The sequence below is a fragment of the Lycium ferocissimum genome, unplaced genomic scaffold (assembly GCF_029784015.1).
Source record: "Lycium ferocissimum isolate CSIRO_LF1 unplaced genomic scaffold, AGI_CSIRO_Lferr_CH_V1 ctg2850, whole genome shotgun sequence".
NCBI lineage: Eukaryota > Viridiplantae > Streptophyta > Magnoliopsida > Solanales > Solanaceae > Lycium > Lycium ferocissimum.
The window spans coordinates 1-71,132 of NW_026724300.1; the positions used below are offsets into that span (position 1 = coordinate 1).

A 71,132-nucleotide genomic window follows, 5' to 3' on the forward strand; every position below is an offset into this window, starting at 1 on the left:
TTTATATTTCTCATACATTCAACCCCCCCCCCCCCCCCAACCCACACACACACACAAAAAACCTAAAAAAACAAAAGAACAAGGGGAAAATTGGCTCCTTTTTCCTTGTTCTTGAGCAACCGTTAGTACTAAAGGTATTTTTGAGATATTTGACTAGTTGAAGGGCATTTTTGAGCCAAAAACATAACTGAAGTAAATCCAATTTCAAATAGTTCAAGGGTAATTTTGGCTCAATACTCAATTTTCAAGTATTAAATTGCCCAATTCTCAATTTTCAAGTATTAGAACATAGTATGATAGCCTAATTACTTTGTTAGTTAAAATACTCATTGTATTTTGGGGAAGGGACATATACCTGTTATTTCCACTACCACCACAACACCCCCCTTCTTTTGAAGGATATTAGTTTATCCTTTTGTTGTATTTCAGATGGAAGGCCACATCCTCCCCTTGTATAATCTTTTGGTGAAATACAACGGACCTGTACCGTATGGTAATAAACTATATAAATAGAAAAAAGAACCACCATCGAGGCGCTCAACTGAAACTAAGTACATATGGATCAATGAAAAAGAAGCATTAGAAGAAGAAAATTTCCACCAAACTATATACTCCTCCTATAAGACTATTTAAACTATTATGGATGCACATCTTAGTGTTCTACACTTCATTACTTCTATATCTAACTAAAAATAGCTTTTATAATCTCTTTTAATTGTATAGCCAGTACCTCGTTCCCAACATAGAGTTGGATGACTAGGGAGTTTACTGATCTTCAGAAAGATTTAATGCACACTATTACTATGGAAACAACCAAATTTGAAGCTTCATCAATAAAATGTCCTTCCAGCAGTTATCAACAAAAACTAAGAATCCTCTATTATTGCCAAAAGAACTAAGAAAAATGATGAGTTATGAGTTTTGATGATCAACATATGCATCAGGGACCATGTCCTTTATCAGGTCCCCTGAGCACTGTACGAACGTGACAGATGTAAAGTTGTGGCACTGTTCCGACTTGCAGAGCCACAGTAGGACGGACGGATCATTGCAATGTCTCTATCTATATCACATGCTTCTCACATGTTCCTGACTTGGCCCCCTATATAAACATATTGGCATTTGTTTGACCTAGCACTCAAAACATATTATTCTCATTGTTGAAAAGAGCAGCCGCCACTGTTTTCTCAGAGCTTTCAAGATCAAGACTAAATAACTCCAAGGACCAGATCCCAATACGGAAAGGGGTCGTTTGGTAGATAGTCGAAATTATCCCGGGATTATAATCCCGGGAACTAATTTATCCCATCTATTGGGATTATTTTATACCATCTAAAAGATGGTATAAAGTAATCTCAAAGATAAGTGGGATAAGAAGGTATAAGGCGGATATCCGTATAATTTTTGTACCATGTTTGGTACAAGGTATAAATTTATCCCAGGATAAATTTATACTTTCTACCAAACATGGTACAAAAATTAGTCTTTGGGATATCTCAGCTTATACCTTCTACCAAACGACCCCTTAAAATGTCTTAAGTCCTAGGTTGTTTTAGTCTCTTATCTTTTGGTCTAAATATTGTAAACCGACACTTCTTTTAAGAAGGGCTTTTGTAGGTGTTTGGGTTATTAAGCTTTTTGTGTAGACGCCTAACTATAGTTAGTTATGGTGAGTTGAAGTTCAGCTAGAGGTGGCTGAATTTGTTTGGCTCTTGACTAGAGTTAGACAAGTGAGTGCTTGCAATAGAGTTATTGTAAAGGAAGGGATTAGTGGGCTAATTCCTTGATTGTAAAAGGCTTGTAATTTGAAAAACGTTGCTCAGTTAGTGAAGTTGAAAATTCTACCCGTGTAGGTCGTGATTTTTAATCTCTTGAGCAAGAAGTTTTCCACATAAACATTGTGTCTTGTTTACTTTCTGTTTTTGCTTAAGGGAACAAATAAGATATATGGTCCCTTATCTGTTTTGGTGGACGCTTAGTTTCTATCAAAAAATAAAAGAAAAGATAGTCACCAGCAACCACGGGCTTCATGAATCATGAGGCGGCCAGTCCAAAGAGCAAGGTTAGGGGTGTCAAGGGAATCATAAATCACTTTCGGAGTACCCCTTAGTTATCATAAATCAAAAATTCGGAATAGTCATTCAAATTCTTCAAATAGAAGAGCCAGCAGTTACATTTACCAATAGCAGTTTGGTTTGCTATCATATCTACCATAAAGACGCGGAAACGTATAACTTCTATCATAAACACATAGTAAAGAAGAAAAACGATAAGAATTGTTTTCTGCAAATCTTCTGAGCAGAGAAGTAAGAAAGAAGGCAAAAAATTGAGAGTTGAGATAAATACAATTCCTGGCCAAAAAAGTGCCACGTCACCTTCCTCATTCCAAGCATTATATATATATATATATATAATGTATGTATATAGAGAGAGAGAGATCTGAATAGGATTGAGTTAATAAAGTTGCAGTATACACATCACTAATGCTTTAAAACGATAGGATTGCATTGAGAAACTGCAACTGGTGATTCAGCTGCTTCCCCTTTTTAAGCTGTCTGGACAGAAAGGGCGTCAGTTCTTTATAGCTAGTCCTGCATGGTCTCTTTGGCTTCTTGCAGGTGAGTCGACCAGATCTTCCGCTGCAGTTTTATTAACTCTAGTGTTAGTGTAGAAATGCATGGGATGTTCAAGCATGGAAAAGAAATAAATAAACAAGTATGGGAACAAGAAAAAGAGTAGTAGAATGCTACAGAATCTAATGATAGAGAAGACTCACATAAGGGAGGCAACACATCTAAATTGCCCTATATTGAAGCTTTCAGTCCTTATGGGTTGCTGGAACTCTTCTGAAAGTAGATTAACCGCAAAAAGAAGATACATATTAAGGCATGATGTGAAATATGAAATGCCATGTGCCCACTGAAAGGGCCAGAAAATCGAGGCAAGTTAGTCAAAAAATAAAGAAGCATTTCTCCAGCACCAAATGGCATTCGGCATCACACAACATGATAAAATATACCACCAAATCCATAATCACAAATTCAAAATGACAAAGAGATCCTTTACAACCATCTTAGTATTACTCCACGAAGAACTTACCTTTGATTCCAAGATCCTCTGACTGTCATTGTAGTACTGATTTGGATGGTTAACGCCGGCATCACAAGATGAGCCATGAACAGCTTCAAAGGTTAAAGTGCATGCCAACTGCACCATTTTACAATCATAAACATATGAAATTAGGTGATGTAAAGCAGTGATAATTCATAAAATAACACACTAACCTGATAATGTCTATTTCGGACTTTGTCCATCACATCCTCCAGTGGACGACTGCCTACTCCCATCCTGGTCAGGGCAGCTCTCAGATTCTCCTCACTGTTGCAGCAAGTTTAGCAAGCAAAAGAAAATTGAGACCAAATGTAAGATGTTGAGAAATGGAGCAATCTTTTCCAACACATTGTCCTAAATTCTGAGTACCTACTACCTAAGTATAAGCTAATTGATATATTCTCTATCATCATATAGAGACAACAATATGCAACACCATGAAGTGCAAAAAAGGCACCTTCTTGTATTTCTTTTACTAGTTCAATCTTTGAAACATAGAATAATGTGAAGATAAAATCATTATCAAATTACTTCACTCTTCCTTACTAATCAACTTCAGTTTCCGTGCTCTTTGGAATAACACAGTGACTATACATTCTCATAAGTAGTCTTGTCGGATGTTACAAAATGCAAAAAGAAAAAGTAATAATTAAAGGCAGGCAACATATATCGTCTTTCAGCTCATGCATATAGCTACAAGTTCAAAAGATAACTGTGAACGTGTTATTAAATCTCATAAAGGAACTACAGATTAAAACGGAAAACAAACAAAAGCCAAAGAGATTAAAAGTAAAAGGGAATTTCGGTGAAAATTGTGGTATGGCAATTCAAAGGCCAACACTGAATATCCAAGTAAGACACATAGTATTATCTAGGAATTAAGTGCAGGTTTGGGTAGTGGAAAAAGTTATAACTATTGAGTATTGACCTTCATGACTAAGATGAACGCACGGATACAAGGATCCGTATCCAACTAGACAAAAAGTTAATAATAATAATAGAACTGACAGATAATAATCTTCTATGGTAATTGTTGAGAATATAATTAAGTAAATAGAAGTGTGCTCTCTCTAACAGCTTAAACTTTTAGATATGATAGTTCAACATGGTATCAAAACCAGACTCATCCCAATTCTTGGTTTATCCGATGTTGGGCCCCCCATATTATATTGTTCACGCTTCAATTGGTAGGAGGGGGGATGTAGAGTCGCACATCAGTGGTCGGATGGGGACTTGGTCTCCTTATATGGTCTTAGGTAATCCTCACCTCATGAGCTAGCTTTTGGTTTTGAGTTAGACCCAATGTCTATTTTCTTATCATAGTATTGGAGCAAGCAAAGGTCCTGGTTCGAGTCTCATTGCCATCCATTATCAAAAAGACTCTCCACGTGCTCAACCCACGAAAAAAATCAGGTTGGGGGCATGTTGAGATTATAATTAAGTAAATAAAAGTGTGCTCTCTCTAACAGCTTAAGCTTTTAGATGAGATGGTCACACACTTCAACAGAACACTTACGCAAATATTTATGGTCGACAGCCAATAGCTTAGCACTAACAGAACTATAAAAAGAGCTATCTTCTATGGATTTAGTTCTCATGTTCAAGATAAATAAATTGGTGTCCGTCCCTCCGGAGGACTTCAACATTCAAAGGAACTACCTACAACTGCTCATTACAGGAATTAAGAATTTAGCATCCAATCAAGGAGATGGGATTTTTTTTTCTTTTGTTGTGGATAGGTAATGTAGCTGAGAAATTTCATCCTTATCTGAACCTTGATATGGATTAAACTTTCTTGAGCTTACTGTATGGTCGTGATTCTCCTTAACATGGATAATTGCTTTTAATTTTCCTTTTGGCATTCGGTATCTGAAGCACACAAGCAAGACTGCAAGAGTAATCCAAACTCGCACCGGGAAGGCCAACAATTCAAGAAAACTGCTCACTCTCCAGAACTATCAACTAGGTTGCATAATTGATACACTGGTTGGTTTTTTTTTTTTTTTTTTTTTTTTTTTTAACCAAGTTGATACACTGGTTTGTTTTTATCTCTTTTTCTTTTGGTAGGAATTGGGCTTCCTAGAAACTTACAACTATGCCTCAATCCCAAACAACTTCCTAGAAACTTAGATGTCCAAAAAATTGTTAGCAAAGTGCAGGATAATGAGAAGTGGTGCTTAATCAATGACGAAGCCTGGAAGACCTTATTATCTCATCATGTTGCATGCACATCATGCAGATAGAAGCAAACACATGAAAAGTCATTCAGCAGAGAAAAAAAGACGAGATTACAAATTGTTTGGAAAGATAATTTGTCTAATAGTTTCAGGAACGAACATGGGGGATGAGCACTACATGCTGCATAAGCAACAATTGCTCACTTCAGTGAACAAGACCAAATGCAACATGAGAAGAGTATGACCTGAAATGACGATACGGACAGCCATGGTGATCTCCTACTCCTGGAGCTGATGATATAATCTTTTGACAAGAATAAGGTGTGTAATCCTGCACTCTTGCAAGAAAGCAATAAGGGTTTTTGAGAAATCAAATGGAGAAAAGAATGCAAATCTCAACCAAAAAGAATATATAGCACAAGATGTAGAAATAATTTCTCTTCTTTTCACTCTTTTAATGTATTAGCAGAATGTTGAAACTATTCCAATGTTCTATGCTTACTCATGGGCATGCAAAGGGAACAGGGAATTTGAAAGAACATGGACAAAAGCCATTTCTTCCGCTTTTGTCCTACCGAAAAGAGAAAACAGAAATCATAACTGATATCCGGAACTAGAAGAATTTGTTCTCGTTGTATTTCTTTTTTTCTTGGTTATTTCAGACCTAAAGCCCTTTTTTTGTGTGTTGCGCTTGTTTTTTTCTCAGGGTACTTCTCAGTTTTAATACAGAATAGAATGTTCTATCACGACTATGGATTACAAAAATGCATAGACGTTCTCTCAAACTCTACATATTCAGCAATGCAACTTCAAATAAGTTACTTACCGTTCTCTTTCCTTCTTTCCCGTAGTTGTGTCTTATGCCATATGCATATTCTTTATCAAATCTTTCAGCACCAACCTACAAGAAAGAATTATGCACTTAATTCCAGAGAAATTGAACACATCTGAGATCACCTTCTTCAGAAGGTGCAAGCCATAACATCTGACAACCTTTCTATTGTTCTCAGTCTATTCTCCCCTTATCCATAGTGGTAAATCTATTTCTAGCTAAGCCACAAATTAGCATGTACAAGGAAAACTGAGGGCAACTCTTCTACACAGTGCTTCTTACCTCTAATGGCTTGCTCATTTTTTGACATGTTCAGTCCATTACATTCTACATAGAAAACACTTAAAATGTGTAAAAAATAATACATAGAACCCTAAATACTGCTCACTTTCCGGGAGAACTCAGCTCTCCAGAATGCAAGGGCATCATCCAACTTCAATCCTACACCCTACAAATAAAGCAAGACACCATCAAAAAATGAACCGTGAAGAAAAAATTCTTACAATCGCTATTTGAGAGAAACTTTTTTTTTTTCGATGAAGTAAGATGTCTCTTTGAGAGAACCTAAAACTTGTTCCTAGTGGATATCCACATGCTTCAACCAAAGAATCTGTAACTCTAAACACATTATTGACAAGAAGATAGCCCTAATAGAACAAAAAGAAAAAATCAGGACTCTCTTCTTTTTTTTTTTTTTCTTTCAACTTACTTTGTTTCACGAATGATCAAAACTGTAGGATAAAAAGTGTTCTATACCACTTAGCCTATTTTCTATTTTTTAAAACAATTACTTCTTGCCCTTATCCACAAACACTTTTTTGACCACTTTCTAGCTTTTGTAAATCCTTTTCCTTTTTTATTCTACACTTCTTTCTCTCTGAAAGGCGTATACTTGACCAGAATCCTTGAATGCATAATTTGTATGTTTATCATATTGTCAGTCATCCATTTATATTATCCCTTGTGCAATAACTAGTGCATGATGTTCGATAACAAAGAACCATCTGTTGGAGCATTACTATATGCAGAAAATTTCTAAATTCAGTCAGTTGTAGTGAATTTCCTTTGTGGATCAACGATTCGAAAGCAATATTATATATAGTCATAAATAGCCCGAACCCACCACCCCACCCCCCCACCCACGAACCAAAAAAAGAGGAACGACTGCATGAATGCGATTCAACATAGATGAATCACCTAGGAGAAGGAAAGTTTGTAATTCATTTTCTGTAAATCAGAGACGAAGATGATGATAAGGGATTGCTATACAGCAGAATAAAATATGTGAGTGCTCGGAGCAACAAAATTCTCATTAATCCTGTTATCGCATCCTAAAACAAATAGTTCAAATTTATTAGGCAAAATCCATATCAAATAATGTAACCTTGAGAAATAGACCGAGTTGCATCCTCCCTCCATGCTTCAGATGATGATCCTCTCGTAGCTGCAATAAATCATAAACTGTGGTGAAGGCAAACCTTTTGGTAAAAAAGGTGCAGTACCAAAACATCATAACTGCTTAGAAGTACAACAAAATAAGAGATAATATGATAGTAATGCTTAAAAAGTACATCTGATGTTAATGAACTTGGTTTCTTGAACAACTTCTAACCTTTTGAAAAAGATGACGCATACATAGAGGGAATGAACTCTTAGCAATCTGATCAATGTCTTTTAGTGATATTTCTGCATGTTCTCTCGGCTGAAACAAAGGATGAACTAGTCAAGCAAATGCAATAAGAACATTGCAACTGTAGGAAGTAGGTGATAATAAAGTAGCTCTAAAGCACCTGGCTATAATCAGGACCCAGATAACTTGTGGATAAGGCTTCGATAATCTAAAATATTGAAGGGAAGTTAGGTTTATACATTAAGGAACATAAACAATCTTTGGGTGCAACTTCAAAACTAGCTCAATACTCACAGGAGCCAAACGGTCCTTCTCCTGTTCCCTGATCATCGAGGTCCATTTTCTGAAATCAATAAACTGAAACTTCTAAAAATCTAATGATGGAACAAATGTTTAACTATAGCAAGAGTGGTAACCAGGAGATGAAATTCCAAAAGCAACATGCTAGATGAAATATCAGAAGAACTTGACAATACACAAACAGCTTAATGAGGTCCTGGAAGCAATCTGAGCGATGGCAAGTGTGGTTGGTCTAAACGATCAACTCAGATATAAGAAAAGCAAGAGAGAATGAGAAATCTGATGCACAAAGTGGAAATGCAGATCCGGAAAGGATAATTTCATTTTTACAAGCAATAGACTTAAAACAAAGTTTAAAATAGTGAAAAAGAAGATAAGATATTTTCAATAATTGTTGTCTTAAGTTTTAAAATGTTGCTAATCTAATAGTTGGTATGCTCTTTTTGGCGACCAACCTGTTTGTCAGCACTAGCGCTTTCGAAAGATGACTTCGGAACTGCGTGATAACTAGTGAAACCACCTGCAAGAAATAAGCTATGTCACAGCAATTGGTATATTGATATTAACATATTCATGTGGATGCTCCATAAAAAGACTACCTGATTCATGGCAATATATGCATTCCCTTTCTGAATAAATACTTTTCGACCTGCCACAAGCTCTGGCACCTCCTCAAATGGAACCTTCAGTAATTAAATACAAAATAATATAAGAGAAACTCAACCAGAACCTCCCAAAGCAAAATCTCATTCAAACAAGATAAATAGAGTCCTTTTTGCCTCTTTATTATCCTTGCATAAAAGACTTAAAACCTATGTCTCATAGTTCACAATGAGCCAATCATGAAAATGTTCGGCCACACCAAGTGGTCTACACTCAAAATTATAGTCACTTCTCTTGCTTACAATCACCAACGAGCATGCTGGTCAACCCGATGAAGTTACTGAAGCAAATTCATCTGTCAATTCATACACGTGTGGCTATTAGGCAACAACTCTCACAAATTCTGAAACAGAAGTACACAAGTATAATACGGTCAGCAACATCTTTCTTTTGCACTCTTCTAGATAGATGTTCATGCAGACCCGGCTGGTGTTGCTCGGACTCAGGTGGGGGTATACTGGTGCAGATCTAGAGGTTAGATTTCATTACATAAAATTTTAGGATTTGGAGGTATGGATCTGATAGTGGGTAAGGATGCTGGGGTACGGTCGATAAATGTGTATTATGACATATATACATATATATTTGATTAACTGAAGTTATTGAACTAAAAGTAATAAAATTTAATTCTTGACATAAACCTAATATTTTATTCGTAAAATATCTCGCATATAGCGAAGCATTCTCATACTTTATATGGATACATGACATAAACTCAAAATCAAACCAAATACCTAATCAATCTATATTTCTTGGTCATAACTGTAGTCAAAGTATCCAAAATAAGTTGACCAAATCCGGTGCAGATCCCACGCCCACACCCAAATCGTGTCAGATCTACACGGGTATAGCTCTTGGCTCCTTGTGTTACTGCCATTTTCCTTCACCAGGGGAGTGGGAGGGGGAGGGGGAGAGAGGTAAACGGTCTGCAAAAGTCAAGAGCATACCTTGTAGAAGATAGCATCAGCTGCAAATAATAAAAATCATGATATTAATGCCCTTAAATATTGTCAAAATTGATGTTCACAATTGGATTAGCAAATAGTAAGAGTAATACTACTTGTAGTAGATTGGCCTATGGCGCGCATAACTTGGTTCAATTTGTCCTTCACACTCTGCATCAGAAGCAGACAGCCATAAAGAAAAAACTTATCACCAAAAGAATGTATTGATGTTAAGAAAACAAAAACCTAAAAAAAAATGTAACTTGGAGCGTAAACATAAAATTTACCTCATATTCAGCATTGCTCACAGCTTTGTATGGAAGATCAAACTCTGCCATTAGCGCCCTCTGCGTCCAAATTTATCATATCAAAACAATAAGCATAGAGATGTTCTGAGAGGAAAAGAGAATGTGCCAGTAACTATATCAAACCTGAACTTCAGTAGTTTCAACCCGGAAACGGTAGCGGAATAAGGTAGTTTCCATTGAAAGAAACCATTTTCTTAACTCCTCCCTATGAGATTAAAGTTTTAAAAAGTAAATGATCCTTTCTCAGAATTTAAGAAAGTCGAAAATGGAAAAGCCAAGAAGATCTACTCACGTCCTGCAATAAACAAGTCGCAAGACGAAATGTGAAATTATGTCCTTATTAACAACCTCGGATGAATGCTGATTCTTCATATTTGTTTTCCACAGATCCAACACCTAATTTGAAACCACGAAATCAATCCAAATGTAGCAAGGATTAGAATATACTACTCTATCTACTAAAATTTATGCTATGAGTTACCAGTTTCGCCATTTCATCCGGCTTCTTTCCTCTAGACAAACCATCCGAAATTCCTTTTAGAACTGGATTGAATCAAAAATAATCAGTGCAAGATAAAACTGTGTTATTCACGGCTCAAATGAATTTACAAATAAGTGTAAAGACATCAAATTATTATAAGCATCGGTTTCATAAACTGAACACAACTCCAGAAAAAATTAAAGGGAAAAAAAAAAAAAAAAAAAAAAAAAAGGAAACTGGTTTTTTTTTTACTAAATATTGAAAATGATAACAGAAATTAGCAATTAGAAAGCATCAACTGGACAAACTAAAATACTAAATTCACATAAATGAAGCAGTTGTACAAGTTCATCAAAAATATATAATAATTTGTAAAGGAATTTAGCTTCTTCTTTGCCTATTTTTTTCCTTTCTTCGATAATTAGAAATTAGGATTTGAAAATATTAAGAAATACTCAAACGCACAATATGTATATCATACATCCTTATGCTCGGAACAATTATTAAGTATTATGAGAATCAGTTTCATAAACTGAACACAACTCAAAAGATTAAAGGAAAAAAAAAACTGTTTTTCCTTCTAATTATTGAAACTAATAACAGAAATTAGCAATTAGAAAGCATCAACAGGACGAACTAAAATACTAAATTCTGTCTTCCTCGTTTTTCCTTTCTTCGATAATTAGAGGTTAGATTTTGAAATTTTTTATACTAAACGCACAATCTGTAAATCAATACATCCCTATGCTCAGAGCAAATTATTAAGTAAAAGGAAATTAGAAGTAGGGCAAGTAAAAGTAACAGATCTGCAGTAACTTTTTCTATCATATTATCTTCAATCACTATTCACTTAGAATTACCAATGGATGAAGTAAATTTAGTTTTTTACTGTTTACTTTTACTGTTAGTTACCTCGGAGGCGATCGATAGCGTAAAGCTCGAAATCTTCAAGACGGACTTCGAGAGGAGGAGCAGAACGATAGAGAGGGAGTTTTGAAACAACGCCGTTGTTGGACACTGAAGAAGATTTCCTCACAGCTTCCATTGTTTTGTTTCTTCTCCTTTTGGCCTCTATGAATTTTAAGATTGTAACACAAAAGTAAAGGGTGTATTAGTGGGTGAAGTACTATGACACAAAATGGCGGGAAACATTTCCCTCCGGGCATGAACTCACTTTTAGGCTGGGCTTCTACAGGCCCATTCACTGACTTTTAGGAAGGCCCGCTAACGCCCACCTATATTTCAGATCCCAAAAGGTAATGTTTTCATAAAAAATAAAAAATAAAAATGGGGAAATAACTCTTTTTTTTGCGCGGATTTCCCTTCATTTAGAGTGGTCTCTAATTTTTTCCTATAAATTGGTGGTCTTTAAGTTTTGCTCCTCAAATTATTGGTCTTTAATTTTTTCCCTTTAAATTGGTGGTTTTTAAGTTTTGGCCCTCAAATTGTGGGTCTTTAACTTTTGCCCTATGCCTTGCGAAATTCTGCCTTAAGGCATAGGGCAAAAATTAAAGACTACCAATTTGAGGGACAAAAATTAAAGCCCACCCCCAGCGAAAGACAATCCTGCAAATTGCACAAAATAACTCATATATACGGCTGTGCATCTAGTTTGCAGCTGATGTAGCCCATTTTATCATCGATGTATAGATGATGTATATGTTCTTTATAGCTATACGCCCAACTCATCTAATTTGCAACTGATGTTGTCCACTATAACATCGGTGTATAGATAATGTATTTGTTTTGTATAACTATCTATAAACATTACATATACCCTGTACCAACTCAAATTGCAATGTATAGATAATATATTTATTTTGTATAATTATATATAAACATTACATAGATCAATGGGTATAGACGGTATCTCTTTATTCTTCGTGATATTAACCACAATTCTAATGCCTATTTGCATTTTAGTGGGTTGGTTTGGTACGAGAAGGGACAACAAATTTATTTAGGCAAATAGAAAAGGAAATGAAAAAAAAATAAGAGATTCGAGAACTAGGGGTGGTCAGGGTTTGGTTAAAAACCGATCCAAACCGAAAATCAAAACCAAGCCGATTAAATAAACCGATATTTTTTTGGTTTAGGTTTGGTTTGGTTTTGAATTTTAAAAACCGATAATATATGGTTTGGTTTTGGTTTTACTAAAAGCAAACCGAAGAAAAAAACCAAACCAAACCAACAAATTTTATACATAATTTTTATAATTATATACATACAATATATTAATTTTTCTAAATACTTTTAAATAATTTATATACTTTTTAAGCAAAAATTTATTTATCTATAATATGCTAATGAAATTTATACCTTAAGCCGAATTTAAAAAGAAATCCATGAATTCAAACTCATTTATTCAAAGAAATAACTATTTGAGATTTACCTAGATTTTGTTACCATTCTCAAAAAAAAGATTTACCTAGATTTATTTTTTGTATTTCTTATAAAATTTATTCACTTAATTAAAATCATAAATCCTAAGACATTTTCTCCTTAATGCAAAAACTATAGCTACCACAATAAAATAGTAATAACGGATTATAAGTTGGAAAAGGATAAAAAATTCTCTCCTAATTGCAGGAAAAAACATGAAAGCGAGAAATACCATTAAATTTCTTAAAAACCGACCCAAACCGAACCAAACCGATGGATATGTAAAATAATTGGTTTGGTTTGATTTTAATAATTTTAAAAACCGACTAGATTAGTTTGGTTTTGGTTTTAACCAAAAACCGATCCAAACCGACCCATGAACACCCCCCATCAAGAATCAATTAAAGACTAGTGAATAAGCAATTGAGAAGGACAATAGCAGTATTTCGTTACTTCTACATCGAGATGAGGAGCCAAGATAGATCTTCTAGCTCTCTTTTTTTTGGTGGTGTCAATTAAGACTTTTCCACTTCTTTTGTGGTATATTTCAATTGTTTCTTACAATTACGATGGATTTGAGCCAGTTGCAGTCAAGTAATCTTTCGTTAGGGATTATAACTCATGTTTCGCTGGCCGGAAGTGCACTTAATCGGAGTCATATCGCCAATGATTCGATTTCTTTTCAGATTGATTCTAAATTAAGGAATGATGCTGCAACAATAATCATCTCATAGCTGAGGCTTTACTATGATAAGTTGGGTATGGCTAATATAGATATCCGAATATTCTGAACTCACCGTATCATCCTAAATCTTTTGCTGATAGAAGGTCGTGGAAAGGTGATTCACATGTATTTTGTGTGCACAAGGTTTTTTTTTGGTGAACTAGATATTACTAATATATTAAAATATTCACAAAACTACATTTGAGTTTATGACATTAGCGCCATTCAGCTGTTCATGATTGCCACCCATTTGGGCATTACATAACAAAATGTTTCTTTCATAAGTGTGCACTAGGTTTGCAAGAGAGTAACGTGGAACAAAATACAAGAAAAAAAAAAGCCATATTTTAAATACAAGTTTTGTTTCATTTGCAAAAAGAATTTTTGAAATAAAAACGCAATTTCTATTAGTTTATATTTCAAATACCAAATTACTGATTTTAATATCTTTCTTAATTAATTCTTGTTGTAGTCTAATTTTTTTTTTTTTATATATATGTTTGTATTAGTCTAAAAATAATTAGCTAATATTTTTATCTTTATAAAAAGACGGACGGCGGGGGGGGGGGGGGGGGGGGGGAGGTGTGGACAAAAGAACAAATAAATAGTAATGAATAGAACAATTTCAAAAATAGTGGGTGTTGTAATTGCCTGCACATGACTCCAACACCTCTTTGATAAAATAACAAGAATATAAATATTAAAACTAGACCAAATTCACATTTGATGCATTTTGAGTTTGGTTTCGACCATTAGCCTTGACTTGTTAATTAAGTACTAAGCAAAAGTTTTGATTGGCTCATATGCGAGGTAAGCCAAGGCGAAGAAGGAAAGGGTCAAGAATAGGGGATGAGGCTCCCCTCCGATACCTCATCCCTCTATTTCATCCGGTGCTACCCCAAATACTTGACACCTGTCCCTTCACTCATTCAATGGACCAGATCCATTTTGTTAACCAAAATACTAATAACTATGGTTACTTCTTCTCTCCTTACCTAGTTCCCAGCAAAATACTATTAATACATTTGACACTTTTACTATATCAAATTAGTCCAAAAACGATGATGCAATAACACCAAATGCAGATTGCAAATCAAAAATTCACTCTTTCTTTCTCTCTATTTCCCAACACAATTAAACTATAACACATTTTCCTTTAAATTCTTCAAAAAGGAGGAGAACAAGATCCATAGTATGCAATTGAAATACAATATGAAATTTCAAAGATCCGAACAAGGAGAGTGAATTCATATAGTTAGATGTTAGGTTAGACGGCAATCAGGGTTATAAGAAAGGTTTGGGGTCTTCTTCATAACAAAGCAAGGTTTTCCAAATTGAGGTTTCTCATCATTATGGGTGTGTTCTGTATGGAGGCCGGAAAATGTTTTCCCATGTTCGATTGGTTGAGATTTTTGAAAAATATCATTTTTAAGAAAATAAGTATCTTTTTTAAGAAAATAAGTTCCTTATAAATGAGAAAAATAACTTCCCTAATGGGAATAGGGTAAACAAGTCCACATGTGACATTTCATATTAATTATCTCCTCTCCACCCTCGAAATCACTCCCATCCCACCGAACCACCCCCACCCACCCACCACCACCCAACCCGCACCACTTACCTTCCACCACCTATCCGCCACACCCACACCACCTAACCACCCACCCCCACCACTTTTGAGAATTTCTTTGCTTAGTGCAAACCAAGGCATATATCAAACTACCAACTGCGTAAGGATAAGGAAGGAGATATTTCCTTGTTCTTTGTAACACTCAGTAAATCTGAGTTAGGTGTGAATGTGTATAATGAGTGTTGATATGACATATTAGCAATATGAATCATTTGCTTGAAAGATAGTTGTTTTGAAGTCAAACCAAATACCGAAGTTCGTAAGAGTTCTTAAAATTGTCTAAGTATGCGGTAGTCCTAACTTATGCCCAATTTTTGGGTAGTTACACTAGGAACCTTAGAAAATGCAACACATGGAGGTCGTAAGTCTTGAAAATACATTTCTATCTATATAAGGTGGAGCTCAAACGGACCTCTGTGCTAGGAGTTATGCCCATTTTACTGAATGTTGTCGACAAAGTTGAAAAACGTGAAATTTTGACTTAGTTTGAAAATGGACCCAGGAGCTCGCTGAGCTAAGCTCAAAGCGATATAGGTCCAAGCTATAGAATTCGCTTAACAAGTTGTAGGGTCCCAAGATGAAAAATTTAAGAAAAATTGGCTACGTATAAAATGGACCTCGGATCTCGCTGGGCTAAGCTCAAAGCGAGTTAGGGTCATACTATAAACCTTGCTCAGTGAGGTGTAGGGTCCAAAATGCCCCATCCTATAAATTCAACACTTAACTTGAAGTTTCATTTATCAGACATTCCAACTTCGTAAAAAATCCCTAAAAGATGACTTTTTGAGAGCTAACAACCCTAAGGCTTCCTCGACACATCTAAGGTAAGTTCTTGATCAATTCTTATGATTTTTACCTTAATCTAATGAAGATTAACACTAGAAATCTCACATATTCCATAGATTGTGAAAAAACTCGATTCAAGAATGGTGGAAGAGGAAGGTTGTAGGGAATTGTTGTGAGGTAAGTTTCTGAAATTTTAGTTTAGTTATGGGAATTGTTTTGGGTTTATATACATCTATATAACGTTAGAATCCATAGGTGAATCGCGTGAAAGAAAAAAAGTGAAATACGCTTAAAACCCCTAGTTTTCAAAAAGGATGGAAATTCAAGAGAAAAGTGTAAAGCTCTAATCATCTCATCTAAATCAATTGCAGCGTGATTGTTGAACCTCAGAAACTCCGTTTGATAGCAATATAGTGGGAATTGAGGTATGTCTCTTTTCGAACATACTTTTCAACCTTTAAAAATGGTTTCTTTTGCTAGGCTTGTCTGCGTGAGGGACAATCCTGCATTAAACCGTATGTGTATTATATTATATGTATGTGTCCGTGATTTCCCTATCAAGGGACGATTGAAACTAAATTATAAAGCTTTGAACTTTGAACATGCTTTATGTTACACCTTAAGAATTTCCGCGTCGATTACATCGTAAGCAAACTAATGTAAGTCCAGAGAGGCTATGATACCCCTATCAGGTTAAAGAAAGACTTTTGACAATCATTAAGCATGTACCCTAAAGGTTCCGAGGCTAAGATAATCGAAGAAAGTACTTTTCGTGAAAGTTTGTTGACTGGGCAGAGATATGGCCCAACATACCCACCGTAAAAGTGACATACGGACCGTCTGTCATGTCTGAGAGGTGTAAAACAACATCAGAGAGTTGTGCAGAATTTTGGCCAACATACGGTCAGACATACGGACCGTAAGTATGACATACGAACCGTATTTCCACCGTAAGTTGCTGTCGGTGGAAAAGTTCCAAGTTATATATATTTGGCCCAATTCGTTTTTTTCCGATTTTTGTTCACCAACAGACCCCAAACACTCCCAAAAACCTTCTCCACACCTCTAAAGCCTTCTCCACATTCCATTTACATAAATCCAAGGCAAATCAAAGATCAACATCATTAATCCAAGGAAATCAAGTGCAAGGAAGCTCTTTAGGATTGCTAGAAGTCAAGAATTTCTTTGGAAGTGGAGCTAGGATTTTCTTCAAGTGAAGCATTTCCATCTAAAACCCATTTCTACACAATCAAAGGTGAGTTTTATGATCATTTCATGTTATTTAGAATATTGAAGGGTTGAAAGACTTGGATTATGGAAAAGGTAGAAAATGGGTTACAAATATAAGAATAGTGGTATTCTTGAATAGTAGTTTGACATGGATCATGATTCTTGAGGTATTATGAGTGAAATCTTGTTGTAAATGATACAAATGATGTTAAGGAGGTATTATATGAGAACAAATACGATGCTATGCCATAACTATGGTCATGAATCATTTTGGTAAGGAATTGTGGGAATTGAATAATGTCGAACTTGACAAAGTTATTGATTATGATATTATGAATGTTGTTATTGATGTTGGGAGTTGTTATAGCATATGGAGGAAGTTGTAGAAATAAAGGAGATGCTGCCAAATTTTCGTTAGCTTTAGCTTAAGCCTAAGTATGTTCCAATTATCTAATCTTAGTACGAATTCTCTTGAAGGTAGAATCGTGAACCTTGGAGAAAAGCGTTGAATTGATAAAGTTGGAGAGACATAAAGGTATGTGAGGCTAGTCCCTTCTTTTTCTAAGGCATGATTCCTATAATATGACCTCCTTTATCTTTCCGTGACCTTCTCATATTCCGAAAATTGTAAGCCTATGACTATTAAGAACTACTCATGAGATAAAAATAAGAGATGAGATATGTCCTATAATAACGATGATGATTCGATAGTTGTCAAACTACATACGACACCCACAACTTTCATGAACCTTGTGATATAAACGATAAGGATCTTTATAATGGTAATTCCTAAGTTGTGACCCCACACTTGTTTTCCATATTGTCCTTACTCCTAAAATGCTAGGCTTCCATGATTCTTAAGGCCATCATGATGACGTTGATGAATATTCTTCATGACAACGATTACGATGGTAATTCCCTTCCCAGTGATACCCAAAGACTAAAGTTCCATATGTCCTCATGGGATGATTGAGCATACCGTATGAGTCTCCGTCACATTCATGATAGTTGGCCTTGTCTTATGTCATTGTTTTGTTCAAAAGTGAGACATAACAGTAATGACGATCATGATAGCGAAAATGATTGTGCCTTCCAGGAGATATAGAAGCATAATACCCTTATTACGAATTCAGTTAAAATGTCTTATTCCTAAGAAAACCTAGAATTTGCAACTTTCAAGACTCTTAAAACGATATTGATAAAAGACTTCCGTAGTGATGGCAACGATGATAATGAGATATACCGAGCCTTGTTATGGCCGGGTACGAATGACATATATGTGATATTGTCGAGCCACTACGTGGCCGAATACGGATATTGTCGAGCCACTACGTGGCCGAATACGGATCTTTGTCGAGCCACTACGTGGCTGAATACGGGTGCCACTATGTGGTCGAATACGGATAACGTTTAATGTGTATGAGCAGATACGGTACTATGATATGTATATGTATGTGCATTCCACGATTCCTAAGAAAAGGTAAAGTAAGTATGACGAATATCTCAAAAGGTATTACTTGGTCTTTTATCTTATGCTGTCCTTCACGTTTTATTTACGTTACTACTCATGCCTTACATACTCAGTACATATTTCGTACTGACGTCCTTTCTTTTTTTTGGACGCTGTGTTCATGCCCACAGTTAGACAGGGAGGCGACCTAGATTCATAGGAGCTGATCAACAGATTTATGAGAGCACTCCATTATTCCGGAGGTGCCGTTTGTTTTACTATTTTGTGTATATATGTTTTGGGCACGACGGGGTCTGTCCGTCTTCGTATTCGATGCTAGTAGAGGCTCGTAGATACGTACGTATGGGTAGTAGATGTCCCATGATGACTACGTTGTAATTTTGTATATCATTTTGATAGCCGGAGGGCTTATGTATATACATGTAGATATGTTTTGAAAGTGAAAATGATTCCTCCTCATGGCTAGCTGTGTCAGGAATAATAAATGAAGGCAGGTTAAGTATGATGAGTAGTAGAATGAGTGGTGCTCGGTAGTTAGCTCCGGGTACTCGTTATGGCCCCTAGTCGGGTCGTGACACTTCACTCCCTTATTAGGGATGACTTGACTTGATTTTGAAAGAGATGATCTTCGAAATATTTTGCCCCTAGTATGGGATGATCGAATTGATTTCTAAAGTGATAATCTTTAAACACGATTTTCCCCTTTTATGGGATGATTGAACTTGGTTTCTAAAGCTTAGGTCTTTAATGTGTTTTGCCCTGTGAACGGGTTTTGGTGTGTTGAAAGTTGGTTAGTGATTAAACATGATTTCTAAACCCGATTAATGACTTGATCTACCCTATTAACAGGATGATGAATATAATTCATAATAAAAAATTTGGCTATCATGCTGTGACTTGGATTCGGCTTCCATGCTATGATTTGAGATTCGGCTTCCAAGCCATGACTTGTGATTCGGCTAATATGCCATGATTTTTATTGTTTGAGTTTAGCCTAGCTACTCAGGAGGAAGGGTAGTCACTATGGATTCTAATGGGGTTTGCCTAGACATTCGGGAGAAAGAGTGTCCATCAAGGGTCGATAGATCCGTTGTGGTTCATGCCTAGCCATTCGGGAAAAAGATTGGCTATTGAGGGTCGATAGCCTCGGTGTGGTTCATGCCTAGTCATTCGGGAGGAAGAGTGGTCATCGAGGGTTTGTAGCCCGGTGTGGTACTTTCCTAGCTATTCGGGAGGAAGGGTAGCCATCATGGGTTGATAGCCCCGACGTGGTACTTCTATGCAGTTTAGGGAACCTTAAGTGGTTGTCCCTTCGTTTTATTGATTAGGGCCTATTTTGGCATGCGTTATGCTTTGATTGCCTATGAGTGACTTGTTGATGATCTTGAGTTCATGATTTCGGGTTCGTAAGTGAGAGACTTAATATGGTAAATGGTAAATTAGTTGAACTTGATGTATTTTCTGGTTATTAGTTTATTACGGATGATTTTTACTAGGTTTGATGGTTTACTTTACTTTTATATTTCAAACTGTTTTTGGAAAAAAACTTAAGGTAACGGGAACAAATTAAGGATTCAAAGTGATTATTTCTTCGTCATTGACTTATACTAGAAGTTCATGAGATGTTATCATTTGTTTTGAACTGGTTCTCAAAACGGTTTTTAATTACATTTATTACTTATATATTTTGCTATTAACTATTATCCCGGAGACACTCACTGAGTACCCAGTACTCCGGCATACCATTGTTGTTTTTCATGGTATGTTAGGTAACAAAGAAGAGCAGGTTCGTGGTACGCATGCGGAGTAGGAGAACTTGATGTTTTCTAGACTTATTTGTGAGCCCACACCCTTGTTCGTGGGACATCCCATCTATCTAGTTTTATCATTTTAGTTTTCGGGTTGCGTCCCGATGTTTTAGACTCTGTTTATGTTATCTTAGGAGCTTCATAATTAGACGTTGTGTTATGGGTAGATCTTTGAAATTCTCGTACAACTTATTGAGACGTTTGCCAAGTCTTATAATTGATTATTCATACTAGACTTCCGTTGAATTTTATAAGTATGAGTATGCTTTCAGTTAGCCATGTATGATTTTTTTAAAATGAATATTAAAATACTATTAAAATAGAATAGATGATTATTGATTTTGTTAAAGGTGCTTCTGGTGTTGTTCATAGCATTGGATGCGTGTTGGCCCTGGGTGAGTTTTGGGGGGTGAAAAGCTTGGTGTCAGAGCCTAGGTTTAGAAGCTTCCGAGGATTGGTATGCTTCTATGAAGTTATGTCTAGTGGAGTCTTCCTCATGCAACCTGATCACCTGCATGATCGAAAGACTACCAGGGCATTTAGAGGTGTTTCTCCTTCTTCTTGATTCTAGATTGTGGTATAGAGCTTGAACTTCCTTTAGGATCATTCTGACGTTTCCGATAATTCATGCCTCGCAGGAATCGCTTCAACTGGTGCTGTAGTTTCTAATCTAGTGAACAATAGTGTTATGAGGTGCACATTGGTTGTGCTGTATAGTTTGATGGATGGTACAAAGTCTCTTGGAAATCTGTTGTAGGTGCTTGGTGGCGATTGGAAGGTGTGGTCGCGGATTTTTTGAGACAAAAATTCTCGCTATTTTATATTTGGTGCTTATTCGTTGATCGTTCCGGGTTCGAATCTTTCTTATGTGACTCGATACCTTGCCCATGATTTTGGGTATGGAATCTGGACAATTATTAGTTACCTTTTTCTGTGAATACCCATGCTAGTGTCCCCGTTATTTCTTCTAGAGTCTATAGAGATTGTGCAGTTGTAGTTAAGGGCTGTGAGACTACTGCCAATTTGTTTGAATTACAAATGGTGAACTTTGATGTGATGATAGACTAGTTTTCCAAGTGTTATAAAACTCTGGATTTCCAATAAAAAATAGTTAGGCTTGAATTTCTTGATGAACCTGTTATAGAGTGGAAGAGTGATATTATTAAACCTCGAGGTAGACTTATTTAGCATCTTAAGACGCACAAAATGAACTCAAAGGGGTATAGTCACCATCTAGTTTCCGTAATGACGCTCATGCCATAATACCCTTACTTATTCCCTATTCCAGGTATGCGTTGAACCTTCCCATTATTGTATTCTTGCGAAGGTGTAGATTAGAGGTTATAAATTCCTCCTTTTGTGTTAGGCTTAAATGATCTAGCTGTGGGGAGTCCTTGTGAGGGCCAGGTCATTTTTCTTTGGCTGGTTGGTTGTCACGTAATCTTTGGGGATAGATCGTCTTGCAAAAGAACTCTAGAAATTCTGAAAAAATTGAGGTTTAGTAAAAACTATTAGGCCATGACTTCCATTCGGGGACGAATGATCCTGAGAGGGCGATACTGTAACGCTTCGTAAATTCGAGTTATGTGTGAATGTGTATAATCAGTGTTGATGTGACATATTAGCTATATGAATCCCTTAGGGATGAATTTGGATGAAAGATAGTCATTTTGCAATCAAACCAAATAGTGAAGTTTGTAAGAGTTCTTAAAAACGTCAAAGTCTGATGTAGTCCTGACTTATGTCCAGTTTTCAGGTAGTTACACTAGGAATTTGAGAAAATGCAAAATATGAAAGTTGATCTTTGAAATACTTTCCATCTATATAAGGTGGATCTCAAACGGACCTATGTGCTAGGAGTTATGCCCATTTTACCGAATGTTGTCGACAAAGTTGAAAAACGTGAAAATTTGACTTAGTGTGAAAATGAACCTAGGAGCTCGCTGAGCTAAGCTTAGAGCGAGATAGGGTCATGCTATAGACCTAATTAGCTAAGTATAAAATGGACCTAAGAGCTCGATGGGCTAAGCTCAAAGCGAGATAGGGTCATGCTATAGACCTCGCTCAGCGAGGTGTAGGGTCCAAAATGCCTCATCCTATAAATTCAACACTTAACTCGGAATTTCATTTATCAGACATCCCAACTTCATAGAAAATCCCTGAAGGATGACTTTTTGAGAGCAAACAACCCTAAGGCTTCCCCAACACATCTAAGGTAAGTTCTTGATCAATCTTATGATTTTTACCTTAATCTAACGAAGATTAACACTGGAAACCTCACCTATTCCATAAATTGTGAAAATTTGATTCAAGAAAGGTGGAAAAGGAAAGTTGTTGGGAATTGTTGAGAGGTAAGTTTCTGAAATTTAAGTATAGTTATAGGGATTGTTTTGAGTTTATATATCGTCTATATACCGTTAGATTCCATGGGTGAATCGCGTGAAAGCAAGAACATGAAATAGGCTTAAAACCCCTAGTTTTAAAAAAGGGTGGGAATTCAAGAGAAAAGTGTAAAGCTATAATCTCTCTTGTTGACACCCAATTTTGTCCCGCCCTCCCTAAATGTTTATCTACATTTTTATTATTTTTGGCAATTTAAAAAATAACTATTTATATTTTACTATAATTATTATCTTTTATTAATATCGGCGTTTCAGTACTCTATTTTCACCAGCTGTTATTATTATTATCATTATTGTTATTATTATTATTATTATTGTCATTATTATTGTTACCAGTATTATAATAATTCGCATTTTTATCATTTCAGCATTTTTACTATCTTATGCACATGCATCACATTTATTTCGCGCGATTAAATAATAGTGTTTATTTACTGTTGAACTTTCAAAATACTATTGCACGGCTATTACGAAATCATATAATTTTATTTTATTATCTGAGTACTACTAATTACATATTTTAGTCCGTAGTAATTCAGCCATATTTTAGCAATTCAATTCGGTGCCCGTGTCTTAATTTACCCAGCCCAACATTTTAAATCAACTCAGTCCATTAATTACCAGCCCATTTTAATTCGACCCGGTCCACACCCGCCGACTACCCGACCCGACCCGTCCGCTTCAGAATAAGGGAACCACTAGGGTTTCCCTTTCTCTCTTCAGCCGCACTTTCTCTCCTTTGCTCTCTCTCTCCCTCTGCTATTTTTCGATCAAACCCCAGCCCCTTTCCAACATCACAGACTTGTCTAACCATTTCCATATCAAAATTTGTCCCCCCTTTCTGTCATCTGCACGCGTTTGTTGATTGAAAGAGAAAACTCTACTCATCTTGCTTCAAAACACACAAAAATCTTCACAGACCAGGGAAGGTTGAACCATTTCGAGTAAGGTCTCAACGTTCTAATTAGAACGAGCTTTGACTCGATTTTGATTTTCAATTTCAAATTCCCGCTCATGAAAACGAAAACCCTAGCCACTTCACTTATAAATATCATGTTAAGTCTTAGCCGAAGGGGGGGGGGGGTTTTCTGGGTTCTTGACCGCCGAAATACCCTGGAAAATACAAATCTTTAACCACCTAAATTACTCTTCAAGAACATTAGTTTTCAATCTGCTTTACATTACCTCAAGACACTAAATCTCTTTTTTTGTTTTATCTTTGGTATTTGTTCGGGTCCGAGTGTGTGCGAATTCGGGATTTGTGGTGTTACGAGTAAAGATCCGAGGACCCCCGCACCTCAGATTCGCTGCACCCGAAGCAGGTAATTCCCCTTCTTTTTTATCGTTTGCATCTTGTTCGGTTCTGTAGCTGTCGCAAACAGTTATATGTTATATTGGCATGTTTTATGATTAAGTATGTTTTGTGTCGCTGTTTAAGTTTAGTTATTATGTGGCATGGTTTAGAGGTTATTAGTCTTAAATTTTACCAAGTATATGTTTGGTTCAAAATCACCTGAATCTGGCCACACGTTTAGTTATTTAATTAGTCAAAATCAACATGCGTATGGCCCTGTCTGGATTTGTGTAAGCTCGTATGAAGTATACAAAGTATGTTGTGTATACCCCTGTATTAGCATGCCGCCATTAGGGACCTGTTTACTTGCATAAATGAACATTTCGATGGCATTGTGTTGGCCTGGATATCTTGTTTAGTCAAATTGCTAAAGATGTATACATAGCATGTTTGATGGTTACCTGATCCACATGGAACTCGAAAATGACTGTTTGGTATTTGGGTAGCTTAAACTCTTTTTTTAGTTACCCCTTTGCTCTTGGTTCGGTTCAATATGCTTCAGTCTGGTTGCATTTTGTTTTCCGTAGATTTAAGGTATTTAGTTTGTTTAGCATAACTGATTGCTGGCTTGGTTTGTTTAATCTCTTAAAATAGATATTGTGATCATGAGCATGAGCTCTTAAAAGAGTTATTATCATTTTCATGGAAACATCTTTAAAAGTCTCAAGAAATTTTCTTCTTTTTACTCACTGTTGTCTCAATGTAATTTGTTTAGTTACTAGTTTCGTGGCTGTTAGATTTAGGTTAGGTAATCCTCATGCTCTGTGGATTCTGCTTTTCTTCTCTGTTTTCATTAGATCTCATGATAATGTATGGTTCATTTCTGCCTCTTGCCTTAATTTAGATTTTATTAGGTGGAACACGACCCCATTCTCAGTTCTGTGTATTATTTTTTTTAACTTGGTATAGATTAGCTGAATCTGATGTGAATTAGAGAACTAGTCTGTCCTTTACTATCTATGTGAAAATAATCCTACTGTTAAGCGTTTATCTTGGGAATTCCTTTCTTTATTGTGTTATGTAAATATCCTCCTTCATAAAAAGCTATCTTGGAGTGTCCATGTTGTGCAATTCTAAACACATGCGTCCTGCTAACTAACTTGGTTGAATGAAAGTTAAAATCTATCGGATGGAAGTAATTGTAAACAATGCTTGGAAATCTTTGGTCCGTGAAATTTGTTCTCCATGGATTTGAGATTAATATGCTTCGAATGTCAAGTTTCTTAAATCGTGGGTGTAAATATGTATGACATTGTTCATTCGTGTTCTGAGATTATCAAGTTGTTACAAAGTGAAGATGTAACTTGGTTCTGAACTCTGGAATTAGCCAAACTATTGAGAATAGATCGGTTTTCAGTATTCAAAGTCAGTAGCTGCTATTATGGTCGTGGAGGTCATTAGACGTTTTAGATTTCTTGTATACTTGAACCTGCACCAATAGATGGTGATGTAAGGTAGATAACCTTCCCTCCCCATGAAAGACCATTTCTGTGGTTGTGCATTATTCGTCGCTACAATATTGCTCGCTGAATCTGTTGCATATTTATTGAAGGTCAGGAAAATATTTTGGATTTGCAAATATATCAAACAAAAGGATTTCTCTGTTCTTATAGTGTGCGAATATGAATGAAGTATATATTCTATTATCTTGAAAATTACAGTAAATAGCAGGGTCTAAGTTTATTCAATGATATGAAATAGATCACATGGGCTGCAGTTGTTTCTTTATTGTTATCTTATTTGGGCTTGAACATTTTCTCTAAGTGTCCTTTTACTGTGTTATGTGTCAATTCAAGCCTGTATACTTAGTTTCTTTATTTAAGCCTTAGTCTTTGATTAGACACTAATCCTTCTTCTTTCATTTTTTACGCATGACCATCGCATACGAGTCCGAGGATTCGTCACCTTCCATATTCGGTGTTGGGCTAAAAGCCCAACGAAATCTCCTCCGTGTCCAGCCTTCTCCGTCCGCAGCAAGTATATAAAATATTATGGGTCGAGGCCCATATTACCGCAGCAACCCACAATAATACAAAGAAGTTACTGGGCTAAAAACCCAACTGCAGCAGATCAGCCATCCTTAAAATGGGCTGAGCCCATTTAAATTATCTACTCTTGTATTTCGTTTTTGTGCATTTATTTTGTATTATGCGACTAACTCTTTGTTTGTTTTGTTTTCCTACTTTAGATGAATCCTAACAAATTAGTAGGTTTAGTTTGGGAATGGGTAGTTAGTTTAAGGAAAAGAACTAAAGAATATTTTATAAACATTTTTAAGGTTATCTAAATTATGCATACTTTTAGCCGAACGTAGTTAATAAAAATGTAATTTTGTTTATACTTCTAAAATGCAAAGTCAATTAGTACCTCATCGTTTAGTATTTATTAAAACACTGCACAAACCTGCGTTTTCTTCTATTTATATATTTTATGCAAATCTTATTTTTAATAGCATTATTATTTAAAGTCTGTGCAACACTTATAAGTTTATTTTAAATGGCATTTGAAATTTCCTTTATGCAAGATTAATATATTTGGTACAAGTTTTATTCTAAATTGCATTTTTATTTAAATAGCATCATTATATTCTTCCCTTAAAATCTTAATAATCTTTATAAGTCCTATTAGCCTTTAAAGCTCTTTCATAAATTATTATTTTCTTTAAGTCTTATTTTAGTTAATATTATTTTCTTTTGAATTTTGATAATATTTGTAAGCTATTTCCTTAAAATTCAAACACTATACTTAGCCCTAATTAATTAACCTAAGTTTGATCGGATAACCGTAGTCAACGGATCCTAGACGATGCCTAACCCCTTCCCTTTAGGATAATTAGAGCCCTTACCTAGAATCACACTGATTAAGCAGACTAGTAACGGAGGTTTAGTTAGTTTTACCTTAGTTAATAAATAGGTGCCCTAATTCACCTTAAAATCAATTAGGTGGCGACTCCTTAAAATAATCAAATAAATAGGAATCACCAATATGTTATACTCTAATTCTGACTCCGGTTAAAATGGGGTGTAACATCTCTCATCTAAACCAATTGTAGCGTGATTGTTGAACCTCGGAAAATACGTTTGGTAGCAATATAGCGCAGAATTGAGGTATGCCTCTTTTCAAACATACTTTTCAACCTTTAAAAATGGTTTCTTTTGCTAGGTTTGTCTGTGTGAGTGATAAGCCCGCAGTAAACCTTATGTGTATTATATTATATGTATGTATCTGTGATTTCCCTATCAAGAGACGGTTGAAATTGAATTATAAAGCTTTGAACTTGGAACATGCTTTACCCCCTTATAAGGGATGACTTAACTTGATTTTGAAAGAGATGATCTTCACACTGTTTTGCCCCTAGTATGGGATGATCGAATTGATTTCTAAAGTTATAATCTTTAAACATGATTTTCCCCTATCATTAGATGATTGAACTTGGTTTCTAAAGCTTGGGTCTTTAATGTGTTTTGCCTTATGAACGGGTTTTGGTATGTTGAAAGTTGATTAATGATTAAACATGATTTCTTAACCAGATTAATGACTTGATCTACCCTATTAAGGGGATGATGAACATAATTCATAATGAACAATTTGGATATCATGCTATGACTTGTGATTCGGCTAATATGCCATGATTTTTGTTGTTTGTGTTTGGCCTAGCTACTCGGGAGGAAGGGTAGTCACTATGGATTCTAGTGGGGTTTGCCTAGCCATTTGGGAGGAAGAGTGGCCATCGAGGGTTGGTAGCTCCGGTGTGGTTCATGCCTAGTCATTCGGGATGTTGAGTGGCTATCGAGGGTCGATAGCCCCGGTGTGGTTCATGCCTAGCTATTCGGGAGAAAGGGCAGCCATCACGGGTTTCTAGCCGGTGTGGTCTTTGCATAGTTATTCGGGAGGAAGGGTAGCCATCGAGGGTTTGTAGCCCCAGCGTGGTCTTTGCCTAGCTATTCGGGAGAAAGGGTAGCCATTGTGGGTTGATAGCCCCGATATGGTGCTTCTATGCATTTTAGGGAACCTTAAGTAGTCGTCCCTTCGTTTTATTGATTTGGGCTTGTATTGGCATGTATTATGCTTCGGTTGCCTTTGAGTGACTTGTTGATCATCTTGAGTTCATGATTTCAGGTTCGTAAGTGAAAGACAAATATGGTAAATAGTGAACGAGTTGAACTTGATGTATTTTCTCGTTATTTATTTTTCACTGTTGATTTTTACTAAGTTTGATGATTTACTTTACTTTTATATTTCAAACTGTTTTTGGAAAAAAACTTAAGGTAACAGGACCAAATTAAGGATTCAAAGCGATTATTTATTCATCATTGACTTATACTGGAAGTTCATGAGACGTTATCATTTGTTTAGAACTGGTTCACAATACAATTTTTTTATTATACTTATTACTTATATATTTTGCTATTAACTATTGTCCTAGAGACACTAATTGAGTACCCAGTACTTAGGCATACCATTATTGTTTTTGATGGTGTGTTAGGTAACGAAGAAGAGCAGGTTCGTGGTATGCGTGCAGAGTAGGAGAACTTGCTTCTTTTTAGACTTATTGGCGTGCCCACACCCTTGTTCGTGGGACACCCCATCTATCTAGTTTTATCATTTTAGTATCCGGGTTGCGTCCCGATGTTTTAGACTCTGTTTATGTTATCTTAAGAGCTCCATAGTTAGACGTTGTGTAGTGGGTAGACGCTAAAAGTCTCATACGACTTATTGAGATGTTTGCCACGTCTTATAATTGATTATTCATATCAGACTTCCGCTGATTTTTATGAGTATGCTTTAAATTAGCCATATATGACTTTTAAATGAATATTAAAATATTATTAAAAGAGAATAGATGGTTATTGATTTTTTTTCAAGGTGTTTCCGGTGTTGTTCATATCATCAGATGCCTATTGGGCTCAGGGTTGCTTTTGGGGCGTGACATTCTCTTCATCAGCTGATGGACTTTTCTTTTTTATTTTTTTGATTTTACTTTTATAAAAAAATTTAAAAGATGAATTTTTTTTCTTACCCACACCCCCCAATTTTCTATTTCATATTTTGCTTGTATAGAAGATGATTTTTTTCTTACCCCACCTCTTGGGTAGTGGGGTGGGTGGTCAGGGTGGTGGGGTTTTAGGGCGTGGGGGTGGGTATTTTTCGTAAAATGTTTTCTACTAGGTAGCCGAATATGAGAAAATAAATAAGAAATTCACTTATTTTTTCAGAATACATTATCCAGAAAAACATTTTACGTAGAAAACATTTCCTCCGTAAAAAACACACGCTATATGAAAAATAAATTTCAACAAGTCAATAGAAAACAATTTCCTCCATAACCAACATACTCTATATGAAACATAAATGTCAAAATAATAAAGGCCATAGAATGATTAAAAGAAACTGTTTACATTCAAAATTACACGTTCCAAATCTTTTACTGTACCATTTTTTCTCTTTTTCATAATTTTTTTATTTTTATTTTTTATTATATACTTAATTTAAATAAGTTGTTACGTGATTAATATGAATTGTTTCTACAGATTTATTTTAAATAAAATGTTAAAAGAATCATGATAAGATGTTTTATTACTGATAAACTTGATTTCTTTTATGAGAATTAAATTTTATTACTCGCTCTGTTTCAATTTATGTGAACTTATTTCCTTTTTAATCCGTACCAAAATGAATGACCTCTTTCTTAATTTGAAAAAAAATTTACTTTATGAAATAATTTACAGCCACACAAATATTTAAAACTTATTTTGAATCACAAGATTCAAAAGTCTTCACTTTTTTTAAATATCGTGCGTAGTCAAATAGATTCACATAAATTGGAACAGAGGGAGTATATTCTTTTAGGACTGCCGAAGTGCAGTCAAACACACCGGTATCATTAGCCTACTTTCTAACACAACGAGAGAAAGAAGCATAGAGTTAGTAATACTTCCTATGTTCCATATTAGTTGTCCACTTAACCTTCATAAATAAAAGTGTATTTTTATAACATTACTCTTATTTCTCTCCAATTAATTATACTCTAATCAATATTAGTTACTTAAAAAAACAATTAATGTTAAGGTTAAATAGAATTTTTTTAATTAATTCTATCTTATTCTTGTAAATATATAAATATTTTGGGCTGAATATTTTTAGTAATGTGTACAACTAATATGGAACAGAGCGAGTACTGTATTTCCGTAAATATAATACTCAACAAAAAAGGAAAAGAATCTAACATTTTCTTAATTAACAAAGCAAATCCCATGTCAAAAATATGAGAGAGAGAGAGAGGGAGTGCGGTTTGGTCAAAGGGGGGCTGTTTTTGAGAGAATTTAGCGCGTACTGATACAGTTAATAGAAACATCTCTGGTAGTGGAAGAGAGAGACACGCACAAGCAAAGCATAACTACACACTGGCTATATTATTATCTGTAGAATCATTTACCTATTTCTTTTTTTAATCATTCCAAGATTTCTTGGCATTTTCCTTCTCTCGTCAACCCAATCTAAGCGCTTCTCCCCTTTTCCAGTTATAGCTTATCAGATAAATATACCCTTTTTCTTTCTTCAAGTTTTAATTAAAGAAACACTTGCTAATTAATTAATCCCCTAGTTTTCTTCACTTGGGTTTCAAGAACCTGAGAAACTGATTGATTTTGAAAAGATTTTACCTTTTTTTTGATAAATGGGTTGCTTCCCTTGCTTTGATTCAAGAGAAGAAGAAATCTCGAATACCCAAAAACATAAAGATGATCGCAAGGAAATGCCCTCAAATATATCCAGGCTATCTTCAGGTTAGTGTCTTAGATATCTATAGTTTATGATAGTAGATTGGCAATTAAAATTTTGTTTGATCTGGTTTGGGTTTTGGTTAATTTAGTTGATTTTTGTTTCAGAACACTGTTTGATCCATGATTGATTTCTTGTAGTATTTGTTGGAATTTTCTCTTTGAGATTCAGTTTACAAGGGCTCTATTTATATAAATTTGGTTATAAATAGACAGCGGATTATGGTCAGTAAGTTGATTATTAGGAAGGTCGATTTCTCAGATGGTCATTCAACTAATAGTTATTTTCACAGAAAGTCACTTTCTTTACTGAAGAAAATTGGAATCGAGAAGAAAGGTGACTTTCTGAGACAATAACTATTAGTTGACTGTCCATTTGAGAAATCAACCATTAATGGGATGCTCTCTGCATTTGATAGCTGATTCGTTTGGTTTATATCTGGGTATAAGCTCATTTCTGTATGCGGAGTTATGAGTATTAATTTGGTAATGTATATGCTTGGATTGTAAAGTTTAAACTGTTTGTAGAATGGACATAATACATATTTTTTTTAGCTTGGGCAAGCTTAAGGAAGTATTTTTGTTTTTGGTGAGACTCGAACGCGGGGAGCAATGATTTGATACAATGCTGAATTATGTGACCCCATTATCGATAAGTTTACTTTGTTAGAGAGAGAACAACTTTATTTATTTGTTTGGGCATGCAATGGTATCCGAGTTAATTGTTTGGGAGATATTGCACAAAAGGAGTAATTGGGCCGCTCCAGCCAAATGTCTTGTTACTTACTTCTGTGTATCTTCAAATGAGATAACATACTTTTTGCCGGTTTTATGGATCTCCACTGTTGTGTGATGATATATATCGAACAGGAGCAGACAGACTCAAAACAAGAAATGGTTCGAAGAGAGAGTCTTTGGGGGTAAAGGATGCACCGGCTGTTCAAATTGCAGCACAAACATTCACTTTTCGTGAGCTTGCAGCTGCTACAGATAACTTCAGGCCAGAATCTTTCATAGGTGAAGGAGGGTTTGGTTGTGTATATAAAGGGCGACTTCCTAGTGGTCAGGTAATTTTTGTTATTGTGTCTGTTTGCTAGAAGATATGTTCAAATAGTTTTAGAGATATTCCAAGTTCTCCGAGATGTCTATAAAACTAGGTCACTCCCCATTGTCTCATCATTGCCCCTGGTTCAATCCTTTTTCTTTCCTTCTCCTGGTGCTTGTATTGGAGGGTTGAAACTAGGTCGGGAGAACAGTGTGGGATATGCAAATCTGTTAGAACCTCGTAGATATTCTAGAATATGTACACTTAGTTAGCTATTTAAACCTCGATGGCTTGAGGGAATAATCAAGTTGAATTTTCTTTCAAATTCTCTTGTTTCTCAGATGGTATCAGAGCATTTAATGAGAAAATAATTATCTAGAAGAGAAAACCAATTACAAGCACTATTCCGGCAACTACCACCATTGTTTCGAGGTGTCCTCACTCCCCAGGGGGTACTGGGCATATACTAGCACCACCAACAGGATCGGAACCCTCGTGTGACCCTAGCCTATAAATTTTGCTGCAGTAGGGTCCCTCACGGGCCTCTAACAGATTCAGATTTTCGGCGTCACACCCCCCACGCAACTTCGTGTGCGGAGTTTTTCGGCAGGTTTCTTTCTTCAGCGGGCTCGCCTCTTCATTGCGAGACTGCCCATCCAAGTTATGCTGAATTTTGACCACTTTTGACCAGGCTGGCGAAGTTTTCTCTACTGGCAAGCTCCGTCTATTCTGGACTAGTTTCAATACTTGGGATTATTATTATTCATTTTTATTTTTTGTTTCGCTTGATCTGGTTTGGCTTTTGCTTGCGGTTATTTGCTAGTTTATTCGTTAGGAACTCGGTTGCAACAAAATGGGATCCACTACATTGAATAGTCGAATGGTTTCTCTATCGGATTATATTGAGTTCCTTCAGTACTAAGCAAGTAAACATACATCCTCCGAGACAGGCTCAATCATGCAGACAGGTAGTAGTGTGACAAGTGTCTCTCAGTCTTCTTCTTCGGTAGTTGGTTCATTGATTCAGGAGTGTCTGATCATATTGCTTGTAATAAATCTATTTTCACTACTATTTCTTGCTCTCAATATCTTTCAACAATCACAATGTCAATGGGTTTCAAACCATGGCAACTGAGATAGGTCAAGCTTGTTCGCTTTCTTCCTTACCTTTGAATTTAGTTCTTTATATTCTTGATAGTCCTTTTAATCTTATAATAAATAGTCGCTTAGCCAAATCATTTAACTGCTCTGTGTTATTTTTCGATGATACTACTTTTTTTACAGTAACACAGTATAGGACGGATCATTGGCACCGGGCGTGTATCACATGCACTTTATTACCTTATGCTTCCAAAATCACTCACATGTCCTCCTTCAACAGCCTGTCCAGTTACTTATTCACTCGATTTATTACATTGATGGTTGGGACATCCCAGTTTATCAAAACTTCAGAAAAAGGTACTTGGTTTGTCTCAGGTATTAGCTCTAGAGTGTGAGTCATGTCACCTCGGTAAGCATACTCGCTCCGATTTCCCTCAATGACATAATAATCGAGGAGAGTCGCCTTTCACTTCAGTTCATTAAGATATTTGGGGTCCTAGTCGGGTCATTCCTCCCTTGAGATTCTGTTACTTTGTCAGTTTCATTGATGATTATTCTAGGCGCTCGAACTAGACTGCATCTCGTTACACATGGATAATATGCTTCCCCTTTCTTTGGTTCCGAACTCGGTCACGACTCAGACCTCGGTAAATTTGATCTTCATTGGCCTTGCTGTCCGCAAATCGATTACTCTCTTTTGAAGGTGAAGCCTGTTTGTGCTTGGATATTCTTGATGAAAAGTCGATCTGATTATTTTCTATTTTTCAGACTTTCCATGCTGAAATCCAAAACCAATTTGGGGTTACTATCCGCACATTTCGTAGTGTAGTGCCCAAAGTATTTATCTTCCCAATTTCAGCAGTTCATAATCTCTCATCGGATCATTTATCAAACATCTTGCCCTTACACGTCCCAACAGAATAGGGAAGCTAAAAGGAAGAATACGCAACTGCTCATACCCTACTCATTCAATCTTATGTTTCGTTGCGGTTTTGTGGGGATACAGTTCTCACATCCTGTTATCTTATTAATTGTATGCCATCCTCAACTATCCAGAATCAAGTTCCATACTCTATTTTGTTTCCCCACTCACCTCTGTTCTCTCTTCCACCTCATGCCTTTAGGAGCACGTGTTTTGTCCATAACCTTACTCCAGGAAAGATAAGTTAGCTCCCCGTGCTCTTAAATGTGTATTTCTAGGTTACTCGAGGGCTCAGAAGTGATATCGATGTTATTTACTTGACCTCCAATGGTGCCTATGTATGCTGATGTTACCTTCTTTGAAACCCATCCATACTTCACAAATCTAGGTGATCACTTAAGACATTTTTGAGGTCTTACCAGTTCTATCTTTTGGAGATTCAGTCACTTCTCCTTCATCTTTCTCTACAACTCCAGTTTCATCACCTACAGCTTTAGCTCCATCACCTACAACTCCAGTTCCTTCACCCACAGCTCTAGTCAACCTTCTACAACCCCATTTTTCTTGTTTGAGTTATCATCATTTGTCATCACCCTAGTGTGCCTTTGTGTCATCTTTGTCCTCTATTTCTATCTCTAAGTCCACGGCTGAAGCTCATCTCATCTTTGATGGCGACCGACTTTGATCAAAGAGATGTCTACTTTACATACTAGGTACCTGAGAGCTTGTTCCTCTGCCTCCAGCTAAATCTACCCTTCGTTGTCGGTGGTTGTATGCCGTCAAAGTTAGTGTAGATGGTCAAATTGATCAACTTAACCCCCTTGTTGCCAAAGGTTATACTCAAATATTTGAGCTGAGTTACAGTGATACTTTCTCCTCTGTGGCTAAAATAACATCTGTCCTTCGTAACTTTGTTATCTATCCATGGCATATGTTCGCCATTGACCTCATTATCAATTGGACATTAAGAATGGAGAATAATGCTTTTCTCCATGGTGATCTTGAGGAAGAAGTATATATGGAGCAACCACCTGGTTTAGTTGCTCAGGGGGAGTCAACTGGTCTTGTATGTCGATTTCCTCGGTCCCTATATGGTTTAAAACAATCTTCTCTAGCATGGTTTGGTAAGTTTAGCACGGTCATTCAGAAGTTTGGTATGACTCGTTGTGAGGCTGATCATTCTCTTTTCTATCGACACACTGCTCATAAGCGGTGCATTTATTTGGTCATTTATGTTGATGATATAGTCATTATGGGCAATGAAGAATATGGTTGTCATGACCCAAATCTAACATTAGGCCGTGACAGAGCACTCAACAAGTCACTACCCTCGCTAGGCGAACCCTCTAAGCTAACAAGTAAACGACTAAACATTAAAGTAACAATACCAAGATGGTCTCATAATATAAATGCAGAAGTAGAACAGAGACACGTCCAAACACCAAGCCTGTAATATTCGAATACACTACAAGTCATGAAGTGACTCTAGTATACTGATACAACTGTGTGGGCTTAGCTTGAGTACATAAACATAATAAAGATCGAACTGGAATGGCCTCCACGAAACTGGTGGTGGTTTCCCTCAGCTGAACAAGACCGAAACAATCTGGAAATCAGGATCAACTATTAGATCACCCTTAGTAGGTCCTGAAAAACACGAATCAACTATTGGATCACCCTTAATAGGTCCTGCAACAAAATGTCAAGTGTGAGTCGAAAGACCCAACAAGTTCATTGACTCGCCCTCTCAGCTTATCCCTGGGACAAAGTCTTTTTAGAAAAACCATAGTGCATACTGAATATAATAAGCTTAAAACAATAGAATCGAATACAGTTGAGCACTAATCAAAGTATCAAATCAGATACATGTAATAATCTTCAATAACTGAAGATATGCTGCTACTGCTTAGCACAATTTGCTCACAAGACATGGGATAACTGATCCACATATCATACCCCGTCTTCCAGAGGCAATCCATGGATTACACATCTTGCCCCGTACTACCTCAATAATGAAAAGCTACTAACTTGCCAAGGGTCACATTGTGCCCAAGCCCTGTGATGCTATTTGAGTGATAAACGAAGCTAAACAACTAATAGCAATAACAATCATAACATAAAGCTATTGAAAGTATCAAAACAATGTAAACACACAACTGGAACCTCGCGGTCTATGCTTGATACTTAATCTGACTAATATAGCTCGTGCTTGCCCTGCACATGACTAGATAGCTTAAATGCATACAAGCAAACACAGAAACATGCTTTTGATGAAAAACAAGTAATGTAAGAGTTAAAGTCTCACTTCCCTTGTTAAAATTGAGCCTTTACTTCTCTTGAAATGCTCAACTGCTCAAACGAACTCCAACAACCTTTATCTTTTCAAAATCATGAATTAATGGGCTCAAATTAGTCTAGGAGAATCATTTCCTAAAATTTAGGTAAGGTCCAAGTCAAAGTCAACCCTGGGCCCACATAGTCAAACCCCAAAATGAAAGTCAAAACCGGATGACCCATCATTCCACCAGTCCAAATCTATATTTAGATTTCTATTCTAAGTCCATTTGGATGTTCAAAATTAGATCTAGGCTATTCTAGGTCACAATCCAACATTCTCAATTTTCACCTTTGATTCCACCTTCAAATGATAGATCTTTGGTCCGATTCATGGTATAAACTCAAATTAGAATTAGAATCACTTGCCGCAAGGTTATGGATGAAATCCTCGCTTTGAAAGGTGTTCGTTCTACTCGTTACCCTCATCCTATCTACACTTTTTTGATCTATAATCGTTTGTGACCATTCGTTCTGCCTTGTTAGCATCACTAGTATCTGTTTCTATTCGTAAGACTATAGATGAAGCTCTTTCTCACCCAAGCTGGCATGAGCTATGATTGAGGAGATGCCTGCCTTGCACTTTAGGGAGCTTGTTCCTCTACCTCCAGGTAGGTCTATAGTTGGTTGTCGTCGGGTATATACAGTGAAGGTTGGCCCCAGTGGACAATTGATCGCCTAAAGGCACGACTAGTCTCCAAGGGTTAATACACAAATTTTTGGTCTTACGTTGATACCTTCTTTCTTGTGGCTAAGCTTGCTTCAGTCCACTCTTTTTATCTATGACTGTTGCTTGCTATTGGCCTATCTACTAGTTGAATATTAAAAATGCTTTCTTCATGGGGATCTCGAAGATGAGGTAGGTATATATGGAATAACCACCAGATTTTGTTGCTCAGGGAAAGTTTAGTAACATGGTTTGCACACTACGATGAGCACTTTATGGCTTGAAGCACTCTCCTCGAGCATGGGTCAAAAAATTTAGCACGATTATTTAGGGATTTGGCATGGTTCGGAGTGAAGTTGATCATTTTGTGTTTTAGTGTCACTCTGCGCCAGGTTTGTGCATATACTTGGTGGTTTATGTTGATGACTATCATCAGGTAATGATGATGAGGGAATTACCAAGTTGAAGCATCACCTTTTGTCAGCACTGCCATACTAAGGATCTTTGTCCATGGGGGTACTAAATCAGGAATGTGATTTGTAGAGGAAGTATGCACTTGATATTCTCGAGGAGACTGGGATGATAGGTGGTAGGCCTATCGATACTTCAGTAGATCCAAATGTTAAGCTCCTACCAGGTCTGGGGAGTCTCTTAGTGATCTTGGAATATATAGGAGGCTGGTAGGAGAATTGAATTATCTCACTGTGGCTCGACCTGATATTGCCTTCCTGGTTAGTGTTGGAAGTCAGTTCTTGGAGCCTCCTTGTGACAGTCATTGGAATGTTGTTATTTACATTCTTCGATACATAAAATCTGTTCCAGGAATAGAACTACTTTACGAAGACTAAGGATATGAGAAAATTGTTGGATATAGATATTCAGACTGGGCGGGATCGCCCTCTGACAGACTATCCACTTTCGGATACTGTGTTCTAGTTGGGTGAAATTTGGTCTGTTGAAAAAGTAAGAAACAAAATGTGGTTTCTAGATTGAGTGCAAACAAAATATCGGGCTATGGCAGTGGAGACATGTGAACTCATATGGATCAAGCAACTATTGAAGAAATAGAAATTGGAGAAATTAATGGAACTTGTGGCTGTGGGCGATAATGGGGCTGCACTTCACAGTGCATCGAATCCAGTGGGACTAAACACATAGAGATTGGTTGTCATTTTGTCAGAGAGAATGCACTCTCAGTGGTCATCGTCACAAGGTTCGGGCGGTCAAATGATCAGCTTGCAGACGTATTTACCAAGTCTCTAGCCGGTCCCAGAGCAAGTTATATATTTAGCAAGCTTGGTACATATAGTTTGTACACCAGTTTAGGCGGAGTGTTTGAATCCTTGTGAATATTCCAGAATATATGTAAATATAGTAGGTAGCTTAATTTAATCCTATTGTAATTAGGTATTGACTTCCTTTTCCTTTTAGGACATGTAAATATAGTTATTTAAACCCCAGTAGCTTGAGGGAAAAAAGTATACTAGCTTGAGGACATGTAAATATTGTAATTAGGTATTGACTTCCTCTTATTTTCTCTTCCGCGTCACACAAGTATACTAGTTCTCGTGATAGGCTATACATAAAGAGGTAAATAGATTTATGAAACAAAGAGAGAGTTAAAATGCACAAACAGTAGGGGATTTGCCTTCTGGGTCGAGGTCGTCACACGGGGCTTGCCTGGTGCGGGTTATCTCTTCTGTTTGGTTTTCGGGCTATTGCACGGGAGCGGGGTTTACCCTGTGCGCACTCGAAGGGTAGCAGCTGCAGTTCCCTTGTCATCTAAAAAAAAATAAAAATGCACAAGCACATGATTGAGCAAATGATTCACCATGCTTGTTGTAGTTAAAAATGACTGAGCAGAGCCACATTTTCCTACAGTGGGGGTGAAAATTGGGTTTAATTTGGTTTCTTTTATACTGAAATGATTTGTTATATATCTAAATTGATATTTCCCATAGAACTACAGTGGGAAATGTCATAAACTAGTCAATCATATTGCATTGATCACATTTACCGTCAAACTTTTTTAAAATTAAGAATCATTAATGGCATTCGCTAAGACCTATAGAAAGGAAGGAACAAAAAAGAAGAGAGGTTTCATAGAGAAGGATGAGAAATAAGGTTGATCACTTTGTCTTACATAGAGTTCTAATTGTTTTTAAAGATTATAGAGCCGGTGAAGTTTGTTTTGCTTTCTTTTCTCGTCCAAAGTTGTTCTTGTCCCTTGTTTGTTAATATTTTTTTTTTTGTGAAACTGGTACTGTCAAATCCCTTGTTGGTTAATCTATGTCTAGTATATTATCATGTTATGAGATTTTTACGTATTACTTTGCATATGTGTTGTGAACTGAGAGGTAGAGAAGGGAGGAACCGCTAAAAACAAAAAGGGACACCCCCATCCCCTCAAAAAAGAAAAGAAAAGAAAAAGTCATAGACAAGCATGATAAAATATTTAGTTGGAATACACTCTTCAGTTTCAACTAGTATGTAGAACTAAAATCCAAGAATGAATTTCATCAACTTTGGGCTTCTATTATGGTTGAAGAAGGATCCAATGTGTTTGAATTAAGAAAGCTGAGTAATAGTAAATTTACGACAGAAATTTTCCTGTCTGATGTTGCATCCCTTTTTGGTAGGCAAGATGTTATGATAAACTTGCATATCCTATCAAGTTTCATTAAATTAATTCTATGCAGGAACTCGGCAAAGCAATTCTGAATTACAGAAATAATTGTAGCTAATGTGTACTCAGCATAATATCTTGTTTCTATACCATGTTATTTCCGACGTTTGTCAATAGTTGTTTGGAATAGAACTTTACGAGTGCATCCCAAGGTTGAAAAGATGTATAATTTCATTTTGACTCTATGGAGCAAAAATGTGAGAACTGTTATCCCTGTGCCTAGAGGACCGAACTTAAATTTGACAGCTTCTTATCTTTAGATAGATTGTGTTAAACAGAAGTTTGGCTTCACATTATGTTCTTCTGCCACTAAATGTATAAATCTGTGAACTTTTACCCTCAGTTTACGCGTACTGATGAATGCAGACTTCACTGTCTCAGGTTGTTGCTGTTAAGCAATTGGATAGGAATGGGCTTCAGGGTAACAGAGAATTTTTAGTGGAGGTTCTTATGCTTAGCCTTCTTAATAATCCTAACTTGGTGAAATTAGTTGGTTACTGTGCTGATGGAGACCAGAGGCTTCTTGTCTACGAGTTCATGGCCATGGGATCATTGGAGGATCACCTTCATGGTACCTTACATTGTTTTCCCCTCTATTTATCTGTGTTATCTTGATCTCCTTTTATCCTGCAAGTGGCTTCTTTCCTCATGAACTGTAGAAAGATGTCGTATATGTATTGAGATGGTTATTACTTTGGTAAATTACCTATGTTCATCTCAAATGATTGCATCTGTGTGTCAAGGATCCAACTACAAATTTATGTTCAAATCAAAGGTGTTAGTGTTTGAGCAATGCATTAACCACACAGCTTGATTTTTGTCCTTTTTTTTTGGGAAAAGGGTCAAAAATACCCCTCTACTTTGGAAAAATGGCTAAAAATATCCTCCGAACTTATTTTGGGTCAAAAATACCCCTCTCATCCTTAAAGTTTTCAAATATACCCCTGTCTTGACGGAAATTATCCCCCAAAATAACCCGAAATCATTATTTAAACCCGTTCCATCATTTAAACCCGACCCAACTAAATAATAACCCATAAGATCCCTTTATTCCCCCAATTCCCTCAAACTTCAAACCTACGTATTGGGGGAATAAGGGAATTTTATGGGTTATTATTTAGTTGGATCGGGTTTAAATGATGGAGCGGGTTTCAAAATGATTTCGGGTTATTTTGCGGGATAATTTCCGTCAAGACAGGGGTATATTTGAAAACTTTAAGGATGAGAGGGGTATTTTTGACCCAAAATAAGTTTGGAGGATATTTTTAGCCCTTTTTCCAAAGTAGAGGGGTATTTTTGACCCTTTTCCCTTTTTTTTTTTTTTTTTGGGATTGGTCATCTTTGTTATGATGAAAAATTGGTGAGACCCCCTTCATCTCATATTATATGACGGTATTTGACTAGAAACAAAGTTTAAGATAATAACTTGACTTATGCAGTTTGTTCGATAGTGAAAATATCACAGTAAATATTTAGGAAATTACTTGAACTCTTGAAAGTTTGAAAGTTGTATGGAATAATATTATGAATACAATGATCTTAAATATTTTTTGTTAAGTCCCAAAGTCAAAGAATGTTATATAAATTGGAATAGTTGGAGTGTATTCAGCAAAAGGAATGATACTTTAATACTATGTATGCACGATTTTAAAGTAGGAAGTATGTAAGATTACTGCCATCTTCAGTTTAAATCATAAGCTAGAATGAGGAGGCAAGAGCAGTAGCGTGAGAGTTGAGAGCAAGGTAGATCATAGACAAGAAGAGTGAACAACAACTATTTCATTTACAGGAAAAAGATAGACGATCCAAAAGTCATGAAGGATCTCCATTGTCTCCTTCTCTAAATTAGAAAATGAATTCATTGTATATCTGTACTGTAAAAGATTTCAACGTGGTCTTGTCTTCTTCCTTCAGAGAGTCAGTGTTATTGTGTACTAATATCTGAACAAGTTAAAATGATTCAAGGACTAATTTAGTACCCACGACCCAATGCCATGAATATAGAACACCAGCAACCCGCCATTTTCTTCTTGACAAGAAAGCAACAATTTTCATCATAGAAGGGACATCCTTAACAATTGTTGCGCGGAAAACTTTCTTCTCTCGGTATTACTTTCTGAAAAACATCAGTGACAACTTGCGAACTGTTCCATCAAGTATGAAAAGAACAAAAAAGAAAAAAGAAAAGAAAAAGTAAAATGAAAAGAAAGAATAAATAAAAAATGCAAAAACTATATAATTAAGTGTAATTAGTTGATAAGATCCAATTGAAAGATGACATGCGTCTAGTTAAGTTCATTTTTAACCTAGTTTTCCCTTTTCACGCGCGTCTAAGAAGGTGATAACACTTTTTTGGGTACATCAGTTTTAAGGGGGGGAGGGGAGAGGAGGGGTGATAATTCCACATTAAGCAACAATAGTAGGGGGGTATGAGGTCGTCCATTAAGTTAAAATATATAACGGACTAAGAACTTCCCAAGAGGCACAGGAGCATCAAAAATTAAAATGGTTTCATTACATCAAAAGAGTTGTCAATTTTAATAATCTATGTGATTCTAATGTCATAAGCCGTATCCATTATTCTATAATAAAAATCCCATGATCATCAAAGGCTTGTTTGGGACTGTTACTAGATTGATTGCAATCTTCCTATTTGGCTAAGGAATGAATGTTGGACCCTACAATTCAATTAATGATTGGGTCGGCTGGTGGTGCTTGCGGTTCGTCCTATTTCATTGTGGATGGAAAATATTGGATAGGAAGCACAAAGAAACTGGCCAACCTTTCAAGCCAACAAGAAATTTTAGCTACTTTTTAGAAAAATATTACAAAATGCCAAAAAAAAAATGCTGTTGGAACGATTTGAACTCGCATTTTTTGTTTGTGAATAGACCCTACAACTTTTTTCTATGTATTGATGCACCCATTAATAATTTGTATCAATGAATCCGTATTATAGATCTATATTTAAAAATGACACGAGCGCGCACACACAAAACTACAACTTCATCTCAATCCCAAACTAGTTAGTTCGGCTATATGATTCCTGTCCTTCCCACCTCATTTGGACCCGTTTTATCTCCGTTCTCAATATAAAGGTGCTCTATACTTTACCTGGTGACTTTGATATGCTACAACATATTCCCACTGTGATAAATGAGGAGCAAAATCAGCAACTAGTACAAATACCTACTGAGGTGAAATCCAAGTATGCAGTTTTTGGACTCAATGGTGAAAGCTCTAGTGGTGCAGATGGTTTCGCAGGACTGTTTTACCAGTCTGGTTGGGAGATTGTGAAAGAGGATATTATGACTATGGTTAGAAGTTTCTTTGCTGGACAGGAGCTACCTAAGTTTGTCACACACAAAAACTTGATGTTACTGCCAAAGAAGGAACAGGTGAATACTATTTCAGACTTAGGTCAATTAGTCTTAGCAAAATCATAAGCAAAATCTTGTCCAGGGTGCTTCATAACAGGCTGGTAAGAATTCTGGCCCTATTAATCTCTAATAACATATTTTGGAGTTTCTGATTGACACTGGCGCAAAGTCTATCGGAAATATACACCATTGGAATTCAAGCGGAAAAATGCACATTTTTAAAAATGTTTATTTCAATTGCAAGCGGTCAACTTCATTGTTATGAGTTGCTACCTATGTCATTCCTTATCTCATAAATAGTATTCTGATCTGGAACTCTACTTTCTTGGCCAAATATTTTATGTTTATCTCATAAAAGTGATGTACTCTAGAAATTTTTGTGGCTTACTGCATACATACTTTTAGTCATGGATATGTGAATAATTGTTGTGCAGATCTCCCTCCTGATAAAGAACCTTTAGATTGGAACACAAGAATGAAGATAGCAGCTGGTGCAGCAAAAGGTTTGGAGTACCTTCATGATAAGACAAACCCTCCTGTTATTTATCGGGACTTCAAGTCATCCAACATTTTGTTAGACGAGAGTTATTTCCCAAAGCTTTCTGATTTTGGGCTAGCGAAGCTCGGTCCTACTGGAGACAAGTCACATGTTTCCACGAGGGTCATGGGAACTTACGGTTATTGTGCTCCTGAGTATGCTATGACCGGTCAATTGACGGTTAAATCTGATGTTTATAGTTTTGGTGTTGTGTTCTTGGAACTTATCACTGGACGCAAGGCTATTGACAGCAGCCTACCTCAGGGACAGCAAAATCTTGTTGCTTGGGTAATTTTATTAATGTCTTTCTTAAGTTTAGTATGCTTTGAATTCTGTTACGCCTGATCATGACTCTAGTGTGAAAAAAGCATGGTTAGTTGTGAACTTGCACAACTGATATGTTCTTTGCGTTATGCAGGCCAGACCACTATTTAATGACCGTCGCAAGTTCGCAAAGTTGGCAGATCCACGGCTGCAAGGACAATTCCCAATGAGAGGTCTCTACCAGGCACTAGCTGTGGCATCCATGTGTATCCAAGAACAGGCTGCTGCTCGTCCTCCTATAGGGGATGTGGTAAACGCCATTTCATATCTAGTAAACCAGCCATATGATCCTAGTACAGTTCCTGGACAAAGGGCGGATAATGATGATATGAAAAATAAAGATGAGAGAGATGGAAGGATATCTAGGAATGATGATGGGGCAGGGGGAAGTTCTGGACGGAAATGGGACTCCGAAGGAGGATCTGAGAGGGACGACTCTCCGAAGGAAACAACAAGGATGTTAAACAGGGATTTGGACAGAGAGAGAGCAGTCGCGGAGGCTAAAATGTGGGGTGAAAATTTGAGAGAAAAGAGAAGACAAAGTGGTGAAGACAGTGCCAACGGCACTAATGGATAGAGCTGTCAGGTACCATTTTCCTTTCTGAATCCCTGCTGGGATTGTTGGTTACTTAAAGACGCCTTGATCGGAGCTTCTAGTCGGTTCCTACTTAAATGGCTGTATAAAATTGGAAGTCTCAATTTTTCAATCATCTCAGTAAGAAGGTGTGAAAGTTACCTTTTTTCTTTCTCTGGAAATGACTTGTATTTTTATTTTTCGACATTTTTCCAGCCTTTTTTCTGAAACATGTAGAGGACATATAGGAGGAGCTCGGGGAGGGAGCGTATTTCAAAACTTTGAGTAAAGATATCTCAGTTGAAACGTGTGCTTGTTGGCTCCATATTTGTTGGATATATACCACAAAGGGGGAAAAAAGAAGAAGAAGAAGCATAGTCTGCTGACTGTAATCTTTGTATCTAACATGTTAAAAGACGATAATATTTATGTTCAACGTAATAGGAAAAATTCTGTACACTTCAGTTTGTGGCGGTGTAGTCTGAATTGCTCTAACATATTCACTATCATATGCCAGCGAGTGCTGTATTGGATCTTTTGGACTTCTCAATTCGTCCGTTTAGGTTGCTGAACTTTGCTAATCTATTTTGTTTTTCCTTGAAAAGAACAAGTGTTATCATAAACTGGTGCAATTGTCCGCGCTCCACACGGTAATAAAAAAATATCAATAATTTTAAAAATAATAATTTATTAATTTAATTGAGATAAAATAGATAAATTTAATTTATATTTATTGATTAAATCACAGAGATAATATTTTGATTGGAATTAATTAGAGTTAACTGTATTTTTCATCACCAGATTTTCTTCTAAAATAAAAAGGCAACTGACTTTACAATTCAAATAAAAGAAACACAAATAACAATAAAGAAAACAAAACAACCAACTGTCGTAAACCCGAGCTCAGAATAACAATATAAAGAATATAAGATAACTTTCTTCTTTCTTTCAAGTGTGTAGTATATATCATACCCCTATTTATACTACTACATAGAGGATGGTTACAAGATTGCCTTGAACATGGCATTAATCCCTTGAGAAGGTGGGGAAGAATATGGGGTTGTAGGAGATGAATGAGAAAGTAGTGAACGTGTGGGTGGGTATAACTACACATAATGATGGAATAACACCTAGAAATTATGAATATCCACATTATTGTCATTTTTAAAACACTTCCCCTTGGATGTTCGATAATGTCTTATCGTTAAAATCTTACTTAAAAAAAAAAAAAAAAAAAAAAACCGTGGGAAAAAATTCTAGTGAAGGAAAAAGAATATACATATTTTGTAATACGCATTATTTGTTGCCTCGTTAAAACCTTGTCAGGAAAATTAGTGGGACAAAACCTCGAGTAAGGAAAAAAAAATGCAACACGTATTTTAGCCCCTCTGATAAAAATATAATTTGATATTCAGAAGACGACGTTTTCAGATCTTGTATATCAGCTCCTCAAATGTTGAAGTTGACAATGTCTTAGTTAACAAATCTGCTAAATTGTCATATGAATTTCTTGAATATCTTGTGTGAAAATAACTTTCCAAATGTATTTCCTTCTATTCCACTTTCGATGTATCAATTGTTGTACATGATGCCTTCCAACCTTATATACCAGCTTTCCAGTGTTGATATTGGTAATGTCTTTGTGGTCAGAGCAATTCATGATGATGTTGCATCTTTGAGATCATCCCGATATATTATTTGCTTGCTTCAGGATCATTGTTATCTTTGCATGATTTGCGTAAATAGCAAATAAAACTGCCTAGTAGAACAACCTAATTATGGCAGCACCCCATATGCAAACAAATAATTTGCGTGAGGTCGAGCGTTATGTAGATCAAATAATCTTTCTGCATTTGCATAACCAACAATCTCTGGACAATATTGGTTAGAAATAATTAATCCATACTAATATTTGCTTTCATTCAAGTATCTCCATGTAAAAGTGGAATTATACATTGCCTGCGCGTAAATAAAAACATTATCTCATGGATAGTAATAGCAGGATACATAAGTGCACCAATTGCACAAATACATGATACTTATTGACCATTTTCATGAGATCGAAATTGGTCTTTCTTATTGGGGGTACTCAATGAAATCACTTTAAAACCTTTTAAATCCTTAAAGGATTTTCATTTAAACTTCATTGTGTAGCTAGACATGACAACAACTCATTATACGCGTTTAAATTTTTTTCATGTATTGCCAGACTGCTAAACAATTTCATGGCATCCACCACATGAGAATACATCTCCATACAGTAATGTTAGGATTTTTACGAAAGACTTTTATGCCACAAGGCACAAGTCGTACTTTATATCTTACGACTTCATTTTTCATTTTACTTTTCGCACAATAAACCATTTGTACCCTAGTGACATTATGCATATCACTTTTCAAGTGAAATAAAATATACTTGAATTATGTATCTTTATTTGGCCAATCATTTAGCGGTCCACACTTTTTGACAGATTAAATTCATGATCCTCATCACCATTTATAATGTTGAGGGTTACATTATATCAAAGATACCGTCGATGGTCATTTGACATCAGTTCCAATGCGACATAACTTGTCGAGATCTCTTATTTTTCATCATTTTAGGTGCCTGAACCTTTCCCAAGATTTTATGAAGTATGATGACCATCTTGACCATTTGCTCCTCTCCTTCTTCAAGGAATTTTATGTTTGGAGCCGATTGGTCTATCGCCACAGACTTTGTCCTTCAAGAACTTTAATTCTAACTGGAACATTTGCAGCTGGAACATAATATTCACTTTTGGGTCAGCAAATGCATCTGGCCAGTTAACTTGAATTATCTTTTCAACGAGGACCATACCAGTGATAATTCATTATATATACCTTATTTTTCAGCTTCTTATCATCCCTCCCCCTAATGTTAGAAAATATGACATTTATCCCATCCTTATTTGGGGACCATCTTTGTGCACTGTGGTGGATCAACTGAATTATACATTGCACATTAAAATTTCTAGATGAGAATTATTGGTTCCTGACCTAAATCAATTATGATAGGGGAACTTTGTTGGCTTGATGCGTTAAGTGCTGCTGCGTATTAAATAACACATTTCATACCAAATTCCTTTTTACGGGAGTTTTATTCTCTTAACTAATTGTTTAGCTATAATTGAAGGTATATAGTTTCTGCTAAATCAACTTGGACATAAACAATCATTATCAACATAATTTCATAGTTTGGAACCGTGCTCATAATGTAACAATTTGAGCAAACAATCTTGCAAAAACCAAATTGCAAGTTGCTAGCAAACGCACATGTGACAATAACATAGATGCATTTATTAAAATCAAGTAATAGTAAACCGGTCCACATGGCAGGTGACTGGGTGCATATATATATATAACAATGTTCTCTGATACCAAAGTGATAGGGGGGGGGGGGGTTATGTTTTTTGTTTCAATAATTTTTTTTTCAATAAAATATAAATATGGCTACCAATATTGAGTGGTTTTTTTTTGCAAATATTTTTAACAATCCTACTCGGTACTCCCTCACCCCTTGATTCCTCTTATCATGTAGGTGTATTTCTTATTTTCTGCCTATTCTCCCAATTTTTACGTTTTTTTTTTTTTACACTCTGTTCAGTTATGAATTTCATTACACTGTTCATCTCTTTCTCTTAATCTTGGTTTTTAATATCCCTCTTCTTTAACCACACCCCGGTTACCACAGCCAACATCGTCCCTTATCATTTGGACATTAAAACGGTCTTTCAAACACCTAGGAATTTACAGGTTAATCCATCGAGTATATTAAGAAATTAAGAGAATAACCATATACTAAGAGTAATAGATTCATAATAACAAGTAAGTAATTACTCAAACATTATCAACATAATATTTTAATTAAACATGGAATAATTTACATAGTAGGGAGATTAGTACAGAAAACATAGATAAAAACTTACATGATTTGAAGATGGAGAGAGGTTTCCCTTTCGGGGAACCCGAAAACAATTTCACACTAAGAGAAAATTACTTGAAGGCTTAATACTATTTTACAAGGAAGTTATATTACAAAGGTGTTCTTTGGAAAAAGAAGTTGGGGCATTTTGAAAGGGAAGGGGAATATGGAGAGGTTTTTGAGAGAAGTGTCAGATGTCTCTTTTTCTCGATGTTTGCTTCTCCACAAACACTGCTATTTATAGGAGTCTGGCAGACTTCAACTCCGGAATTCAAATTTGTGAAGAATCTTTTGAGTTCAGCCGGGTGCTCTTGGGGCCCCATCGTCACGTGAAACTTTTCAAAAGATACTTTATAATTTTGTCCGTTCTTTGAGATCGTCCCATTACTTTATTAAAGCTACTACTTTATTAAAGCTACTTTAATAAAGTCCGGTCTTCTTTTTTCCGAGATGTCCTTGTCAGATTTCCACCAAAAGTCTTCCTTTTCTAATGTCATTGTCTAGTCTTCTTTTTTCTCTCTGAAAGATGATGCCACTAAAGTCTTCAAATATCATTGTCTTTGGCTTCTTTTTCCTTTAATTTTCCTTTCTGAAATGTCTTTCTATCTTTGTTATCTGTATTACTTTTTTTAGTTTGTCTTCTTGCTAACCAATGTCTTCATCCGTCTCTTTTTACTTAGGTTCTATTATTTTTCTCCATTAACTGATCTAAGTGTCTAGATTGTATAGAGCAATTGAATCAAAACTCATGCCTGAGTCTACATCATTTGGATCTTAAGAGTCTTGAAATGCACTGTCCTGGAAATTAATATCATCTCCTTCGAAATCTGAACTATGGACTGGTGACATCCCTTGACTTGGAGATAATTCTGGACTAGGATTTTTAACTATATGTTTATCTTGTTCTTTTGTCTGGAAAATTTTTTCTAGTGTCTCTTTTACTATATTTTCTATTTTTTCATTCTTTTTCTTTTTTTGCAAGTATGCTTTTCTTTGTAGAAGTTGCTCCTTGCGTAAGTGTCTTTGGTAGTCTCCGTCTTGTTTGGAGAGATGAACATCCCTCATCTTCACTTTTTGGCAAAGTGACAGCCATCAACGGATTTGATGAGTCTTTACCGGCTACCGTTTGAACCGGACTAGCTGTATCCTTACCCGATACAGTGGGTCTGACTGCATTCATTGGGGAATGCACACCCGTCTCATCCATTTTTATCGGAGATGGAGAACTCTGCGATTGCACTAACTCGAACTTAACTGCTTGTAGTCTTTGTTCTAATGTCTTCACTTGATCCAAGAGTTTCATTTTTTCTTGAACCAATGTCTCTTTTCTTTGGTTTAATCTCTTGGCCACTTCGACCATAGTAGAATAGTGATCACAAAAAATTATCTTGTCGTGTCTTTTTGTACGTTTGAGGATTTTGAGGGATTTTGTCTAAATATAGTAATTTGGAGAAATATAATAATTTGGACCCAACATTCCTCTAGCATAGTCTAATGCCTCAGTAAAATTATTAAATCCTTTAAAAAGAGGTTTTCTTATGTCTTTAATAGAGTCTACAACTTCTAGCCAAGTTTGAAAAACGCCATTAGTTTTACCATGCACTACAACATAAAATTTAATTTTTTTGTCTAAATTTCGATCTGTAAAATACTGACAAAGAGAGTTTATAGTAGCTACAAAATGTTTAGCATCCTTTCCATTATGCGAGATCCATAAATTATCTACTAAGCATCTTTGTTGTTTGTCTATTACATATTCTGGTAATACTTTAAAAGTCCAATTTGATGGCTGAAAAGCTACTAGATTATTAGCTCCGAATTGTATTCTTTCCATAGTATTTCTCTCTAATAAAGATGTAGGTCTAAAATGAAGGTTACCTAATACTGTCTGTATGTGTCTTGGGTTGAGGCTATGCCTTTTCCCTTGTCTGCTGTCTGAGAACTGGAAGGTCTCATGCTGTTCAAATAGAAAATCAGTTAGCAGTAATCTTTAGTCTACTTAATTGGTCTGCTAAATTATTATCTTTTCCTTTTATATGTTCAAATTTTAAATTATAAATTGAAATGGTATCTAAGAAATTTAACCATCTTCTTCTACTACTATTTTTATCATTTATCTTTTGATAGAATTTAACTATAGCTTCACAGTCTGTTCTAACTAGTATTTCTGGTTTATTTAGGATATATAGTCTAAAACTATTTAATCCGTATATTACAGCTAAAATTTCTGCATCTATACTACTCATATTTCCTTTTTCTTTATACTTACCACTTTGATAAGCACATATCTTTTCTTCATTTTTATTACTATATTTATTGGGTTTTGCTTTTAGTACTGCTCCCCATCCTTCAAAACTACCATCTGTTTCTATAATTAAATAGTCTGTTTCTAGAGGCATGTTTAAATCGGGAATGTTTTTTATTTTTTCTTTAATTTTTTGTACTAATTTAATGTCTTCAGTATTAAAGTGTTTTTGACCATTAGATCCAGTCTTTGAATACAATGGTCCTGCTATTTTTCCTAAATCTTTTATAAAATTTCTAGCATAATTGACTATTCCTAAGAATTTTTGTAATTCTTTAACATTGTCTAACTTATCTGGCATTTCTAAAGCTTTTTTTGGCTATATGAGGTTGTAACTTTATTTTACCCTCTCCTAGTACTACTCCTAAAAAGTTTATATAATTTTTACATAATTTCATCTTTTTATTACTAATTATTATTCCATTTTCTACAAATAGTCTAAATACCGTTTGTAGGTGTCTTAAGTGTTCTTTAATATCTCTACTAAATACTAATATATCATCTACATATACTAATACAAACCTTTTGTATTCTCCAAATATACTATCCATTTTTCTTTGAAAAATTGGCGGAGCTGTCTTTAATCCAAATGGCATTACTAACCATTCGAAATGTCCTTCAAGACAGGTGAATGCAGTTCATTCTATACTTTCTTCATGCATTCGTACCTGCCAATATCCTGATTTACAATCAAATTTACTAAATATTTTCTTTCCCTGTATTCTATTTGTTAATTCTGTTTTGTCTGGTAACTTATATCCATCTGTCCTGGTATTGTCATTAAGTCTTTTATAGTTTATTACCATTCTCTCTTTTCCTCTTACTATTTCGCTATGATTTCTTACCATAAATGCTGCAGATCTATGTTTAGAAGTAGATCTCCGTATTACTCCTAAATTCAATAGTTCTTTTATTTGTACTTTAAAATCTTCTACATCTTGATTTGTTGCTTCAATCGAAGCTGTTTTAATTATATAGTCTGGATTTATTATATCTAATTTACATACGATCCTATTATTTTCCCAATGTTTTAATGGTTTTTCTCCTATAATTTTTATTTCATCTAGTATTTTTATTATATTATCTAGGTCTTTTTAATTCTTTATTACTCCTATTCTTTCTATTCCTGTTTTAAAATTATATAACTCTGTTTCTATATCTATTAAAGTATAATCTTTTTCTAACGAATCCTCGTCTCCTAGAATTTCTTCTTCTTCTAGAGTTAAATTTTTTATTTCTGGCTTATCTTTACAACATGTATTATTCTCTTGACAATCTTTACAACAACTATCTTCTTTCTTTTGCAGGTTTCTTCGGTCTGTGGTAGGGATCTTCTTATGACGGATTCTAGTTTCAGTCTTAAGAACTTGTACTGGTGTATGAGTAATATTTTTTGAGAAAATTACTCCATCTCTTGTAATCATACAACTGCCATTATTATGTAACATAAAGTCTAATCCTATGACAAAATCTACATTTATATTAAGGTCTCTTACCCATATCTTATCCATTTTATAGCTTCGTTTGTAAAATTCTGAACATGTATTTATAAAGCTAATGTAGGCCTTATGAACATAATGTCTATATATGTTATGTGTTCCATCCATTTGCATGGCTGCAATTGGTTTTTCTAGAATTTTTATTAAATTAGGTGGAACTGTTCTTTTATTTATTATGCACTTCGTGCACCCTAAATCTACTAATGCTAACGTTTCTATCTCATAATCATCTATTTTAATTCTTGCAAGTATTTTTATTGTTCCTAATTTTTTATCTTCGTTACATACTAATGCTTCATGGTCTTCTATACTCATTAATTCTGCTTGAGAATCTTCTGATATTGTTCTTAATGGTCTCATTATTAGTTGCATATTTGATAATCTTATTTCTTCATCTTTATTATCTACTTCTTTTTGTTTCCCTTTTTCTAGTATACATAGTCTAGTTTCTAATTCATTTATTCTTGTTTCTAATGTTATCATTCTTAAATTAATTGTAGGGTCTTCTATTTTCTAATGAGTTTCTTCTTTATTTATTTTTGTTTTAATTTTTTTTTCTATACACATTGTACATCCTTCTATATAACAATTTTTACATTTAGCTCTGTTGTCTCTACTAGGATACCATTTACAAAAGAAACATGCATTACTATCCAATCCTTTATTTCTTTCGAACTCATGGTTACAGTCTTCCGCTATATTTGCTAAATTATCTATTGCTTCTAAGTCTAAATTTTCTAATCTTATTTCATTGGTTAATTCTTCTGCTTCTGAGTCTGTTTTGATTTTTTCTTCAGTGTCTACACTTACTATAGAATATATACTTTCTGTGTCTGACATGTATTCATCTACATTTATTAATGTTTCTTGAAAATCTTCAATTAGTTGAGAATTTCTTGTCTTATTATTTATTCTTTTTGGACATGTATTTGCTAAGTGTTCTACACTTCCACAAGTAAAGCATTCTTGTTTATTTTTATAATTCCTTTCTGTTCGATATTTTCTTACATGCCTATTTATGTCTAAGTAAGGTTTTCAAGCTGCTGACTTTCTAAGGTAATATTTCTTTCTATTGTATTGAGGATAATTTCTATTATAATGTGTTCTGTATTTTTTATGCTTTTTCTTTTTATAATTGTCTTTATCATAGCTTTGAGTAGTGTAAACCATACTTTTACAAAAGTTCATTTCATTTTGTTTTAGCTGTTTTTGTATCTGTATATGGGTACATTTTTCTTGTAGTATATCCATTATATGTTGTATTCTATGTTCGATAGACCATTTTAGATTAGGATTCTACACTACTCCGTCTCTCTTATTCCATCTATCTTCTATTTCTCTTCCTAAGGCTCCTGATAGTTTATTAAATAATTTTTTACCTAATTCTTAATCAAAAGCATTTCCACAAATAGTACAGTAGTAAAAATAATCGTTTAAATTTTTTTAATATGAAACCAACTACTTATGCTTAGTTGTTCTAATTTTATTACCGCATTTCTTTGTAGTACTAAATATCCACTATTTGGATCTTTCCCTGTAATTAAAGTATGTATTTTACTAGTAAAATTATATGGATTTGCTCCCATGGATACTAAGTGTTGAAATTCCATTAGAAAATTTTCCTTATAAGCTTCCCATAAACCTTTGGCTGATTCTCCTAAAAAAGTTTCTAAATATTTATACATTGTTTCTGCGTCTGTATCATTATATGTTTTTATATAGTCTGCTACTACTATTCCTTTCCAAAGATCTATTACTGAATTCCATCTTTGTGGATCATGTGCTGCTATATTTAGTATTTTACCTTTATTACCTCCTTCTTGAAGAATAATAGGTTCTTCGATAGGCATTCTTTTCCCTGATGGTTTAACATTGTCTAAGGGTTCTCCTGCTGTACTAAAAACTCTTCTCCTTGGTACATTTCCTGTACTAGTATCTACAGTGTATTGTTCTCCAACAGTTGTTCTTTGAAATGGACTAGAACTAGACGTACTAGATTCCATTAATTCTTTTTGACTTATTATTGAGTCTATCTCTATTTCGTCATCACTATATTGCATATCTTCCAGTATTTTATCGAATTCGTCTGATTTCTTTTGGTATATATGTTCTACTCCATATCCCCAATTATCAGTTCTAGCTTCACAGAATTTAAAATGACTTATGGTTTCTTCTATTGTTAGTTCTCCTAACTGACACCCTTTACATCTAAAAAGCATATTTTTGTTTTCTTTTTGGAGTCTTTTTGCTTCTTCTATAGCTATGTCTACCGCAAACTCGTCTTGTATTAGTTCTATATTCATAAAATTTGATTCTGTAATTTCATTTTCATCTAAAGTACTTTCTTCTTCTATGTCTTTTTGTGGCGTATAATTATAATTAGTAAAACGTATAGATGTCTCTCCCCTTAGAATTAGTGTACATTAGGTGAGATTCTGGCTGTAGAATCTTTTTTCTATTAAAATCTTCTAAATTCCATTCTATCCCTGCATATTCTTCAAGATTTATTTTTATGGGCTTTATTAGTCTTATTCCTCTATTTCCCATTACTTCTACTACATCTTCTACCTTAATTTTAAATTTTGTATTACTATTATTAGTCATTTTTCCTAGAAATCCTACGCACATTAATAAATTATTACCGTCACACATCTCTTCATATCCCTTGGTCTGTATTCCTATTTTTATGTGCTTTCCAAATTCTGCTAAATTCATTATAAAATCTGGGCTAATATAAAGGATTCCTCCATTATTTGTCATGTCTACTTCCGTTAATCCTATTATTGATTTTTTCATGTCTGACCATCTATCGTCATAATTTACTATTAAAACTTTAGTTCCTAAGTTCTTTCTAGTTAATCCTTTTAATCCTACTACTATTAATCCCATATGCATTAAACTTCTTCCAGTATTTTTTATTAGTCTTATAGCCACTGGATCTATTAAACTTATTGTATTAACTTTAGTTCCTATGGCTGATAATTGTTCTTCTCTATAATGTCTATATAATTGTGTTGTACTTGAGAACTGTCCTATATTGTATAAAGTTTTTGGATTTAATAGTTTTAATTGATTTTGTTGGAAAATTTGTATATCTCTATCTACGTCTATTACCTCACTTAGCTGTTGATTATTTTCTTCTGGTCTTCTCCTATTTAGAATTCTTGATAAAAGGTTATTACCTATTCTATTGTCTGAAAAACTTTCTTGCCTTTCCGGTCCACTTTCCTTTCTTGGTCTAGTTGAAAGAAAGTCCATTTTTGTGGTTTTCTAATTACTTTAACTTTTTCTTTCTGAGGTGTTATTTCAACCTTCTTTAATTGTTCTATTAGTTCCTCAACTTCTTTATTCATTTGGGTTCCTATATATATATATATATATATTTTTTTTTTTTTGTTTTTGTGATTCACTTATTATTCTTAAGCGCTCGCTTATTATTTCTAACCTTGGAATTATTGCCTGCTCTACGTTCTTAGTTATTTCTAATAACAAAGAAATTATAGTAATATTCTGTTTTAGTACTATTTGATTAGATTTAGCGGTAGGTATATAGTCTATATAGTCGTGTGGTAAAGATATAGATTTTTCTATCAACTCTGAGGCTTCTTGTTGAAGTATAGTTAATTTGTTCATGAAAGAGTAATTTCTTTAAGCTCTTCTAGTGTCTTTTTCAAATCTTTAATATTGTTATTTAGTTTTTCTATTTGTTGTGTCGTTTGTGTTATTATCTGGTTTGTCTTTATTTCAATTTCTTTGGGTTTTTCTAGACTAGCCTTAATTAGCTTTTCTATTTCAGTCTTGATTGGCAATTTTTCTATATTCGATTTGTTAATTAAAATCTGAATTTTTCGTTCTAATTCTAATTCTTGCGTTTTTAAGAAATCAAAATTCTGCTCTAATTTTTCGAACTTCTTCTTTTGATTAGTTTGAGAAACTTCTATGACTTCTAATAGTCTAGTAATATGTTTATTATTTTCTTGAGTTTTTTCACTAAAATTTATGACTAAATCAACTAGTGTATTAAATTGTTTGTCTTCGTTATGTAATATATGTTCTCCGTTACTAAAATTACACTTTATAATACTATGATATTTTAATGCTCTATATTTCTTTTCTGAGTATATTCTTAAGTCTAAATATTCTAGATTCTTTAGTGTATCTATTTTATCAAAATTTGTTTATTATCCTAAAGGAATTCTTATTTTACAAATTTTCTTTTGATACTCTATATTATCTGTAAGTCCTTCCCAAGTTATAGCCGAAATTGTATCTTCGTTAATTTGGCTTTGTAACAGTCTATTTTCTATTAGGGATGACAAAGTTTCTGTATTTATTACTTCTAAATATGAACTTACTGCTTTTTCAACTTTTCTATATTCTCTTTTTTTCTCTATATCTCTATATAAATACCAATGGTTTATAGCTATTTGTCTAACAAAGGGTAGTGTTCTCATAAAAATAACTAATATGGCTTAAATCATTCCTGGGTCTGCTTTTGAGAGTATTTCCTAGATCTTATATATCCTAATAATTTATATTCTAAACCTGATATTATATCTATTAATTCTTGTAATCTTAACTGATTCTCTTTAGTATTACTTAGTCTGATATATTCCTGATATAGTTTTTCTAGCTCTTGTTTTACCTCTAAATAATTATCTTGCATTACCCTAAGGGGATAAATTTTACTTTTTGCTCTAGATGTCTAATACGATCTTCAGCTCTAATTATCTCGTCGTTGATGAAAAATATTTCCCAATTAAGATTATTTCTTAAACTTAGTATTGTTATAATATTATGTAAGTCTCGGTGATGGACTATGTATATGTAACTACTGTATTCAGTTAAAAACTTTCTTGTTTGTCTAAGATTCGTAAGTCTTTTTTGGGTGAAATATATCATACGATAATTATAACTTATATATTGAGTAAAACTATGTTGTCTCATATAATCTTGTCTATAAACAGGTATAGCAGTTCGTCTTTTTAGTCTAGCAGAAAATGGTCTTCTCATAAAATGTTATCTAAAATATAGGTTTAGGTATAGGTTTAGGTCCAAAAATCTTCTTGCACTGATACCAAAGTGATAGGGGGGTTATGTTTTTTGTTTCAATAAAATATATATATATATATATATATCACCTCTTATACGTTCCAAAAATCAGGGGATACATTCCCAACCTTAGCCGGTAGAATAATCAATTTGTCATCATCAGAACAAGCAGCACAAGAGAATTTTTGAAGAATCTTTTATATCTTCAATATATAACCACATGAATTCTCAATTATTTTTGCATCACATTTGAATCGGGATGGCCAACCGGTCATGCCAACTGATATTTCTTTCAAGAACTTCTAGCTAACTATCGCATGTGATTCCATCATCATGCTTCTATTTGTGTAGTTCAAACAAGAGGAAAAGACGGAAAACCATTTAAATAAATATTTATAACCTGCTTCGATTGTAGTAATATGAAGATACTAAATCTTTCCATAATATATAGTCTCAATATAATTCATTTTCTACCAATTTCTTTTGAAACTTTTTCTTTTGAGACTTACTAAAATATCAATATTATAAACAACTTCATTCCTCCGGGTAGTAACAAATTGTCTCTTTCAGAGCTTCCAATTAATTATGTACTACCACATATTTCATAACACCATCCATATGGTGAACATCTCCTTTTAGGGAATAATTGCCATTATGGTCATAGAAAAAACTTTTATAAGTAAGACTTATTTCTTACTTTTGTCCTTTGGTAATTCATGATAAGACATACCACAATATTTGTGTCGTACTAAAAGTACGTGACCAATGACCTTTTGTTCCAAAATAAAATTTCTTTATTTCTCTCAAAGCTCCCATAGAGGTGAGTTGTCGTATTTGTTTAACCATACATGAGCATGTTCTTATCCATAATTTTTATCTCATCTTGATAGATTCACTTTCAATAATGGTCGAGCATTCAGGATGCTTATCAGAAATCACATTCTCTTTAAGGAATTGACTATAACCATTTGTACGTGCTTCATAAATTTTTCTTGTAAACTCTTTTTCATGTCTTGGATTTATCACATTTATATGACCCACCTCAATATCACTTTGAAATTTTATCCCTTCCTATTGATGGAGGATTTATAAATTGTAATCAAATTAGGTCGCACGACAACCTCGTGCCCAATGACCTTCTATATCACGTTGAGGCAAAAATTACCTTCACCTTTTGAAGGACCATTTTGAGAACTCATAGTGATCTTCCTTTTATAGTTATCACATGATGACAATTATTATTTTGTCATTTCACGCCCACATTCATATATTTAACCACTTATCTTCATTGAGACTTATTGGCACTGCTACCACATTCACATCAGGGAATGGAGCATATCCAACGGGACGAGCTTCATTACTTTTCACCGAAACTGCATTATTTTGCCTTAGTCATCATTATATCATCAATTTGGTGCATTGGGACTCAAATCCAACGCCTTACTCATATAGATGCGTGTTAAGCCAAATTAATGCAATGGGACTCGAATCCAATATCTTATCATCATGATGCATCGGGACTTTAACCCAATGTTTTACCCTTTGATGCGATGGAACTTGAATCCACCGTCGTATGCTCAACCAATGACATAATAGGCCAAACCGAATTTCACTCTGAACCCTTTAAAAATTTACAATTCTGTAATTATAGGCGTAAATAATATTAGTCACAATACCACTTTAAATCACTATATATAAATTGTAACCTCTAAAGTCTAAGTGAATATATCAAATTTTATTATCCAGCTATATTCCTTCGTTGTGGGAGTGGTGATGAAATAAATTGCCAAGTAGAAATATGTTACACCCCGTAGGTTCGTACGTGAAAATTTATAAGTGTTGGACGTTACAAGTTAATTTCGACCGAGCGAAACGCGTGCTACAAGAATCGCCACAAGAATCGACCACTGCTACAAGAATCGACCGCTAAAGTACCCCGACCCGAACCACACTTATAAATATCCCTCTAACCTATTAATTTTCCTATATTTTCACTATTTTCTCATTCTCCACTCTTCTAGAGAACTCTTGAGAGTTCTACAACTTTCCATAACCCTCCATAATTTTCTATAATTCTCCCTAATCTTCCATAATACTCCATAATCTTTCATAACCTTTCCAAATCATCAAGAGAGAATATTAACATCAAAACCTCAAGGAAAATTTATGGAAGATAATTGTTCTTGTTTCATCTTAAGGTGGTGTTGAACTTGATTTTGGAAAGGGTGAATAAAGTGAAGTTCTTCTACTATAAGGTATATTCTGGCTATTATTTACATGATTAAGATGATGTAAAGGTTTAGCAATTCTTGGAAAGGAAAGAATCATAGGAGAAAATCATAAAGAGTTGAATTAAAGTTGATGGCCATGAGGTGAGTTTCAAAGAGAATTTTGGATTAATTTGAGACTAAATTGAATATAATTCTTTGATTATGGTGTTATGGATGTTGTTATGGTTGGTTTGAATATTGGAGAAACATCGTGTGGGATGTTTTATGTAATATATTGGTATTGATATGATTGTTGATGTTGTTGGTATTGTTTGGGAGTTGTTTTGGTATTTGGAGGAGGTAAAGAATATAGGGGAGATGCTACCGAAATTTCGGCAGATTCTAGAAAGATTTATTTGAAGGACTAAGACAAGTGTATAAAGTTGAGTCTAACAATAGTATAAATTTTCTTGAATATAGATTTACGAGTCTGGGAGGACAAGCGTTGAGCAGTTAAAGTTAAGGCGACCAAAAAGGTATGTTAAGGCTTGTCTCTTTCTTTCAAAGGCATGATTCCTATGTTATGATTCCATAAATGTTTCTACAAACTCCTTGTTTTCAAAAGCTAGAAGTTCATGACTCTTAAAGCTTCTTATGACGTTAAATGAAAAATGTTCTATGATGATTGTGACGATGATGATTCTCTTCCAGAAACTCTGAAGCTATGATTTGAGAGCATCATGAGATTATTGAGCCGTTCCATGTATCTCTTGATATTACTTATTGTTGATGGTCTCATCTCATGTCATTCGTTCCTTCGAGGTGAGATATAGCGAAGATAACGATTCTATTTTCAGTGCTACCTAAGTTCATGATTCTCGAGACTGTCGTGACATTATCGATTTCATCATACGATGGTTAATTTTTCAAGGAATGATATAGTGACGACGGTAGTGCTAATGATGACGTTGGTTTCATTTATGTATTTTTATGTGTATGTATGTATGTATGTATGTATGTATGTATGTATGTATGCATTGCATCCCACTGATCAGCTGGGGATAACACCGCGCCAACATGGCCGGGCAAGATGATACCGTGCCAACATGGCCGGGTAAGATGATACCGTGCCAATATGGCCGGGCAAGATGATACCGTGCCTACATGGCCGGGCAAGATAACACCGCGCCTATATGGCCGGGCAAGATGCTATATATAATACCGCACCTATATGGCCGGGCAAGATGCTATATATATTATCGCGCCTATATGACCGACCAAGATAGCACCGAGTCCCGAAAGCGCCGGGTACGGATATGACAGATGTATGTATAGTAAGTGTATGTGCATGCATATGTATGTATGGATGTGTATGAAATGTTTTCCTGTAGACGAGTAGTTTACATGACAGAGATCTTAAGAGGAATACGAGGTATAATTACTTACTTTATCTTATGTTATCTTCATTCTGATATCATACTACTATTCATGCCTTACATACTCAGTAAATTGCTCGTAATGACATCCCTTCTTGTGGACGCTGCGTTCATGCCCGCAGATGTAGATAGACAAGACGAGGATCTTTCATCGTAGGCTGCCTTCAGGTACCAGTTTTGATTGGTGAGCTCCACTTCTTCCTGGAGCATTGCCGAGTCTGAGTTGCATATGTTTTTTTGTGACAAGAGGGTATGTCGGGGGCCCTGTCCCGACTTATATACTTCAGTCATGTTCATAGAGGCTTTGTAGACAGTTCCTGTGTACAGCTTAGTCATAGTGTGACAGTAGTAATGTCGACATCATGGGTCTATTGTACATTTACTTATGCATGATATTATATTCATATTAGCCTCTTGATCTTATTGTTGCCATTCGAGACATAGAGGATGTGAGTTATAAGTTGGTTCGCTCGGTTTCCGCAAGGTGCCGGGTGCCAATCACGCCTTACCTAGGGTGGGGTGTGACAAAGTGGTATCAGAGCAGTTCTGTCCTAGGGTTGTCTGCAAGCCATGTCTAGCAGAGTCTTGTTTATGGTGTGCAATGCACCACACTTATAAACAGAAGGCTGCAAGATATTTAGGAAAGATTGACCCTTCTTTCTCATCTTAGATCGTGCCATAGAGCTAAATCACAGGATATGATGTCCCTGATTCTAACCCCAAATGTTTTGATCATGGATAAGCAGTTGATTATGCCGCTACGAGATAATTGCTGAGAATTGAAATTGTTCATTCGAAAGGTATGTTTCCTGTTTTATTAATATGGATAGACGTTGATATAAGAACTTGATCAAGATATTATGGGTAGTTGTGATTGCTCTGTGGGCATTGGATGTGTTTTCTGGACTGTATACAGGAATGAGGTAGTAAGAATTATAGAGAAAACTCTGCCGAAATTCTCACAAATTGAATTGTTTGCATGTTTATAGAGAAAGAGTAAAGGAAAAATATAACCATCAGCCATTTGGTAAGTCATGATTGAAGGAACAACTATGAGACGCTTTCAAGGAAAAGTTTTAGAATGATTTTAGTTTAATTTAAAGGAGGAACCCTGGAGGGAAAAATGATTAGCAGTTAAAGAAACTGGAATGAGTTGCATCCGAGATTTCGGGGGATTGAGACCTATTGGAAAGATAAGGAAAGTTGGCATTAGGAACTCAAATAAGGTATTACGATTTATAGATTGGATTGGTTAGTAAGATGTAACAGAGAAATACTGATATGGAGAAGGAAGTTAATGAGTACGGGAAGTTTCACCCTAGAAGTATATATACATCTATACGAGATCAAGATGGGTTTGTACTCATAGTGGAATGTTTTGCAGACTTCTAGGTTGATATTATTAAGTGGCAGACGGGAAAGAGCACCTTAAGAGCAAAGGAAATCAAGGAGGACAGAAGTACAAGAAACTGCGGTTATGAATTGATTAAAGGAAGTTATGTGACCATCAACGATAAGAGGAAGTTTAATAAATTAGTAAAGTTGGCCAAAGGTAGACAGTGATGGCATAAGACAGTGGACTTGGAATAGAGATACGATTACAAAGGAAACAGGACGAAAATACGAGGAATAGACAATACTAACATCTAGTATTCTTAAGAAAATACTAACATCTAGAAAAAAATAGATTATTTTGTCTAAACTATTCTTAATTAAAGACCTAACTAATATAGTTTCTTGATTACAGATTCACTTATCTAAATAGAGGCAAATTTGAAATATTAATTCCTTCATAATTATGTAAGTAAGCACTTATTTTGAATCAAAATAAAAAAGTTACAGCGACCACTTATTATTAGTCGGAGGGAGTAAGAGTAAGAAGAAATCCACAAAATACTGCTTTAGTGTCAAACTATGCACCATGACAAAGGCCAAAGTGAAAATTGTTTGAGGAAAGGGAATGAGGGCAATAGCTAGCCCACGTGTAAGAGCTCAATAGGCCAAACATAAATGTGAGGACGACAAAATCTTTTCATGCGCGCTTATATACAATAGTAATATTTTATTATTAAAAGCCAAGAAAAAAAGCACTACATTAAGCCAAGTGGCAGTCTAGAAAAAAGCCACATGTAACTTATTAACTAATTAACTACTAACTAATACTAACTAATTCAAGTGGCATCATATAAAATAGACACATAGTACGTTTTGAACTAAATATTGGACGCGATATGCGGCATTTTTAATTAGATTAGACGTGGAAGTTTTTTTTTTTTTTTTTTTCCTTTTAATTTTTATGCTACGCTAAGTTACGTGGAAGTTGGACGTAGGGTTGTAACTATCAAATAAAGCAAAGTAAATCTGCAAAATGTTTTAGCTATTTGAATACAAAATGTTTATTAATGCAACCTTTATTTTTAAATGAACTTGGAAAAAGAAAATCTCCAGAAAATATAGCAAAATAAACACAAGTTGTTTTGGCTCCTTCCCTTCTTTTCTCTTTGATTTTCATTAATACAAATCAACATCCTAATCGGTTGAGGTTTTTGAATTTGAAGTTGATTATAACTTCTCTTAGTGGTTTACAGTTTTATCAGTTTTAATGTTGAATTATTTGAATTAAAAGATAAACTAATAAATTTTAATTGAGATATAAAGTTATTTTGAATTTTAACTTGGAGCTAAATATATGATTTTTTAAAATACCATATAATTGATATATAAGTCTTTTAAATTTAAAGATAAATTTAATGCCTACAGTTTTGATATTCAAGTAATTAAAATTTCTTACTTTTATTCTTTGCATCATCGTAATTGTAGGACTTTTCTGAGTTACATTTTAATTGAGTCTACCAATTAATTTTTCTTTGGGAGGGATGGAAATGAAAGTCTAAAAATAGTTAGCTAATTTCTTATCTCTGTATTTTAACTTTTTATCTTTAAAAGATTTTCTTTATTTTTACAAAAAAGACCTAACTAAATTACCCCATTTCCCCCGAACTCCACTTCATTGTGATGATCTGCCACATCATCACACCACCTAGGTGCCACTTGGCACATATATTTGCCATGTGGAATGGTTATATAAGAGGATGACTAGATATTATGGGAAGATTCTAGAGGCATATGAAGATTTCCCTTGGAAAACCCTAGAATTCCATGGATTTGCATGGAAAGTCCTTGTAATACTCTAGTTGTGTAGAGCTTTCTAGAACAGGGGCTTATTTGTAAATATGTAGGGACTTGTACAATAATTATTATTTGCATATTAGTCCCTAGGTGAGTAGTATAAATAGAGAGACATTCATTTGTAAACTATCAAGCAAAACAATTCAAGTTCTCTCTAATACAAGTTTTCTTTAGCAATTTTCTCTTGTCTTATTCGTCTACTGTTCCCTTAAGGATCTTGAGTGTAGTAATCTAGGCTGACTTGACATAGCAAGATCGTGAGCAGGTTGTGCAGGAACGCGAGCGAGTTATCAAGTGCCGCATGTGCATTTAGTTGAAGACTAAGGATGTGACAACGTGGTATCCGAGCGAAGGTTACGACTAAGAGAGTGACAGACGACGGAGAAATCAACGCTGCTAAAACCCAAGCCAACGTCATCCAGGATGCCGCTGGCAAGAAGGGCCATAATAAATAGAGGAATGCCGCCAACAAGAGCCAAGAGGTGCCGCCAGAGGTTGTGCCAAACGAAGGGCTTACATCCCAAGAACCATCTATCACTGAGGCGAGCGAGGATGACGTGGAGGCCCTATCCGAGGACGTCTCGCTCGGTAACGAATGGGTTATGAAGGTTAATGTGGGGATGGACACCATTAACATATCTGGCCAACGTTTAGGGAAGGTGGAGGGCACCCTTAGCGTTCTTGAGGGAAACACTCTTGAAGAGATTGAAAGCATCCGAAATGACCTTGAAGGGCGTATGCGGGCCGAGATTGAGGTAAAGCAAACCATCATTGTCGTAGAGTGCAGACTCAAGGTAGCGTTGAGTACTACCGGTGCCATGAGCGCAAAGATAGTGGCACTTGAAGAAGGGTGGACGCTGGCATGATCGAGGAAGCTAGAAATGCTGTTGTAACAAGGGAGGCTAAGATCGAGGTTCCCAAGCCACCAGTGTTCAAAGGGTTTCGTGATGCACAAGAAGTGAAGAACTTTCTTTGACACTTGGAGAATAATTTCAGGCATGGCAAAGTTAGGGACGATGAGGCCAAGATCAACACTGCTGTGTTGTACCTATTAGAGACTGCCATGCTATGGTGGACAAAAATGGTCGCCGATGCTGAGAAAGGTTTATGCACAATCAACAAGTGGGATCAGTTTAGGAATGAGTTCAAGCAACAGTTTTTCCCAAATAATGTCTTGTACAAGGCAAGGCGCAAGCTAAGAGAATTGAAGCAGACAAGGAGCATACGTAACTATGTTGTCACGACCCAATCTGGAGGGTTACAACGGGCACCCGGGACTTACCTGCGGGGCACCACCATGACATACATCCATAAGCATACTAATATACATAAGTGGGCCAGGAGGGCCAATTATGAGACAAACTGAATAAACAGAAGGATAATCGACAATAAATGACCCCAACATGATATACATGAGATATACTAGCCTATGGGGCCGATATGAACATCTATACAACACATCTATATACATGACTTCTGTCTACAAACCTCTAAGGAGTACATAATCATCATAAGGTTGGGACAGGTCCCTCCATACCCATAAAAATCCATACATATCCATACTGAACCAAAAAGGCAACTCTGGAGCAAGTGGAGTGCGATGACACTAGCTGCTGAGCTGGTAACCTTCTGGGAGGATAGTCAACCTGTATATCAGGACCTGAGGGCATGAAATGCAGCATCCCAAGGCAAAGGAACGTCAGTACGAATAAAGTACTAAGTATGTAAGGCATGAAAGTAACATAAAGGAGACATGAGAGCAACATAAGGTAGAAAGGATACAACCTGTAGATCTGAAATGTCTCTGAGAGCCATTATGTGCATAAGTACTGTATATATGCGAATATAACGCCTGTTCATACATATATATGCGTATATAATGCCTGTGTGGGCAACCTATCGTATCATATCGGCCTCTGTGGGCATAATCATTATCATGTAACCAACTAATCAGGTGGTAGTGCGTAAATAACGCCCTAACCTTTCCCATAACCCATATGGATATCATATAAGTATACGCGTATATAACGCCTGTGTGGTCATGGTATATGTATATATATATATATATATATATATATATATATATATATATATATATGGGTGTTTCTAACCTATAATGTAAAGGTTGTAGGTTAGCAACCTACCCATTTTTTAGTTCACTTAAATGTCCCTGCTATCTCATCAAATACATGGGCTTTCTTGTCTTTTCACCCATATTCCCCATTTTCCCTCCCTGCATCGCCCAATATCTTCCTCCCCTTTCTTTTTTTACTTTATTCCCTCTTCTTTCAGATTTAAATCTATCAGTCCATTGCGAATTGCTGCTTTGCTCTACAGGATTCAACCATTAAATTTTACTATGTCATACTCAAATCCTAAATAAATTGAATAACTTTATAACAAGGCATTAATTTTTCAGGGCAATTCCTCTTCTTGCCCTGGTTTTTTTGCTCTCATAGCTTGAAACAAACCTCCATGGTTGCACCCGGCAAAATTGACAATTTCTTCACATTTTTGCCTCAATTCTGACCTCCACCCATCATCGACATTGATAAGAACTTTAGCATAAACAACAATTGAATTGGGTTTATTTTAATCCCCATTGGAGATGGGTTTCAATGGTTGGGTTTACTGTTCTATCCTTGCATTATCATCTTTAAAGTCGAAACCTAATATTAGTCAGTAGATACAAACAAATTTTGGGTAAGATTTTTACCAGGAAGCAACCAGTTAGCATATGCATGAGGAAGGGTCGATTGCTTTTATTCCTAAAGCAGAAGTAAAATTAGAAAGTCGTGGCTAAATTCTTGCTCCACTATTGCAGCAGTTGATGTTGGGAGAAGAGGAAAATAGCATGGCTGCGTGCTTGATCTTCTTTCCCACCAAAGATTCTGCAATTGTTTGGAGTTTGGTGTACCATAATAAGTAGAGATGGAAATGAATTGGGGAATTTTTGGTGAAATGACCAAAATGTCCCTAATTTTAGTGTTATGGTAGAAATTAGTAGGGGTAAATAAGTGAACTAAAAAATGGGCAGGTTGCTAACCTACAACCTTCATGTTGTATGTTAGCAAAATTTCTCACTCTCTCTCTCTCTCTCTATATATATATATATATATATATATATATATATATATATATATATATATATATATATATATATATATATATATATATATATATATGTATGATAAGGGTACATCCTGAATCTATCGGACTGATGTAAGGTCGTTGCACCTCCGATTAACATTATGGAACCAACATCATCAATAGGAATTACATCTAAGGGTCAATAAACCATATCATAGAATCAATGTCATAACATAGAGGGCCATAAGCTTCTAGCATTTTGATGTGCCGCGGATTTGCGGTACATTCGACGCCTTTTTACTATGAATTTTGGTTGTTTTCAAGTAAGTCTAGTTCATGTTAATATGTTTTTATTGTGTTTTAGGAAGACGATGGCCTAAAAGGCAAAACAAAGAACAAAGAAAAAATTGGCCAGAAATGAAGAATCGACGGTCCATCGACTAGTCGACGGACCGTCCTTTGAAACGTCGATAAGCTCGATTTTCCAGTGATGGCCTTAGTTGAAGAGAACAAAGGACGGAGCTATCGACGAAGCGTCGAACTGATCGACGCTTCGTCGTTTGTGTCGTCGACCAAGATTTGTCAACAAGAAGAGAGAAAGATGGAATACTCGATGGAGCGTCGAACTGGTCGGCATCACCATCGAATGGATCACATTGCTAAAGAAATAAAGGACGGAGGAATCGATGGATCGTGGAACGATCGACGGTCCGTCGATCTTGCTATCAGGGGCAATTTTGTCAGTCGTTTCTGTGCGTTTTTGGAGCCTATTTAAAGACATTTTAGGTTATTTTTGGCGATTAATTTATTGTGCACGTGAACAAAGTTCCATTGGTGGGTGAGCATTGATTACTCCACTTTTGGAGCTTAGTGAAGACAATAAGATTCCATTTTCCATCATCTTTACCACACTTTTGTAAGCTTTATGTCTCATTTATTGCTTACTACTTTTGTGACCATTATGTGTGAGTAGTTTCTTTAATCAAAGTTGTGGACCCAAATGATGGGTGTTATGTAATGGGTGTCTAACATTATATATATATATATATATATATATATATATATATATATATATATATATATATATATAATGGGTTGTGATGTGTTTTATTATTTCTCATATTCATTGTTAGTTAGTGGTTGCAAACACTTCCTTATGCACAAACCCTAGTTGTTTGGAAAGATGAACTAGGGTGTGAGTTGAAATAATATAACAAAGACTCGGGGTGCTAACCCTCGTTTAATGAACTCACTTAGGGATAAGATGAGTTCTACTTGGCATATTTAATCGATTAAGATGAGTTCTACTTGGCATATTTAATCGATCTTACTTGCAACTTTTCTACATTTCAGAAAATCATGAAAAGAAATACTTTCTAACTATTGGAAAATATTAGGAAGTGCATTAGAGATTAAGTGCATACAAAACCCCGACCCATTAGAAATATATCATATTGATACCTATAGCATAATATCTAATCACCGCGGGGACACAACTTTGGTTCTTTCAATCCAAACAAATTCCAAATACTTCAAAATAGCGAATACAAACCAAATCTCTCCTCTATACTATTCGGAATAAAATTAAAGTTTCTAGAGATTAGTTACATAAATAATTAGTACCTTTTTCTCTTCATATTCCCTGTGGGATTCGACTCCAACCTTGTTTGGGTTACTATATTTGACAACGTCCGCTTTACGCCATTAATAGGTGTAATTTGAACGTATCAAATTTCTAGGAATAGTTGCCGGGGAATACGGTTTTGAAATTACTGATTGTTGTGTACTTCTCTTTAAAAACTTTTTCTATTCCATCACACCTTGTTTGCTGTTTTGGTGAACCAGGTGAACATGGCAGGAAGACATAATCGAAATCAAGGGAACGAGGTGGGCTCTTGGCGAACCTTTTGCACCGAGGAAGAGGAGGAAGATGAGAATATATTTGTGGAATTCATCAATGAAGCTGATTATGCTTCTGCTGTGGTCCCTCCTAGGACTGGAAATACTACTTTCAAAATTGATAGTTCTATCTATCAGCTGCTGAAACTTAAAGGTTATTTTCGAAATTCTTCGGAGGGCTGTCCACTCCGACATTTGAAGAATTTCCTGCACGCGTGTGCTCAACAATCCCAAGGTCTTTGTTTACGCCGATGCATTTCGGTTACGGGTCTTTAAATATTCCTTGGCTGGCCAAGCAAGGGAATGGTATGAAAAGCTTCCCAAAGAATCTTATTCACACACACGAGTTAGCCAATACATTTTTGAAGAAGTAGTTTCCCGCAATTTGTTAAAAAGGTCAACTTCGAGATAAGATCTTTGAGTTCAAACAACTTCCGGGGGAACAATTATATTCGGCATGGGAGCGTTTCAAGTACTATATAGCTCAATCTCCAACTCACGGGTTTCCGGATGCTATTCTCACCGAGAAGTTCTACAAGGGGTTAGATACAATGAATCAGAGTGCTATCAATACTGCAGCTGGGGGGGTGCTTCATGGACAAATCATTTGTTAACATCACCAGGTTGCTCGATAAGCTCACCACTCACAATCAAGCTTGGTACTCAAATGATAGTGAAATCTTGTCATATGGTAGCCTGTCGTTGCGGTGGCCAAAGAAAATCATGAGCGAGATCATGCTTTTTGCTCATCGCAAACCACCGTGGATTTTTGTCAAAGAGGCTAGCGGAGAAAGAAGCCAGAGTGTGAATGTTGTTGAAGAAATGCCATCTTATGCTCCCGAGAATGTACCAAGTCTGGGAGGAAACTTATCTAGAGGGCGGCATAACAATGTGAGAGGCTAATTATATCGATAACTCTGGGGTTATCAAAAGCAATGGAGACCCCAACAACAAGCAATCAATATGGCCAAAATGAATATGGTGGTTCGGACGAGGAGGGATTACAACAACAACAATTATGGTAATCGTAATTTCAATGCCTATGTTCCTAAAGGGCCGTTCTTCTTTCAAAATTGGCGAGAGGGTCCTTCCAATGATCAAGGGACCTCTCGAATGGAATCTATGCTTGAAAATATCTTGGACAACAAAATAAGAGTGACAAGAAGATGGAAAATTTGACCGAAGTGGTGGGCTCTCACCGTCTCAATTAAAAAATTGAGTCATAAATGCGAGATCTTTCTCGTGAGCAACATCCACCACAAAGAGGGGGCCTTCCTAGTGACACAATTCCGAACCCAAGAGGTAGTGGAGGTGATCACATTGGCTCATGCAAAGCTATTTCTACTAGAAGTGGGAAGATCTTTAATGCGGCGAATTAGAGAGTGGTTGAACCTATCATTGTCGAGCCGATTGTTGATGAGTTTATTGAGGAAGAAATTGAAGTGCCTATTGTTGTTGAGAAAAGAAGGAGGCACACCTTATTGTTCTCAAGGGTGATGGTAAGGTAAAGTGTTGAAAAAGCTACGGGGGTAGCACTCAAAGAGCAAGGTCACGGGGGCAATTAAACCGTTGACTCAAACATATAAATCTCCTCCCCCGTTCCCACAAACACTACAAAAAAATGCTTAAATTGCGGCGGTTTAATAGCGGGGGTCAGATACAACCCCCGCAAATTTCATTAAATAGCGGGGGTTTACATGTCCGACACAAATAAAAGAAACTAGCGGGGGTTTGGAACCTCCACCATCTGGGAAAAAAAATAGCGCGCAACTTTTCCCTCACTTTTTTTTTTTTGGCTCTTTTTTTTCTACGAAAAAATGTTCCTCACAAATAAAAGAAAATTAGTATCTTTTCCCCCTTTAAAACCCCTCCCTTTCCTACTTTTTTTTCCCAAAATACCCAAAAAAAATCAACAAAACCATTAGA

At 35.5% G+C, this 71,132-nt stretch overlaps 2 protein-coding genes and 1 non-coding gene across 7 annotated transcripts; 1 reads left to right on the plus strand and 2 right to left on the minus strand.

Moving 5' to 3' along the window:
- Positions 1-2,433: 2,433 nt before the first annotated feature.
- LOC132043819 (probable DNA primase large subunit) lies at positions 2,434-11,564 on the minus strand. 3 transcript variants are annotated; one of them, XM_059434288.1, is made up of 20 exons: positions 11,359-11,564; positions 10,447-10,508; positions 10,258-10,361; positions 10,089-10,170; positions 9,945-10,004; positions 9,771-9,828; positions 9,661-9,680; positions 8,650-8,733; positions 8,506-8,570; positions 8,045-8,093; positions 7,911-7,958; positions 7,733-7,822; positions 7,505-7,564; positions 6,509-6,568; positions 6,115-6,189; positions 5,534-5,619; positions 3,285-3,378; positions 3,100-3,207; positions 2,777-2,843; positions 2,434-2,639 (listed from the first exon to the last, which is right to left on the minus strand). In XM_059434288.1, exons 1-19 carry the CDS (start codon positions 11,489-11,491, stop codon positions 2,826-2,828), a joined length of 1,356 nt encoding a protein of 451 aa, XP_059290271.1. In that variant the 5' UTR covers positions 11,492-11,564; the 3' UTR covers positions 2,434-2,639; positions 2,777-2,825. The 3 variants fall into 3 exon arrangements, with proteins under 3 accessions (XP_059290271.1, XP_059290269.1, XP_059290270.1); XM_059434286.1 differs by having other exon boundaries at positions 2,777-2,846; positions 11,359-11,561; XM_059434287.1 differs by having other exon boundaries at positions 2,777-2,846; positions 9,774-9,828; positions 11,359-11,559.
- An 18,947-nt stretch (positions 11,565-30,511) lies between these two features.
- Positions 30,512-45,155, plus strand: LOC132043821 (serine/threonine-protein kinase PBS1-like). Of its 3 annotated transcripts, none has more exons than XM_059434290.1 (5): positions 30,512-31,018; positions 31,889-32,079; positions 40,149-40,338; positions 43,582-43,973; positions 44,104-45,155. In XM_059434290.1, the coding sequence occupies exons 1-5, from the start codon at positions 30,910-30,912 to the stop codon at positions 44,584-44,586; spliced, it is 1,365 nt and encodes a 454-aa protein (XP_059290273.1). In that variant the 5' UTR covers positions 30,512-30,909; the 3' UTR covers positions 44,587-45,155. The 3 variants fall into 3 exon arrangements, with proteins under 3 accessions (XP_059290273.1, XP_059290274.1, XP_059290272.1); XM_059434289.1 differs by having other exon boundaries at positions 30,514-31,018; positions 31,883-32,079; XM_059434291.1 differs by lacking the exon at positions 31,889-32,079 and having other exon boundaries at positions 30,513-31,018.
- A 24,450-nt stretch (positions 45,156-69,605) lies between these two features.
- On the minus strand, positions 69,606-69,711 carry LOC132043822 (small nucleolar RNA R71). Its single transcript, XR_009411939.1, has one exon. It is a non-coding gene; the product is annotated as a small nucleolar RNA R71 (small nucleolar RNA).
- Between the last annotated feature and the right edge of the window lie 1,421 nt (positions 69,712-71,132).

What these genes read in the sequence shown, in the direction of transcription:
- LOC132043819 (XM_059434286.1), bottom strand. Translation starts at nt 11,491, where the DNA reads ATGGAAGCTGTGAGGAAATCTTCTTCAGTGTCCAACAACGGCGTTGTT. An exon ending in AGAAGGACCGTTTGGCTCCT is followed by an intron (nt 7,959 to 8,044) that starts GTGAGTATTGAG and finishes TCAATATTTTAG; the next exon opens with ATTATCGAAGCCTTATCCAC. An exon ending in GGAAAGAAGGAAAGAGAACG is followed by an intron (nt 5,620 to 6,114) that starts GTAAGTAACTTA and finishes GCAAGAGTGCAG; the next exon opens with GATTACACACCTTATTCTTG.
- LOC132043821 (XM_059434289.1), top strand. Translation starts at nt 30,910, where the DNA reads ATGGGTTGCTTCCCTTGCTTTGATTCAAGAGAAGAAGAAATCTCGAAT. An exon ending in TATATCCAGGCTATCTTCAG is followed by an intron (nt 31,019 to 31,882) that starts GTTAGTGTCTTA and finishes TATATCGAACAG; the next exon opens with GAGCAGACAGACTCAAAACA. An exon ending in AGCAAAATCTTGTTGCTTGG is followed by an intron (nt 43,974 to 44,103) that starts GTAATTTTATTA and finishes TGCGTTATGCAG; the next exon opens with GCCAGACCACTATTTAATGA.